At 38.0% G+C, this 72089-nt stretch overlaps 1 protein-coding gene across 2 annotated transcripts; it reads right to left on the reverse strand.

Moving 5' to 3' along the window:
* Window positions 1-23800: 23800 nt before the first annotated feature.
* Window positions 23801-52794, reverse strand: LOC128093867 (vomeronasal type-2 receptor 116-like). 2 transcript variants are annotated; one of them, XM_052734048.1, is made up of 6 exons: window positions 52589-52794; window positions 33657-33936; window positions 32474-33280; window positions 31404-31624; window positions 30507-30640; window positions 23801-24705 (listed from the first exon to the last, which is right to left on the reverse strand). In XM_052734048.1, the coding sequence occupies exons 1-6, from the start codon at window positions 52792-52794 to the stop codon at window positions 23801-23803; spliced, it is 2553 nt and encodes an 850-aa protein (XP_052590008.1). The 2 variants fall into 2 exon arrangements, with proteins under 2 accessions (XP_052590008.1, XP_052597146.1); XM_052741186.1 differs by having other exon boundaries at window positions 30507-30630; window positions 31400-31624.
* Window positions 52795-72089: the final 19295 nt, after the last annotated feature.

Here is a 72089-nt window from a genome sequence, read left to right on the forward strand (position 1 = left end):
AAGTGTGTAGAGTTGGGATGCATCCTTTTGCCTAAACACAAAATAATAATAAATCTATTTTTATCAGTCGACATTGCATATATATCTTTTGGTTTCTCAACACACAGATAACTTGCAGTACTTTTTATCCACTATGAAGAATGGATAATTCTACTGAAATATTCATGCCTGCTACACATATCATCCTCCTGTGACCAAATTACAAGTTTCTATACGTTTGTGTTCTGAGACACTGAGAATATTATATATATATATATATATATATATATATATATAATTCAGTTTTGTTAATACAAAAATCATATTATCCTACAATACAAAAACTCTAAAGTTACCAAAATTGTTTTACACACACACACAAACACACACACTCATATATATACATATGTATATATATATATGTATACACACACACACACACACACACACACACACACACACACACACATATATATATATATGCTTTGCACTGTAGGACTCCAACTCATCTGTAACTTAGACTTTCCAGACAATAACACCTAGATAATACAGATCTTTTGATTCCTGTGTTCATACACACTCCCAGCAGGGATTGGTAGGGCAGGTGTACACATAATGTTGGAGATGAAAACTCTGTTCCTGGAATGTATGTATATCATATGAATATCTCAGTCATTCTTTCCTAAGCATATAACTCTTTCACTATTATAGAATCAACTAAATCTCCAAAGCCATCTTTGACTATTTACAGAGACATTTCCATCATGATCCATGGTGTTACAATCCGACATGGACATCATCTTCATATCTATAAATGTAGGGTTATTGCCATGGTCCAGGCTCAGCTTGAGCTCAGGTGCTGACTTGAGAAAGAAGTGTGGGCACAGGGAAAACTTATGACCACCAAGTGGGTTGCCTCAAGTGGCCCCAAATGGCTCAGGTCATCTTTATTTATTCTTACCCAGAGTCTTTCTAACCAGGGTATCATGAACAACTCTATCATCAGCTTCTATGTTTGATTTTAAGAAATACATCACAACTTAAGGAATCCATCATGATCATGATGAAAGCCGCCATTGCTCCCCTTCAGCTTCCCCAAATAGACCTTCCCACCCCCTGCATAACCTTATTCTAAACGTAGAGTTCGGCATTTTGCACGATTCACTAAATACCGAGCCTGACACATTCTGGTCTTACAGCATTTATGTAAGCTGGTAGCCACACATTGTTACAAATTTATAAACTGATAGACATGGGCACGATGCTTTAAGGACAGTATTCAAACCCAAGCAATGTTTTCATATCTTTAAGACACTGTGTGATGTTCTGTATGCTGTGAATGTGTTGCTTTTATTGGTTGATAAATAAAATGCTGATTGGCCAGTAGCCAGGCAGAAATTAAGGTGAGGCAAGCAGATCAGGATAATTCTGGGAAGAGGAAGGACTGAGTTTGGAGTCAGCAGCCAGACATAGAGGAAGCAAGTTATGAAGGCAGATCTGATAATAAGTACCAAGATATGTACCTAAACATAGATAAGAACTATGGGCTAATTTAAATGTAAGAGCTAGTCAGTAATAAGCCTGAGCTAATGGACAAGCAGTTATAATTAATATAAGCCTCTGAGTGATTATTTTATAAAAGGCTGCACAACTGTGGCTGAGAGATTTGTCCTGACAGTGGGCCAGGCAGGACACAGAACTTCAGCTACAATAAGATATATTTTTATACATTTCCCTTGTCCAGAAGAGGGATACAGGTCTCAATATCTTTGTAAAGACAGACCATGATAAAGCACTTGTTCCCTATCTCACTAAATCATACTTCTTCCACCAATACAAGCTCCCAGGGTTGGGAGTTGTCATAAGTAAAAGAGATTTGAGAAGCATTAGCCTCCTGTTGAATCTTAGGGGAAAATATTTGAGAAAAAGTAGTATTTCCAGGGAAAATTATGACTATTGCAGGTGTGACTGACAAAATAAAACTAATCCCCCTAAAGAATCACCAATATAATGAGAGAAAAAATAGCCTACAAGCTGTATGAATTTTTAAAATTTCTATGCTGTCCCATGGACTACTGGTCCTTGTCAAGCGAGAGTCTGTTTCCAGAGTTGTCTTGTCCCAAGAAAACCTATTGATAGGTAGTAATATGCTCATTCAAGACTAGGTTGCACAGCTCCCCACAGGTTATTTACTGGCTGCACTTGAATCAGTGACTAGAATTCCATGCTAATATTTGTAATGTATAGTTCAAATTCAGGCTTATTAATATTTAATTTTGAAAATATAATCAATCATTATATATTTATATATTTAGGAATATTCATGTATATATTATGATATATAAGTATATAATAAGAAATAAATAATAGGCTATGCCTTTGATAGAGAACTCCTACAGGTAACTTGAGGGTTTTACCAAGAGGTAAAGGGAGGGATGTGATGTAAATGCATTACAATATCAAAAATAACTATTAATAAATTCAAATTTTAAAAATGCTTTTGCATGAAATATTTTTGCACTTATATTTATATTAAGACTTAACACATAAAAATCTAAAAAGAAACCTTGAGTTGACCACTAGGCATGTCAGAATATCAAGCCTCAATATATCAGTTATACATATATCTGTATCCTAATTTCAGACATAATGCCCACCAAAGCTGTTACTTTTTCATTTATATTCCATATCAGTGAATTTCCAGGAGAAATAATGTATTTCATCATATCAGCTCCTGTGCACCAGCCCAGGTTATGTGATAAGCATAAATATTGGAAATTTACAATTTCCTACTTACTGACTACTGTCAGTACAAACATGACCTTTCTTTTGATATCTTGCTTTAATGTGTTTATGTAATTTTTTATGAGATAAGACATGTTAAACTGACTTGAATATGTACATGGGATGATGTGTGGCTATAATTCCAGAACTTATCAAATGGATGAACAAGGATTAGAGTCCAAGTGGATACTCTTCTACCTACTGAGATTGAGTTTACCTTGCAGAACATAAAACTGTGATACTGAAGATTACCACCAAGATTACATCCAAGGCATGTTCACTGCTATCTTCAGAAATTGTTGGGAGTTGAGAGATTAACAACAAAGCTGTATGCAAATAATTATGAAGAGTGGTGTATGTGATTAACCACTTTCCAACATTGGTATCTCAATGAATTTCATTTCATTTGACAGCATTGTTGGTAACATGTCAGCATAACATGACCTATGTTGATATGATATTATAATATGATATATGTGTGATGATTAACCATCTGATATTATTGACTTATTTTCACACATCATCAAGGAAATTGTGGCCTTGCACTGTAATTAATATTCAATAGTTTGCTTCTTGTATCTGAATAAATTTAACTTACCTGATATAAAATGTGATGCAAACATCATTATAATTATTGTATTGTAGAATATGATGTACATGAATTCTTAGTGGCCCATTCTCCTCTATTAATTTTAAATCATCAGCTGCTAAGTAGAGTGTATGAAATTTTTCTGAAGGCTGAAAAAGAATATGCACTCTGAAAACTCAGTTAAATATTGTACTTTCAGTTTTAATGTCCATTAAATTATTTAGTAGACATTCTTATGTGATATACTTATCAGAGATATGTGGGTAAGCAATGTCATTTCCTATTTCTAAATGCTACAATCCTGAAATACAAAGCAATGTTGAGCTTCCATGCATGAACTATATTATGGATAGATTGAAGAAATTTGTGTTGCAAAGAATATTCTGCACATATATACTGCTTATCAAACATAGACTGAACAGACATGCTTTGTATCTTATAAGTACTGGAACAAAACAAAGATGTCTTAGCTGGGTGGTGGTGGCGGCACATGCCTTTGATCCCAGCACTTGGGAGGCAGAGCTAGGCAGATCTCTGTGAGTTCAAGGCCAGCCTGGTCTACAGAGCGAGATCCAGTACAGGAACCAAAACTACACAGAGAAACCCTGTCTCAAAACAACAACAACAAAAGGATTTCTTAGACTACACCAAAATAATGGAAGGAAGCTCAAGTATTGACAAATGGAATATCCCCAAACAAAATCCATTAAAGAAAATCCCCAGTAGAATGGAGAGTCAGAGAAACTAAGGGGAAAAAAACACATTTATCAGGGACACTCATCCAACAGACTAGTTTCTGTAATTTACAAAGAACTAGAAAATTAGAAATTAGAAACATAAAAATCTGATACATATGGCCTGTTAAGGAGTGATAGGATGGAGGAAATTTTGAGATAAATGTGTTTGTATCTCATTACAAAAATGTATTAAATGCCAATAATGAAGGAAAATCATAAGGGGTTATTAAATTAAACAGACAGTCCTGCAAAGAAGAGAGCTTTATACCCATAACCACAAGAGAAATGTTGATTAAAACTTTAATATTCAATCTTTTCTCCATTAGAAGGCCATGGTCAGATATAAGACTGGTGAAAAATGTTAGGAGTGCTGAGTCCAAAGGGAACATATATCCACGGCTACTAGGCATATAATCTGGAGAAGATAGCTTTGAGTGGGTTTGTGGAAGTTGCTCAAAGCAGATTTTAACCTGGAACCAACCCCTAATCTACCACTCCTAGGAAACATACCCAAAAACTTTGTATCTTGGTACAAGATATATTATATTCTATTATTTAATATTCATTTCAAAAGGACTAAAACTTCCACCACCCCAGATACTCATTGAAAATGGAATACATAAGAAAACCACACTATAGATTCAAAATAGAGCTGGGTGATAAATCAAATAATAAATATTGTAGGGAAATGAATGAAACATGAAAATTATACAGCACCAAGTGACTTAGGGACAGAAAAACAATATCACACTTTCTTTATCATATAGACACTAGCTTCACATTAATTTTTTATGTGTTTTACTTTGAATATATTTAGAACCCAGGAAGCTTTCAACTGTCCATTAGGGGAAAACTGACTTCAGAGAACATGGATCATAAAATACAAATGAGCACATAATAGAGAGGGGATACATTGGGGTCAGAATAGTTCATGCTCATTGTGATCTCCAGTATAAAAAAGGATAGGGAGTTAAATCAGATGACATGTATTTTCCACTGAAAAATTAAATCAAACATTTTTTTTCAGAATTTTTTCACATGTCCCCTTTTAATGCCAATCTCCATCTATGGCATCTCCTCTGTCACCACCATAAACCATGTGGTCTTTCCAAACATCCAAGTTCTGGCTAGCAATTGTATTGAGAAAAGTTCTACCTATTGCCAAATATCCAGAAATGTGAATAGCTAGTGGTTACTTGTCAAAGCAAAAAAATACGAGTATACATCCAATGAAATATAAAAGAACTTACAGTATAAACAAAAGCAATAAGAAAGGACACTGAAGTTATTATTTTATAATTGAATTATTCCAGTCAACACTGTTAGGTTGGAAGGAAAAGAAAATTAAACTATTTTAGTCCATGAACATGGGGGATTCTCTGAAAATTCCCAGTCAGCAAAGAAGGGTTATCACAATGCTAGCAAATGACAAAAAAGCAAATAATCACATTTCATATTACCAGCATTTCCCCACAAATAAATTTCATTTACTGTACATTTTGAGACAAAATGTCATTCCTACACAGGAACCTATACATTATACATAACCTTATTAAAAATACATTTATTTTATAATGTTTTTATGTTTTCAAATTTATGATTGTGTTTTCAGTAAATACAACAGAAGGTCTTGCTACAGACAGACTTCTGCTATATTACTCTAATTTAAATGGCCATTTGAACATACAAGTCATTTTTGGAGAGGAGGAGAAATTGAATTCATATTTATTTTAATAATCCTATTCATGTCTTTCAACTCTATTTTTTTAAAAAATATAAAATTCATACTATCACAATGTCTTTCATGTATAGCCACACAAACACAAAAACCATAGATTGTTCTGAACTATTAAAATCTCAAGCATTGTTAAAACTAGACTTTAAATCTATTTTTCTGATGGATAGAATTACTGTGAATACAACAACTGCAGCTTTAAACTGATTGATAAGAATTGCTGCACTATCTGTGAAAATATTGTAAGCTTCTTTGCTTTTGGAAAAATAAAATTTAACCAATATTAAGTACCTCTTCTGTGCCAACAAGGCTGATGGCAGTGGTTAACAGAAGAATCTTCATTTTTCTGTTTTTGGTTTCTAGCTCCTTGAGAAGTGATCAGTATTTCCGTTGTTACAGAGGATATCAACTAAAACATATTTCATCTGATTCCCTTCATGGATTAAATACAATATAAAGTGTGGTTCATTTTGGAAGCTTGTTTATTTGTCAGAATGTCCTGTTTGACAGTCAGTCCAGGACTTAGATTGACACTGTTACATTTATGTCGATGACATTTTCATTCAAGGAAGTCTAGCATGATGTGAATTAATGGCAAATACATGAGGAAACTTATTATATAACTTTGAGGACAATGATGAGACTGTACTCTTGGTTCCTCTTCTATATAAAGGAGAAGCAGTTTCAAACTTCAAACTTTTTAAATTGCTAATTTATGTTATTATTTGCATTAGTAGAAATTTGTAGGATCTGAGCAGTAAAGTATGATATTCACTCTGCTAATTGGACCTAATGGTGAACTGACTATTGCAATGGGGGAAAATTTTACCATGATATATAAGATTGTTTAAAGAAGCAAATTTTAATGAGTAGAGCTTGTTACTTTGTAAACAATGAAGATTAAAATTTTCATATGTACATTTTAAGGCTATCAAAGATGCATAGCAGAGAACTTATGTGCATGGATGAAGCACACATCACTGATTCCATCATCTGCTATATGATCCATCTGTGGCCACAAATTTATCATAATGTTTAACATAAATAATATAAATTTTACATTTATAAAATTGCAATTTACAGTAGTGGTCTTAGGGTTTCTATTGTTGGGAGGAGATAACACAACCATGGCAATTCTTATGAAGAGCACATTTAATTAGTATGGCTTGCTTACATTTTTCATCATGGTGGGGAGCAGCCCATCCTGCAGACCATCATGGTGCTTGAGAGGAAGCTGAGAGTTCTGTGTCTTGGAGGCAACAGGAAGTAAACTGTCTACCACACTGAGTGAGAAGCAGCAAACAAGACCTCAAAGCTTGCCCCCACAGTGACACACTTCCTCCAGCAAGGCTTAAAACCTTGCAGAAGGAAAGTAACAATGGAAAACTCTACCTATGGTGGGTACCTCTGAGGCTGTATTTTTTTATTTCATAGTGTGTTTCTTAGGTAAGAGGATATCCACCAGGAAACGTCTTTGCAAATCCTTTGCTCAGACTGTATTCACTGAGATTAGGTACACATGACTGAGTAGTAGTTCCAGGTGCAAGGCTAATGTTAAGCCTTTGGGCATGGTCTGTATGGGAGAATCACCTCCCACCATTGTGGACATTAAATTTATACAGGATGCTTATTTTAGATAGCAAAAACTCCAAAGAAAACACTATATCAACGTGACTCTCTGTTTGTTGCTCCTAAGAATCCCAGCCTGGAGTTGCCAGGAAACAATAATGATCTCACTGTCTGTCAAAATTGCCCCATAGTAAATCAACCACACCTAATCATGACCTTTCTTTATATTTTCATTTTCCTTTTCTTAAGAACACAAGTATCTGGGTGTTATAAATATTTTTCCTTGTTCAACCTCACAGGTACCCATTATGGTGGCAGTAAGTCAAACATGTAGTGAAGACATCATTATGCCATCCCTGCAAATTGATGACAATTAAGACATGTTCCATATACTACAGACCTCATATAATGGGAATGGAGACAACCTCACTCTTGTGTTTCTGACTTCCTCAGGCTCTTGTCACTATACACCTTGTAAATTATAATATTTTTCCACCTGTGTCCATAGGCCCAATATGAATGAATTAACTATTCAAATCACTAATAATTCCAGAGATTTGTTTGTCATATAAGGTTTTTGGTGATGAAATGAGAATATTCAGGGTAATATTTGTTATTGTATCAGTCCTCAGAACATGATCAATAGCTCCATAGTTTCATTACTCCTCAAATAAATTATGCAGAAATATCAAAAGACTTTGCTGAATATGCACAAAACTAGAATTTTACAAGCCCACATAAGGAAGCTTAAATTTTCTCATATATTTGCTGTTGCCTATCACAGTCAAAAATAATGTCACTTTCTCCTTGGGTGAAAATAAGTAGTTATATCTTTAAAATTATATTTAAATGTTATTGTATGAAATAATGTAAAAGAAACCATACACTCTGATTGTATCCATCTTTTTGTGCATTTAAGGTTGATAAACAAAAACTGTGCTGTCTAGGACGCCATCTCCCAATGTATCCTATGAAACACACAATATGTTAGAAGTAAGCTTTCCCACAAACAAAGTCAGAACAAAAGAGGTGGAAAAATGTAATACAAAGAAAGGTGAAAATGCTATTTACATCTTTAGACTACAAATACTAAGGTAAAATCTATTTTGAAAGTTTAAAACATGGCAATAGAACGGAGACAAACCTTTCTTTCTTTCTTTCTTTCTTCTTTCTTTTGTAAAAGGGAGAAACTCTGTTTACAAAGGTAAAAGTGATAATACTGCAAGAAATAAATACCATTATTACAGAACATAACCAAATGAGAATTGGGGAAAATATTACAGAAAATAACAAAATGACAGGAATTCATGCATTCTTTGACATAATTCTGCCCCTTATTTTTCTCACAGTCCAGTTAAGAGACATGGACTGACAGATTAGAGTAAAATGGACCAAGTTATTTGTTAGTTGCAACAGATATACTTCAGTGTCAAAGAAACAAATTGAAAACTACATGTGGAAATAAACAAGAATAACAATACTTATGTTCTACCATATACACTTCACACTTAATTTACTGGAAGATCCAATTAAAGTCAGTACATACTGATAAAGTAAGAAATCCAACAAGAGTACATAAACATATATTATGGTGACACTGGTGTACTAAATTTTATAAAGCAAACAGTACTAAATATGAGATAATGGACATATCTCTACATTATAATGGGTGATTTCAATGTATGATTATTACCAGTAAGTAGGCAGGTCATCAAAATATAAGGAAAACAATAAAATAAGCTATATGTAAAAAAATGGACTTACTATAATCTACAGAGCATTTCAAGGAACAGCAGCAGAACACATTTTTTCCTCAGTAGCCAAAGGAATTTCTTTTTTTAAATGATGATATTTTATAGACAGCATGTCTTCTCAAACACTAGGTAACTGAAATAACTTATAATACTATCAAATGACAGTATAAAAAAGTACAAGCCAGAACAAAAATAAACTATAGAAAATGTACAAACATATGAAAATTAGAAAAGTAAAACACTTTGAACACTCAGAGAGTCCCTAACAAAATCAGAATTGGGTTCTAATATTCTTGAACCCAAATAGTTGTAGAGATGCAATGTAGCACATTTGATATGTACAAGAAAATAATAGAACATTGGAAAATATAACAAAAGTTGTCTCAAGGGGGAAGTGAAAGTCTATTAGTATAAATGTCTACATTTAAAAAATTGTGGACTGGTAGATGGTTCAGCAGGTAAAGATACATGCCAACCACTTTGAATCTCATTCTTCAGAAACATGATTAAAAAAGGGAATGAACTCCAGTAAGCTATTCTCATCCAACATCCCCATGTGAGTTACTAAGTGTGCAAACCCGAGTGAACGCTATGTGTGGGGGTGCACACACAAATAAATCAGTGTTGAACACATCAAAGAAACCTGAAACATCACTAGTCAGAAAGAAACAACAAAAATCAGAGTTCTGAATCTTAACCTCTAGAGCAGCGGAGAACCCTGAACCAATAGTAACAAAATCAAACCTGAAACAACAATTCAAAAGAACCAACGAAATGCAGTTCTATAAAAAGGATAACCATGAAAGACAAACCGTTAGCCAATCAAACAAAAATAGTTAGAGAAGACAACCTATAATAATGATAATACAAGATTTGACAGATCAGAAGATGAAGGAAAAATAAAGGAAAGAAAGAAAAGTGGAGAGAGGAAAGAAAGAAGGGAAATAGAGAAAGGGAAAGGATACAGAATGTTCAGCCCATGCCTAAGCTCCACATTAAGACTCTTGGGCCACTCCTGTTTAGCATTTTTTTTTAATTAAATTTTAATTATTTTTCAATTTTCAGTTTTTTAAATTGTATTTTTTTAATTTTTAAATTTTTAAAAACTTTTTATTTTTTTTCATTTTTAATTACTATTATGATTTCCACTCCTGCTAAAAATGGCCACCAATGAACCTTGAAGACTGTTTTCTGTGTACACTGGGTGAAACACTGTGCAGCACTTCATGTCTTAGGATAGTGCCCTAGCCATTATGAAGAAAACACCTTAAAGCTCCTTGGACTGCCAAGCCAGAAGGAGCCCTGCCATGGGCACTTCTCCTGTGTCCTGCAGCTGCTCACTCACAAACACACAGAGGCTTATATTAATTACAGACTGTTTGGTCTATGGCTCAGGATTATGGCTGATGAGCTCTTTGGTCTTAAATTCATCTATTTTCATTAATCTAAGTACCACCACATGTCTTGTGGCTTTACCGGAGTTCCAGTACATCTTGCTCCCCCAGCAGCCTGCAGCATCTTCCCACACTCTGCCATTCTTCTCTCTCTCTCTCTCTCTCTCTCTCTCTCTCTCTCTCTCTCTCTCCTCTCTCAACACTCAGAGAGTCCCTAACAAAATCAGAATTGGGATATATATATATATATATATATATATATATATATATATATATATATATATATATATATATATATATATATATATATACCTGGATCTAATCTGTCTTGCCATAGGCCAAACCAGCGTCTTTATTAACAGATGGTAACAACATATTTTCACAGCAAAGAGGAAGACCATCCCAAAACACTTTTCCTTTTCTATCTAATCAAAAAGAAAGGTTTTAACTTTAACATAGTAAAATTACATATAACAAAACAGTTATCAAACAAGAATTGTAGTTACAATAACTAGGTTATTCTTACTTGGCAAAATTTGAGAAAATATTCTATCATCATTCTATCTTTGGGAGTCTAAAGTTGTATATCTAATTTACCTTTTATTTAAAATAAAGGAAAATTATAAATATCTGGTCTTCAATTACATCAAAGACCCTAGAAGAATATTATCTGAGTAAATATGAAGTACATTTCAAGCAACTTCCAAAATTCTAGAAATGACAGAGACATCTGGCTGCCTGGTCAGTCATCCAAAGTTCCTCTGTCACATTGGGGCATCTATCTTCAGCCTACTGGCTTAGAGTCTCTGTCAGACTTTTCAGTGAAGTAGGAAATTTGAAAAACTGTTCTGTTTATGGACACATTTTATCAGTCACTTTCCTCATGTCCTGAAGAATGTCTGGCAGTTTCTTCTGCAAATCAGGAACCTGAAGGATCATTTTGCCTTGTTTTGGCAAAGTTTAGTAGTTATCTTCCTATGGGTCTTGCATGGCAAGTTTATCAAGCAGTCCAGGCAAGAGCAATTTCTTGCTCAAATGGCTAAGTTTTTCCCTATTGTAAATAAACTTCATAATGAGTTTCTTTGATGCCCATTGTTCTCTTTGAAGTACTCAGTGCTGCCAGGAGCAGAAGTGTCTCATTGTCCAGAAAATTCTAAGTTCTTAGAACATTTAAACGCCATATTCTGTAGGTCTTTGAAGTATTTGAAGATTGCCTGTGTAATTGAAATATATCTCTGTATATCTAGAAAACCTAATAAACATGATGATAAGTCTGACTATGATAGATAACTATTAATTTGCATTAATTATACATTACATTTTTAATGAGATACATTAAAATACCTTAAAAAGAGTTGAAATATGCATATAGTATAACAAAATTGACCTTAAATTTGTATCAATAAACCAAAATGCATAACAATGTCAAGTATTTTGAGATTAACACTTGTTTTTTGCATTAAAGTACATTCAATAATTGACCTTGTCATTTCTATATTATCCAGTTTTTAAAAAGATAGACTATGACTTAACTATTTATAATCAACCCTCTTTAAATAAAAACAAGCATTCACAAATAATATTTTGTAAAATTTGGGCACAGTTTTCTATACTACTTCCTGCTCCTTAAGGCACTGGTAATCTTATGGGGATCCTGAAAAAATTTAGAATTATGGTCAAGTTGTGACTAGGGTATTTTCTGTGGTTAGTCAATCTTAGCCAGTACCAATGAAGTCATTGTGGATGTTGGATCATCTTAGCCAACATCCACAATGGAATATTGGAGACCTTTTAGGGGGACTTGCTCAATCAAATCACATTAACATGGAAGCAATCCACTGGTTCTTATCTTCTGTGGAAACAAAAGCAGAGACTTTTTTCCAAAGCGACATATACTTAGACACAAATTTTGAAGTCAAGATATATTTAAAATATATATGTTTGTTTAGCTTAGCAGCCCTCATAATCAGGTGTGTTAGCTCATTAACAGTCAAGCAATTCAAAGAAAGCATAATAATATACATAATCCAGATGCTTTATTTTTCATTTTTATGAAGCTTATTTTATTTATATTATTATTGTCTCTTTAAATAATTTTTTAAGTATTTGTTTCTTTTTATAAGGGCCTTCTTTTTTCCTTCTCTTTCTCAAACTTGTATATATATATATAAAGTACATCATAACCAATTTAGAATCTTTTCTGTTTGAATTTGTTTTTACTGTGTTTCTTAACCCTTTGTATATATGAGCAAAACCTTGACCTTCCCACATCATGATGGCTGCTGGTGCCTGTGGTGATAACTTAAGCCTGCAGGTAACTTCTGGGAGAATCCTCTTTTTTTTTTGGTTTTTCGAGACAGGGTTTCTCTGTGTAGCTTTGCGCCTTTCCTGGAACTCGCTTTGGAGACCAGGCTGGCCTCGAACTCACAGAGATCCGCCTGGCTCTGCCTCCCGAGTGCTGGGATTAAAGGCGTGCGCCACCACCGCCCGGCTGAGAATCCTCTTTTTATAGCAGCCTGGCCCATGTATGAGGCTGTAGGATAGACCAAGAGTGTCTCCATGAGACACACATACTGCTTGTACAGATTGGACAAAGAGATGGGTAGGTGGACATGCAAGAATGCATTCAACAACATAAAGATCAATATGGCACCACCAGAACCTAGAGTGGTTCTACAACAGCAAGACTTGAATATCACAACATATAAGAATCAAAATAAAATGACCTTAAAATGGTTTTATGAAGATTATAGAGGCCCTTAAAGAGGAAATAAAAATTTTCTTAAAGAAATAGAAGTAAAGACAGACAAAAGGTTGGAGGAGATCAATAATTTTTTTTTTTTGTAAAAGCCAAAAAAAAAAAAACCAAGAAAAAGCAATCAAACTGACAAAGAAAACAGTTCAAGCTTTGAAAATTGAAATAGAGGGAATAAAGAATACACAAACTGAGGGAATATTGGAAATGGAAAATCTGAGTAAATGAACAGGAACTACAGATGCAAGCATAAGCAACAGAATGCAAGAGATGGAAGAGAAAATCTCTAGTTTTAAATATACAATAGTGAAAATCTATTTTTTAGTCAAAGAAAACATGCAAGTCAACAAGGTTATAAGAAAAACATCCTGGAAGTCTAGGACACATTGAATAGACAAAACTGAAGAATAATAGGGATACAAAAAGAAGAATATGAGCTGAAAGGCACAGAAAACATATTCAACATGACTTAGTGTTAGAATTCAACAACGCAAATTACAGAAATCATACAAAATAAATGGAAACTAAATAAAACTCAACTGAATTACCAATGAGTGAAGAAAGAAATAGAGAAAGAAATTAAATATTTCCTAGAGTTCAATGAAAAAGAGTGTACAATGTACCAAACTTATATTACACTATGAAAGCAGTAGTAAGAGAAAAGTTCATAGAACTAAACGCTTGAATATGAAGCTTGAGAAATCTCACACTAGTGAGTTAACAGCACATCTAAGAGCTCTAGAAGAAAAAGAAGGAAATTCAGCCAGGAGGAATAGATGTCAGAAAATAATCAAATTGAGGGCTGAATCAATAAAGGGGAAATAAGGAAAACAATACAAAAATCAATAAAATAATGACTTGGTTCTTTGAGAAAAATCAAGAAGATAGACAAACCCCTATCCAAACTAACCAAAAGGCAGAGAGAGAGAATATCCAGATGAACAAAATCAGAAATGAAGACATAACAACAGACAATGAGGAAATTCAGAGAACAATTAGATCACACTTCCAAAACCTGTACTCAACAAAACTAGAAACTCTAGAAGAAATGGACAATTTTCTGAATAGGTACCAAATACACAAACTAAGTTCAAGACCAGATAAACAATTGAATAGACCTATAACCCCTAAGGAAATAGAAGCAGTCATTTAAAGTTTCTCAACCAGAAAAAGCCCAGGGCCAGATGATTTCAGCACAGAATTGTACCAGAATTTTAAGAAAGAGCTAATACCAATTCACCTCAAATTGTTCCACACACTAGAAACAGAAGGAATATTGCCAAATTCTTTTATGAGGCTACAGTCACCCCAATCACACAAAGATACAACAAAGAAACATAATTACAGACCAAACAACCCTCATGAACATAGATGTATATATACTCAATAAAATACTGGCAAAACAAATCCAAGAACACATCAAATAATCATCCACTATTATCAAGCAGACTTGATCCCAGAAATGCAGGAATGGTTCAACATACAAAAATATGTTAATCTACTCCATATAAACAACCTGAAAGAACTGTTAATGCATTCCATATAAACAAACTGAAAGAACTGGACCAGGCCCTCTGGATAAGTTGATTAGCTTGAACTATTTAGGAGCGCCCCAGGCACTGGGACTGGGACCTGTGCTTGGTGCATGAGCTGGCTTTTTGGAACCTCGGTCCTATGCTGTGACACTTTTCTCAGCCTGGGAGGAGGGGACTGGACCTGCCTCGACTGAATCTATCAGGCTGGGCTGACTCCCCAGGAAAGACCTTGCCTTGAAAGAGGTAGGAATGGGGGGCAGATTGGGGGGGAGGATGGAGGGTTAGAGGAGGGAGGACAGGGGAATCTGTGGCTGATATGCAAAATAAAATTAACTATAAAATAAAAAATATTTTTAAAAATTGAAAGAAAAGAAATACATGATATCACCATTGGATTCTGAAAAGGCCTATGACAAAATCCAACACCTCTTCATGATAAAGGTCTTGGAGAAAGAAGGAATACAAGGAACATACCTAAACATAAAAAGGCAATTTACAGCAAGCCAACAGCCAACATCACATTAAAAGAAAAGAAACACAAAGTGATTCCACTAAAATTGGGAATAAGACAAGGCTGTCTGCTCTCCCCATGTGTATTCAATGTAGTACTTGAAGTTCTAGCTAGAAGGAGATCAAGGGGACACAAATTAGAAAGGAAGAAGTCAAACTTTCACTATTTGAAGACGATATGCCAGTATACATAAGTGACCCCTAAAATTCTACCAGTGAACTTCTATGGCTGATAAACTCCTTCAGTAAGGTGGCAGGATACAAGATTAACTCAAAAAAATCACTAGCCCTCCTATGTACAAATAATAAATGGGCTGAGAAAGAAACCAAAGAAACATTACCCTTTAAAGTAGCCACAAATAATATAAAATACTTTGGGGTATGCTGTGGGATGGTCTGTATGTCAAATGTGTTGCTGATTGGTCAATAAATAAATCACTGATTGGCCCGTGGCCAGGCAGGAAGTATAGGCGGGACAAGGAGGAGAATAGAGCTGGGAAGTGGAAGGCTGAGACAGATAGACACTGCCAGCCGCCATGATGAGAAACAGCATGTAAAGATGCCGGTAAGCCATGAGCCATGTTGCAAGGTATAGATTAATGAAAATGGATTAATTTAAGCTGTAAAAACAGTTAGCAAGAAGCCTGCACGGCCATACAGTTTGTAACCAATATAAGTCTCTGTGTTTACTTGGTTGGGTTTGAGTGGCTGTGGGACTGGCGTGTGTCAGAGATTTGTCCTGACTGTGGGCCAGTCAGGAAAACTCTAGCAACAGGGGTAACTAACTAAGCAAGTGAAAGACCTGTATGATAAGAACTTAAGTCTCTGAAGAAAGAAATTAAAAAAGATATCAGAAATGGAAAGATCTCCCATGCTCATGGATAGGTAGAATTAACATAGTAGAAATGGCAATCTTATCAAAAGCAATCTACAGATTCAATGCAATCCCCATCAAAATACCAACAAAATTCACAGACTTGGAAAGAACAATATTCAACTTCATATGGAAAAACAAAAACCTAGGATAGCTAAAAGAATCTTATATAATTAAACAACCTCTGGAGGAATCATGATCCCTGACCTAAAGCTCTACTATAGAGCTATAGTAATAAAAACAGATTGGTACTGGCATAAAAACTAGCATGTGGATGAATGGAATCAAATTGAAGACCCTGACATTAATTCACATACCTATGAACATATGATTTTCAACAAAGAAGCCAAAAGTGTACAATGGAAAAAAGAAAGCATCTTCAACAAATGGTGCTGACATACCTGGATGTCAACATGCAGAAGACTGCAAATAGATCCATATCTGTCGCCATGTACAAAACTCAAGTCCAAGTGGATCAAAGACCTCAACACAAATCCAGTTACACTGAACTTGATAGAAGAGAAAGTAGGAAGTAGTTTGGAATGAATTGGCACAGGAGACAACTTCCTAAATGTAACACCAGTAGCACAGACACTGAGAGCAACAAATAATAAGTGGGACCTCTTGAAACTGAGAAGCTTTGGTAGAGCAAAGGACATGGTCAATAAGACCAAACAACAGCATGCAGAATGGGAAAAGTTCTTCACCAACCCCACATCTGACAGAAGACTGATCTCCAAAATACATAAAGAACTAAAAAAACTAGACATCAAAATACTGAACAATCCAATTTTAAAAATGGGGTACAGAGCTTACCAGAGAATTCTCAACAGAAGAATCTCAAATGGCTGAAAGACATTTAAGGAATTGCTCAAACATTCTTAGTCATCAGGGAAATGCAAATCAAAACAACTCTGAGATACCATCTTACACCTGTCAGAATGGCTAAGATCAAAAACACTGAAGACAGCTTATGTTGGAGAGAATGTGGAGCAAGGGGAACATGCCTACACTGTTGGTGGGAATGCAAACTTGTACAGTCACTCTGGAAATCAGTATGACCGTTTCTCAGAAAATTGGGAATAAGTCTTCCTCAAGACCCAGTTATGCCACTCTTGGGCATATTCCCAAAGAATGCTCAATCTTACCACAAGGACGAATGCTCAACTATGTTCATATCAGCATTATTCATAATAGTAAAAACCTGGAAACAACCTAGATGTCCCTCAACTGAGGAATGGATAATGAAAATATGGCACATACACACTGGAGTACTACTCAGCAGTAAAAAACAATGATATCATGAAATTTGCAGGCAAATGGATGCACCTAGAAAGTATCATCTTGAGTGAGGTAAACCAGACTCAGAAGGACAAACATAGTATGTACTCACTCATAAGTGGATGCTAAATGGGAGAGAAGGGATGGCCAGACTGCAACCCACAACTGCAGAGAGGCTAGATAACCTGAAAAGACCCTAGGTGGGACACATGGATGACCCTGTGAAGGATCCTGGATGAGATCTACATGAGTGGACTGGGTTTGGGTGGGTGTCAGAGGGCGAGGAGTGGAGTATGAGAACATAGGGAAATGGGAGGGTCAAGCTGGAACAGGGACAGAGTGGGAGGGCAGGGAGGAAGATACCATGATAAATGAGAACATCATGGGAATAGGAAGAGGCAGGGTGCTGGGGAGATCTCAAGAATCCACAAGGTTGACCCCACATTGGTATGCTGGCAGTGGTCCAGAGGGTGCCTGGGTTAGTCTACTCTGGTGACCAGTCTAGTGCATAACCTAGCTGTCATCATAGAGTCTTTGTCCAGTGACTGATGGAGGCAGATGCAGAAATCCACAGCCAGGTGCCAGGCTGAGATCTGGGAATCCAATTGATAAGAGAAAGGAGGGCTTCTGCAGGCAGGGGATGTTGAGGTCATGATGGGAGGATGAGCAGAGATGATTGGTCATATTAGTGGAAGCCCATGAACTGTGGACTGGTGGCTGTGGAGCCCCCATTGGACTGGACTAGGCACTCTGGATATGGAAGATGGTTGTTTGGCTTGAACTGTTTGGGAGGCACCCAGGCATGGGAATCGGGCTCTGTCCCTGGTGCATGGGCAGGCTTCTGGGAATCTGGTGCATGTGGTATAACACCTTGTGCAGCCTTGGTGCAGTGGGAAGGTACTTGGATCTGCCTAGGCTCAGTGTGCGGGGCTCGGTGACTCCGCATGTGAGACCTTGATTTGGGAGATGTGGGGAGGTGGGGTGTATTGGGAGAAAGGGCTGGGGGTGGGAGGGGGGTAGATCTGTGGGTGGTATGTGGAGTAAGTAGAAAATTTCTTAAAAAAGAAAAATGAAAAGAAAAATCATCCATGACTAATTCCTCTTGATATTGGAAAGTAGCTTGGGATCCAAAAGCCTGGGATGTTGACCGGTTCTGGGAAAAGCAGACTGCTTCCTTCATTGTGTGTGCTCTGTGGCATTATCAGAGGCTGGGGATAGGCAGGCAACAGTTGGAGCAGTTAGAAGTTTTTTGCGGAGCTGGGGGGCTGTGGGTTGCCAAATAAAACACAAGATCTTTATTAATTTTAATTTTTCCTGTTTTTATTTTATTAATTTTTTAAAATTCATTTTACATACCAACCACAGATCCTCCTCTCCTCCATCCTCCCTGCTCCCAGTCTTCCTCCCCAACCTTCCCCTGATTCCCACCTCCTCCAAGGCAATGTCTCCCATGGGGAGTGAGCAGAACCTGGTGCATTCAGTTGAGGCAGGTCTAAGACCCTCATCCCTGCTCCAAGGTTGCACAAAGTGTCCCGCCATAGGTTCTGCACTCCGAAATGCCAGCTCATGTACCAGGGATGGATCCCAATCCCACTGTCTGGGGCCCCCTAAACAGTTTAAGCTAAACAACATTCTTGCCTATCTAGAGGGCCAAGTCCAGTCCCAGGGAGGCTCCTTAGCTATTGTTCCACAGTTCATGCGTTTCCACTAATGTGTCTAGTCATTTCTGTATGTTTTCCCATCTTGGTCTCAATGTCCCTTTCCCACAGAATCCCTCCTCTCTCTCTCATTGATTGGATTCCCTGAAAGAGATACCATGATAAATGAAGATATCATGGAAATAGGAAGAGCCAGGGCACTGGGGAAGTTTTCAGGAATCCACAAGGATGACTCCACCTTGGACTATTGGCAATGGTCAAGAGGGTGCCTGGACTGGTTCACTCTGGTGACCGGATTAGTGAATACCCTAACTGTCATCATAGAGCCTTCGTCCAGTGACTGATGGAAGCAGATGTAGAGATCCACGTCCTGGTGCCAGGCTGAGCTCTGGGAATTATTATTATTTTTATTTATTTAGATAAAAAAAGGGAAAGTGTGATATTTTATTTGTGGACATTTTGTGTTAAGTATTTGTTGAATTTAAAATTTTCTTTGATGATTTCTTTTTTTTTTTTTTTTGGTTTTTCGAGACAGGGTTTCTCTGTGTAGCTTTGCGCCTCTCCTGGAACTCACTTGGTAGCCCAGGCTGGCCTCAAACTCACAGAGTTCGGCCTGGCTCTGCCTCCCAAGTGCTGGGATTAAAGGCGTGCGCCACCACAGCCCGGCGATGATTTCTTTTATTGTGTCTTCAATGCCCAAGAATATCTCTTCTGTCTCTTATATTCTTTTGGTAACACTTGCTTCTATAGTTCTTGCTTGTTTACTCATTTCCAGCCTTCCTTCAGTTTATGTCTTCTTTATTGCTTCTAGTTCAATTTTCACGTCTAGAACTGTTTTCCTTTTGTGTTTGATTTTTTTTCTTGATATTTAAGGGATTTATTGATTTCTTCCATTTTTCTATGTATTTTGCTCAATTCTTTTAAGGGAATTTTTCATTTGCCCTTTAAGGGCCCCTATTATCTTCATAAAGTTATTTTAAGGTTGTTTTCTTCTGTTTCATTTACATTGGTATGTCCAGGTTTTGCTGTTGTAGAACTGCTCATTTCTGGTGGTGCCATGTTGCTCCTTCTGTTGTTGAGTGTATTCTTATACTATGCTCTACCCTTCTCATCCTCCAACTATTACAGGTGAGGCCTGGGACTCCTGGGGTTTCCGAGGCCTCAGGAGATTCTGCTTCCCATTTCCCGGGGCTCTTCCTCCATTTGGAGCAGGTGGGGACTGTGGCTCCTGTGGTCATTTTTCCACCATTCAGTGCATGTGGAGTCTCTGGTTCCAGTGGTTGCTCTTCCACCAATTGGTGCAGGTGGGGCCTTTGTTTCTGATGGTCACTCTTCCAACAATTGGAGTATTTGAGGCCTTTGGTTCAAGTTGTTACTCTTCCACCTGTCTGTGCAGATGGTGCCTGGGGCCTCACTGGTCACTGATATGGTGGAGTATGGTGGCATGGGTAACATGCTGTGGCCCAGTCTCTGAGGCTGTGGTGGGTTGGGGAGGGGCATGGAATGTGCCCCCATGGCCTAGGATCTAGAGAGAAGGACTGTCTGATTGGGAACTAGGACACTCAAAGAATCCATCAATCAGTTCAGGGGGGTCCTGTGTGACATGATGTCTTAACAGAATTTTAATTTGCATTTCCTTGATGGTTGAGCACCTTTTAGAAATTCACAATTTTTATTACATTGGACATTTTATACAATATATTTTGTGGAATATGATTTTTTAAAATTTTTACTTGATGAGGATTTCATGCAGAAGAACTATATTTACATCATTTCCACCACATCCTCTCCCTCTACCCTATCTCATGTCCCTACCCTCCATCTAAAATTCAAAAGTGCTCTTTAACATTATTTTTATATACCTGGAGAGATAGAGATGTGCACACCAACACAGAAAGAGATACAAACATCTCATGAGTACAGTTACTGTTTCTAGTTTGAGCTCATCTGTAGAGAGGATGGAATCACCATCTCTCAGTACCATTGATTGCCTATAGTTCTCCCTGTAGAGGTATGGACATGTCAGAATTCTCTCATCTCTTTGACAGGTCTACTTTTCACTGTGCAGGCTGTATTTAGATAACAAACTTGTTAAGATATCATAGGTTCAGCTTCATTGCCATAGAAAAAACACTCCTTCTCAGCAGACACCCTAGTCTTCCAGGTCTTACTGGTCTTTCTGCCCCTTTCCAAAATGTGTGTGTGTGTGTGTGTGTGTGTGTGTGTGTGTGTGTGTGTGTGTGTGTATGTATGTATGTATGTTTAAAATTGTGTTGGGTGTCCTAGTTCCTCACCTATTGATAAGTTGGGTGTTTCTGCTTTGGATTCAGTGTATTGGAGAAGAAGCTTTATCATGAGTGGCCAGGACTATGCTTATCCAGGCTTAGAAGAATAAGTTTCCAGAATTATACTGATTCAGGAAATAGGAATCATTGGTTCTCCCTTAGAGTCTAAGACATCACTAATCATAGGCACTTGGCTAGGTTTACAGTAACAAACATAAATTCCCTTCTGTTGAGGGATGAATTAAAGATGACTCAACAGGTGTTGGTTACCCCAAATATAACTTTCCCACAATCACATCCTTGAATATATCTTGCTGTGATAGTCTTTATGGTGGTTCATAAGCTTTACTACTGAAAATTATAATTACATTTATTTCTATTCTTTTAAACATTTATTTATTTATTCATTTATTAGTTATTTATTTAGTATGTACACCTTTTTTGCCTGCACACCGGCAGAGGGCACCAGATCTCATTATAGATGGTTTTGAGCCCCACTGTGGTTGCTGGAAATAGATCACTGGATATCTAGAAGAGCAGTCAGTGCTCTTAACCTCTGATACAGGTTTGGATGGCCCCCTGGTGGAAGGATAAGAATCCTTCTCTGGTGCACGAGTGGGATTTTTTGAGCACACTACCTATGGTGGGACACCTTGTGCAGCCTTGAGGCAGGGAGAAGGGCTTAAACTTGCCTCTACTGGATGTGCCTCCCCATGGGAGGCCTTGTCTTCTTGTGGGTAGGAGTAAGGGGTGTTGGGAAGGAGAGGCTGGGGGGTAGGAAAATGGAAGAGGGGGACCTTTGGTGTGTAAAATGAATGGAAAAATTCTTAGCTAAAAAATAATAATTGTGTTTCTTTCCTGGCAGTTTTTAGCAGCTTCAAATACTCTGAAACGTGGTCCTCAGGCAGGAGGCTTCCCAGTCAATTCCATGTCAATACTTGCATATCTGTATCGGAAGTGTGTGGTGTCTTCATTAATAGGGCATATTTTCAATTTCTGGGAAGCAACAAGATGAGTGTCCCCAGCTTATATGGTTGTGAGCTTATTTTGGATTCCCCTGAAAAATGACCTAGAGAAAGGTTTCTCGTGCCTGATATTGAGATTCTTGTAAGACGGTTTGTGTATCTAAGGGAATTGCTATCATCCCAAAAGTGCAATTCATTTAACATTTATATGTAAACACATACTCAATTAGTTATTTCATACATGTATTTCATATTTTACTTTCCCCCAAATACTATATTTTTATCATATTTCCCCTCTATAAATGGCTCCCCAATCCTACACACATATCTTTGAATCCAATTTTATGTTTTTTCTTATCTCTCTTAAACAAAAAAAGCACAAATGGAAATCATAACAAATAAGCAAATAAAATAAAATAAAATAAAATAAACCAATGCCCGAAGAAAAAGAATAAAAAGAAGCCCCCTGCCCAGAACACAGAAAATAAAAACCCACGAAATATATCTTGTGTGTCCAGCTACAACAAAATGCATGACCCAGGAGTGTCGTTGAAATAACCATTGAAACACCATTCTAGAAAATGCTGTCTCTTTTGCAAAAGGCAAGAACTGCACACTATTTCTTGTTTATGGATTGGATTTGAGTCCATGTCTACTTGTTAGTACTGTGATATTTTTTTGGCTGGTACCACTGCAGACCTTATGTATGTTTCCAACACTGTTGTAATTTCATGTGATTGTCTAGTCCTGTTGATTTCTAGGTGATAATGCTTCCATGAAGACGTCCACTACCTCTGCCTCTTTAAATATTTCCACATCTTTTCCCATATAGATCCCTGAGTCTTGTGGGTTAGGATTTCTCTATAGTACCAGCTGCTGAGGTGATATTCCAGCGGACAACACTTACTTCTGTCATCAAATATGAAAAAGTCTATCTGGTGCCCAAGTAGAAGCCTTTCCCTTACTATCATACAAGTTGCTAGAAAGTACTCTTCAGGATACCACATAGAAAAATAGTTGGGAATAAAGACTAACAGGGTTTATTTTTGAATGATTCCTCCCATTCAACATATACATTTACAATAAAACAATCAATCCTTCTACAAAACCTTCCCAACCTAAGGCCCAAGGAACATTGAAAAAGGAAGGAAAGATCTTGAGAGTCTTAAGATGAGGGAGATTACTGTGAGAATATGTGTACTATAAAGAGTAGAATGTATATAGTAAAGTCTTACCCACATTACCACCAAAATGTGTTCAATAAGGATGACATTATGAAACTTGATAAACTGGATGGGAAAATGATGAAAGCTGAGAATGGAAGAGGGTGTCACTCGAAGGAAATGGAACAGAGATATTTTAAGTGTCATCTAAAAATCTTAAAACTAGGAATGGGTCAGTAAAGTGATTTATCCCTGAACTTTTGAAGAGAATTTAAATCTGGTCTCATGAAAATAACATAACATTTTGGGACAAAGATGCACCCTAACAACCCTGCACTGGAGGCCAAGATGGAGAGGACCTCCACAGCCACCATGACCTTCCCTTTGGTGCTGTGGTAGACAGGGAGGAAGGTGACCCACACACTGCAGAATACCAGCATGCTGAAGGTCAGGAATTTAGCTTCATTGAATCTGTCAGGAAGATTCCGGGCCAAGAAAGCCACAGTGAAGCTCCCCAGAGCCAAGGAGCCCAAGTATCCCAACACAAAATGGAATGCAATAGCTGAGCCTTTGCTGCATACAATGATAATCTGTCCATGGTCAGAGTGTGTATCTGTGTCAATAAAGGGAGGGGCTGTGACCAGCCAGATTCCACAGAGAATGAGTTGGATCAAGGTACAGATGGGAATGACAAATTTAGGTGCCCCTGATACCAGTATCCCTCTCATTCTTTTTCCTGGAGTCGTGAGCTTGAAGGCCAAGACAACTGTAATAGTCTTGGCCAAGACTGTAGACACAGCCACTGTGAAGAAGACTCCAAATGTAGTCTGCTGAAGGATGCAGGTGACTATGTGGGGATGTCCAATGAAGAGCAATGAACAGAGGAAACAGATTGTGATGGAGATCAGTAGGATGTAGCTGAGAATGCAGTTATTGGCCTTCACTATGGGAGTGTTATTATACTTCACAAAAGCACCAAGAACAAGAGCTGAGAGGGCAGAGAAGCACAGGGACATGCAGGCCAGAGTCATCCCCAATGGGTCTTCATAAGCTAGAAATGAGACATGTCTTTGCAGGCAGCGTGTGCGCTCTGGGTTGGGATACTGATCCTCCAGACAGTGAACACACTGCTCCATATCTGCAGAAGGAAATTAAAAATTCCATCATTATAGTCTTAATCTTTTAGTGTCTGTATTAATCAGAGGACACCTCAATAACTGTTTTTGTCTTCATTGATAATTTTTTCCTGGTTGATATAGGGAGCAGCGAGGTCAGGCTGCTCTGTAGCAATCCATCCTTGGTGATGGAAATCACCACTTTTACCATAAAGGGAACAGAGTAGCTTCTTATTCCCATTTATCAACTTCCATATTTATGCAAGTTTTTAAAATTAGAAAAATACTTATTTTCTTAGGGTTTATAAGTGGTAATAAAAACAGCTCAGATTGGTTAAATTCTCAAACATTATACTTATTATCTACACATCTTTGCACTGTGAATGTGTGGTGGATAAAGTGAGAGAGGCTTCTATATGCTCAGAGATGTGATTGCTTGGTCACTAGGGAATGGACCTATTTGAAAAGATTAAAATATGTGTTCTTATTGTAGTAGGTTTGACCTTGTTGAGAGAAATGTGTCACTGAAGATGGGCTTTCATTTTTTCAAAAGCTCAAGCATACCTCAGTGCCTCTCTCTTCATGTTCCTGAGGATCTGTATGTAGAACACTCATCTTCTCCAGAACTGTGTCTCTCTCTGTTCTGACATATTCCCTGTCATTATGACAATAGATTAAAACTGTAAGCAAGCCCCAATTAAATGCTTTATTCATAAGTCTTGTCATGGTTATGGTGTCTCTTCACTGTAATATAACACACACGAAGACAAAAATAATAGGGAGGAGTGAAATATTACTGTGACAGGCCCAGACATGCTTCTCGTTGCCAAAATGTGGTCTTTGGAACTGCGGATTAGGAAAGCAGTTGAATGTTTTAAGTAAGGCTTCATGGGCCATGCTATTGGGATCATGGAAAGCAGTCCTGAGGGATATTTGAACAGTGGGAACCTCTGAAACTCAAGCAGCTTCATAGACACAAAAATTAGTAAAATGGCTCAGAGACTGTTCCTTTAATATTTTGACTAAGAGTGTGATTCCTATTTGTTCTGGTCCAAAAATATATCTGAGGCCAAACTGAAGAGTTTTGAATTAGGAAAATTGAGGAAATTTTAAGACAGTCTAGTGTTGTCTTGCTGGGGATGCTGTGAATGTGTTGCTCTGATTGATTGATAAATAAAACACTGATTGGCCAGTAGCCAGGCAGAAAGTACAGAATAGGTGGGACAAGCAGAGAAGAGAATTGTGGGAAGAGGAAGGCTGAGTCAGGAGATGCCATCCTGCCATCCAGGAAGCAACATGTATAGGCAACAAGTAAAGCCATAGAACATGTGGCAACAAATAGATTAACATAAATGGGTTAATTGAAGATATAAGAACTGGATAACAAGGAGCCTGCCACAGCCAAACAGTTTATAAGTAATATAAGTCTCTATGTGTTTACTTGGCTGTGGGACTGGCGAGTGATAGACATTTGTCCTGACCATGGGCCAGGCAAGACCAGGAAAACTTGAGCAACATTCACTTCCTTATGTGGTTATTAATTGTCACTCTTAATCAAATCCACAGTGAAAAGGAGGTAGGTGAGCATGGAAAATACTAAATAAATGGTTTGAGAAGAAAAGGAGCCCCAGGAAGTGTAATGCAGGTAATTAAAGAGCTTAAAGAGATAAAATATTTCAAAGAAAGCCTGTTGCAAAATGGAATAAAGGAAATGACAACATCAAGGTAAGAATGCACTGAGCTAAGCTTCCGACTTTTGAAATGAAATACATTAGGTTTTGGTGAAAGAAATCATTAAAAATAAAAATCAGGTAAAACTGTATTTGAACATCCTAATATGCAGAAAACATTGGAAGATTTGGTCACATGGTTCTGGCTTTGAGCAAAGGATAGAAGAAGGCAGGTATGGAACCTCCATCTATAGCTAAGTAAGGTCACTAGGACAGGTATTTGTCCAAGGTGTCCCTACATGGAGGCCAAAAGGTACCTTTGAGAAAAGCAGGGAAGGTGAAGCACAGATTTCATTGGAGATCCCAAAATGTTAGACATGGCAGAGTCATGGAGCACCTGCCAAGATACTTGCAGACAGGGTGATGAACCAGCCAAAGAGAGAGTAGTTTGTTACAATCAACAAAACAGAAAGGTATTGGAGATCTGAAGAGTGCTGGAAAATAGACACGGAGATGCAGAATTTGGAGTTTGCCCTTCTGGACTTTTGACTTTGGACGAAATGCATTTTAAATTATGATGTGCCTATGAGCCTGGGGGGGACCAGAGACCGTTATATAGGATTTTGAGTGAGAATGACCCCCACAGCCTCCTAGATTATTATGCTTGTTCTCCAGGGAGAGGCATGATTGAAAAGGATTAAGTGATTTATTCTTGTGGGAGTACCTGTGACATTTTTGGAGGAAGTGTGTCATTGACGATGGGTTTTGGTTTCTGAGTAAACACAAGTAACCCCAGTGTCTCTCTCTTCCTTCTGCCTGAGAATCTGGAAAGAGAACACTCAGCCACTTCTCCAGAACTATATCTACCTGTGTGCGGCCGGGGTCCTTGTAATTACAACAATAGACTGAACCTCTGATAGTGTCAGTGAGCCACAATTAAATGCTTTTCTCAAAAAATAATGTTCATGCTCATGGTGCCTCTTCATAGCAATAGAACACTGACTAAGACAGCATGCCCAGACAACAAAGGCAGGGGATACAATGCTATGTATGTGCGTTTTGCTCGTGCCATTGGTCTGTATCTTCATACAGAGTCAATGATTGACAATTCTCTCAGGTACACACTGTTTGCATAAATCAATATTTCCATTAAAGAAAGCTGTACTCTCATGCACCAAAATGCCCTTAGTTTTAAGTTCATAACATCAACGTTTAATATAAATATTTGGACAAAAGGACATGTACTTTTTCTACTATGTTGTATTCCAATGATGTCTGGTATGTGGATATCTATAATTTCACATTTACTTTGGTTCTTGCCACTATTCATCTATGTATTAGAAAAAAATCCAAACAACTCAAGAATTTTGAATATGTTACAACATAAAAATTTAGATATTTTTAACATTGTATTTAAAATTCATCCATACATATAGTGTATTTGGATTTAATCTACCTTCCTAGTCTTTTTGCTATTGACTTGAGAATTGAGTAGACTTGTCACTGTGTTTCAAGTGAGGCTAATGCTAGTAATGAAAGGAGAAATGAAAGGGACATAATTAATTTTAAACTAAAAAAGATTTAAATTAAATATATGCTTATGTTTACATGGTAGGCATAAATGTGCACATGTGATTTTGTAAGTGATGTTTGCATGTTAGTGTAAGCACACATGCATCTGTGCATGTATTTGCAGTTCAGAAGACAATCATCAGGTGTTTTTCTTCAGTTCCCTCTCTTTTAAAAAGTCTCTTTTTGTTCCCAACTGCACTTTACAACTTAGATGAGATGCAAGATTATGGCTATTCTGAAAACTTTTCTTATCTCTTGGTAGGATGTGATTGCTGAAGAATACTATCACATCTTGGGGTGTATTCTTGGGAACTGAATACTCATCCCAATCATTCCACAGTAATTGCTTTGCTCTGTAAGCTATTCCTCAAGGTCTTAAATATATTTCATTAAATACAAGAGTCTGAAACTCTCTCTGGTCCTCATCAGTGATAAGCTGTGTACCAGGTGGACAATAATGTGGACTGGCTGATTCTGTTTTAAATTCAATTCATACAAATGGTGAAGGAAGATTAGACATATGGATAGCAATACTGTGTTCAAAGGATTCTTGTAGAATAAATTACAAAATATTTCTGGTTTTCATTAAACATTTTTTGGAGTGAGGGACTCTTCTCCCAACCAGTGAGTCCTGCCTCTAGGATCTAGGCCCTTGGACACAGCCAGCCCTGGAAACCCTTACCCACCTCTGCCCCAGTTGCAGTCCAGCAGAGAAAGCTCCTCTATGCCCCCCAAAACCCCCCATTAGACCTTGCAATTTACAAGACCCCCCACCCTACCCCAATACCCATATGCCTGTGACCAAAGTAACTTCCTGAGACACAGAAACCAAAGTGCCATCTCTCATTGGACCAAGAGTGGCTTCCTGAGACATAGAATCTGTCAGCTCTGACTGGACAAAGAGCCCTGATAAAACCAGGAGTGGCTCCCTGATTCACAGAATCACCTAGCTTGGATTGGACCAAGAGCAGCTCCCTGAGATACAGAATCTGTCAGCTCCAATTAGACCAAGAGCTAAGTTTAAGACAGACACAGAGTGGACCATAGCAGCTCACTTAGACACAGGGACCACTTGCACCTGTTGGAGGAAGAGAAGGGCAGACATGAGTGCAAAAATACATATAACAACATAAAGAGCAATATGGCACCACCAGAACCTAGCTATTCTACAACAGCAAGACCTGAACATCACAATGTAGCAGAAGCACATAAAAGTAACCTTAAAGATAATTCATGAAGATACTAGAGGCCTTTAAAGAGCAAATAAAAAATTCCCTTAAAAATTGAGGAAAACACAAACAAAAAATGTGAAGAAATCAATAATTCCCTTAAAGAAACCTAAGAAAACCATGAAAAATATTAATCATGTGAAGGAAACTGTTGAAGACTCATCCTGAGTGAGGTCACCCAGACTCAGGACAAACATGGTATGTTCTCACTCATAAGTGGATACTAGATGTAAAGGAAATGATAACCAGACTGTATACCACAGCTCCAGAGAAGCTAACTAACAAGGAAGACCCAAAGAGGGATGCATGGATCACCCTAGGAAAGGGGAATAGTTGAGATTTCCATGAGTGAACTGGGGGTGAGGTGTGGCAATAAAGGATAGGGTATGGGGGATGAGAACATAAGAGAATGGGATGGTCAAGCTGGAAAAGTGATGGAGCGAGAATGCAATGAAAGAGATACCATGATAGAGGGAAATGTCATGGGGATAGAGAGAAAGTGGGTACAAGGGAAGTTGCCAGGAATCCACAAAGATGACCCCAGCTTGGACAACTAGAAATAGTGGTGAGGGTGCTTGAACTGGTCTGCTCTAGTAATCTGTTATCATAGAGTCTTCACCCAGTAACTGATGGAAGCCTATACAGAGATCCACAGCCAAGCACCAGGCAGTGCTCCAGGAATCCATTCAAAGAGAGATAATAGGAATTCTATGAGCAGTGCCATCAAGACCATGATGGGGAAACATGCAGGGATGTCTAAACCAAACTTGTGGAAACTCCAGAAAGTGGGATCAATGGCGGTGGAGCCTGCATGGGATAGGACTATGCTCTCTGCATCATGACACAGTTGTGTAGCTTCATCTGCTTTGAGGCCCCCTGGAGGAAGGACAGAATCCATCTGATACATGAGAGGCCATTTTGGAGCTCACTAACTATAATAGGACACCTCGTGAAGCCTTGAGCCAGGGGAAGGGCTTGGACTTGCCTCTACTGGATGTGCTTACCCATGGGAGGCCTTCCCTTCTTGTTGTATGGAATGGAGTTAAGTTGGGGGGGGCTGAAGGAGAGAAGAGAGGGATCTCTGATTGGTGTGTAAAATGACTGCAAAATTTTTATTGAAAAAAGATTTTTTTTGGAAAATATAGATTGTGTAACCTTCATTGTGTGAGCAAGATGTTTTATTTAAGGAAGACAGTTCAATTTCCTCCCAGAGTTCATATTATGGTTGATATCAGAGAAATCATTCTATTAAAATCACATATTTTATGTCTTCCATTTCCTTCAAGGACTTTTCTATTTTTGAAAGGAGAAGATATTCCATTTCAGCAACGTCTTCTGCACACAAACACATACCAGTCTCATTGGAAATCTCATGCTCTGGGCACCAGGCACAGTCAAAGCAGCAGTCTGCTGCGTGTTCTTGATGAAATTTCCTGAATCCAGGAGTGCATGTCACACTGCATGTAGAAGTCGGAAGCTGAAACGAACAAAGTAACAGACACAGGTTTCAAATATTCTTCTATTATCACACATTACATATCATATTCAGGTATCTGAGCATTTTCTATATACCTGCAATGAAGTTGAAGGACCTACAATATTTATTACATTGAGTCACATTGCATGTATCAAGTTTGATTGTAGAGATTAGAAATTGTGTCTTCCCTGATCAAAATGATTTAAAAGGCATGCTTAGGAGGCATGCATTGCTCCCGAAGGGTTTAAAATCAAAATCAAGGATGATGAATTGGGTGGGGGAGAAGACAGAGTGGGATTATATAGAGTCACAGAATGAAAAAACTGGGCATGTGGTAGGAGTCTCTCACAGGCTTAAAATTGTACGTTAAATGAAAGTTTGGGATTTAGAAATATGTTTCTGGAAACAATTGCATGCTATCCTTGATTAAGCTATAAAGATGTTGACACAGAATCACAAAATTTAATGGTTTCTATCTAGTTATAAAATTTTAATGATCTACATATTGTGTTTTTATTTTGTATATCTGTTTCTGTGGTATGAGGTGAATTGAAATACAACTCTTGGTGTCTATGGATCCCCAAAGGATTGTATCACCATGACCTGGACATATTGGAAGTTGCGAATCATCAAAAACAGAGCTGTGTGAACTGAGATTGGGCCCTTCACAAGACCAGAGACTGTTGTTAACCACCAAGCCATCACTCTGATCTCACACATTTTTGTAGCACAGATGTTCTGCAAGGAATGAAAATGATTGTGTACACACCAGTGTTGCTCCCATGGTCTGCTCTAAGTCTTCAGAAATGTGCAGTTGTTGGCTCTGTGGGAAATAGGAGGAATAACCTCCTAGTTTCACCTTTAATCCAAAGCCTTGTGGGAAATTCCAAATGTTGTATATGTCATAGTCTGCACACAGTTTTCCTCTCAGATTCATGTCCACCAGCTCTCCAATAGGGTTAGTAAATACCCTCTTCTTCAGCAAAGAAGCCATCTAAGTGAGATACATCATTAAATGATTACCAATGCTTATCTAGTAAGGCATAGTGACATTGTGAATGACACGTAATTTTCAATGTGTTCCAGAAAAGACAAGAATATTGATGATATCCTATCTAGTTAATATAAGATATCTCATGTATAATTACATTTTGTTACATTTCATATGCATTATTCATGGTGCAAATAGAAGAAATGTTATCAAATAATAACATAGTGAAAAAGATCTGAACATTTGTTATTTGCATGGAAACTGTCCAAAGGGATGATTTTACTTAATTGTGTGTGGGTTAATTTGAGTATGTGTGTGTAGCAAAAATTATTTTTAAAAAGAGACAAGCTGTGTAATTAAGCAGTGAGAGGACTGGAAGTTTTTGAAAGGAATAGAGGGAATGCATATCAGGCAAATACATTATACATATAAGAGATAAAAGTAAAATTATTAACACCAAGCAGTCCTTGTTATTTGTCAACATTGATACTTCATATAAATAATTATTTATGACATTTATCAATACATATTTTGTGTCTCTAGAAAGAAATTCTTTTTTAGTTGTCACTTAAGGATTTTATGATAACATTTTCAGTGACTATTTCCAATATTAAACACATTTGTTAAAATGTTGAGATACATTCTCACAAAAATAACTACTTCACATACAAATAGTGTCATCCATTGAGTGTTAATCTTGTGAAGTCGATTTGTTGACATAAAATATTCATATTAGGGAGATTTGATAAATCTTTGTATTGATAGAATAGTCCCTGACAAGTTCATATGAAAACTTGTGGGTCCATTTAGAAATATAATGACTTAAGAATGATGGAAAGTAAGATAATTTACCTGATGACAGTCACGGAATATTCCTCTGAGTTCAGCTATAGGCTGAGAATCTACTAGTTGATAAACAATTTCATGGTAGGTGTGGGCAACAGCGTACACAGCATTGTATAAATTGTAACCTTCTGCACTCATGACCATATCAAATTTGTGTTGTGATAACCACTCAACTGTAGTGTTGAATAAATAATAATTCACTGAGCTAAAGTTGGTCTCAGAGACTGAACAGTTAAAATAATTCCACTTTGTTCTCATCTGAGAAATGTCTACTGGATATTTGGAAATGTTCACTAGTTGCATAAAATGCCTAAATTTGGAAACTTTACCACAGTGCTGTGCAAAAGTAACAGTCCCTTGGAAGGGGTCAAGGCTGAAATCTCTCTTACTTTTGGTGACATCCCAATGTGAGGTGGTGACCCAGATTCTCTGTACACCTAAATAGCCCCACCTTCTGAAGCTGACTTCTAGGGTAGAGTTCATTTCACCATAAATAATAACAACCTTTGCTGATGACGCCATGATTTGTTTGTCATATATTCCAGCCCTTGCTGTGTACAATTGCATGTTATCTGGGATCACATTCACAAAAGCTAAGCAGATTTCATTTCTTTGCATCTCTTCTCTTAAGTCTGAGAGAAACTGAATCCCCTGGTCATCATCTGAGATAACCAGCCCTACCCAGGTCCATGTAAAATAAAGCATCAAAGAGACCATGGCCTTGGGCAAACATGTATCCTTGTGTGCTATCTGGTAGACATAGGGAAATAGGACATTATCACTCAGGAGAGGATGAAATGGTCCAAAGAAAATCTGAAAGATAAAAAACAAAGAAAGCAATGTGAGGAATATAATAGGCAGAAACTTCATTCATAGATATGAGTTGTATTACTCACCTTCCAGACCTTCTACAGAAGACAGCTAGATAAACCTGTCAATGTTGAGTTGGATTCTAGAATATTTATGACAAGTCTGAATGTTCAACAAAAGTTTTGCATTTCTGCCCCCTACCCATTCATTTATTTTTGTAATACAAAGAAATGTTGGTGACATACCAAAACGTGATTTCTTAATCCTTTAGAAGATATAGATTGGCACACACCAACTCATGTTGCCCATTCATTCTCTGTAGAAGCTTGAGATTGGCATAGACAAGCTGCTATCTCTAATTTGTACCACTCTGTCTCACCTTTGGATATGTGATAATGGTTGTCATTTTTATAGAGGTACTCCATGATGGTCCTATAAGTGATACATCACATATAGAATTTCCACACTTATAATTAGGAATTATTGAAAAATTTCCTTGTGGTGAATATAATAAATCAATTACTTTCGTTGTATTAGAACATAGGCCAACAAGGATGGAAAATAGCAAAGACATGTTGGGTAAAAGATAAGGGTTCCTGTTGATCTCTTCAGTAGCAAAAATCAATGCCAGAAAAAACTCGAATTTCTCTGTCGGTACTCTAAAAATGACACAAGAGCATCATAGAGGATATTACAAATATGAAATGTTCAAAACCAATGAAATAAACCTTTTTCTATGCCCCCTCTAAATTTGTATAATAATTCTGGATTTCTTCATGTCAGGGTATGGAAACAGTGATCTTTAAAGATGAAAGCATTTCCAGAACTCATCTAAATAGATCATTCTGAGATAACAGTTTTCTCTTTGTAAAAATACATAAGGGGCTTTTGTGATCCCTGAATGCCATCTACAGTCTGCTCTACATTTGTTTTGTGATTGTCATTCTCTAGAGAAACATGAAAAAAACAATTACATGAACCATATATCTACAGAATGGCACTTTATCCTTAATTTGTTAAAGGATAACTAAAGAAGGATTAAAGTTGAGCAGATTTTATTCATTAAAATTTTCATTCATGTGTAAAAGTGTCTTGACCATATTGAGTATATCAAAAAATCACACAATAGATCCTGGCTTTCAACACAATGTAGATGTCTCCTGCTCTTCCCAAGCTCATGCTGTAACTAGGAATTAAAAGAGACCAAGTGTATACAAATAAAAAAGGAAGAAGTCAAACTATTAATATTTGCGGAGGTTATTATAGTATACATAATTGACCATAAAATCCTATCAGGGAACTGCTACAGCTGATAATCACATTCAGTGTTTTGCATAAATGCAAGATTAACTCAAAAACATCACATGTCCTCTTATATATGAATGATCAATGGGCTGAAAAAACAATCAGAAAAACAACCCTATTGACAATAGCCACAAATTTAAAAAAAAATATGGATATAACTCTAACCAAGCAAATGAAAGTCCTGCATGACAAAATCTTCAAGTATTTTAAGAAAGAAAGAGAAAGAAATATCAGAAGATGGAAAGATCTCCCATGCTCAGGAATTGGTAGAGTTAACATAGTTAAAATGTCAATCTTACCAAAATCCATATATAGATTCAAAGTAATTCCCATCACATTCCAATACAATTCTTTACAGATCTTGAAAAAAAACAATACTCAATATCAAATGGGAAAACAAAAAAAAAAACAGGATAGATAAACAATTTTCTACAATAAAATGACCCCATAGTTAACATCATCTCTGATTTCAAGCTCCACGACAAAGCTATAACAATAAAAACCACAGGTAATAGAGGGTATTAGGATAAAAACAGAGAGTTTATCCACTGGGATTAAGTGGAAGGTCCAGATATTAAACCAAAAACTGATGAACACCTGGTTTTTGAAAAGGAAACCATAATTATACAAAGGAAAATAGAAAGCATCTGAAAAAAGTGGTGCTGACATAACATTGTGTCAACATGTAGACGAATGCAAATAGATCCATATCTGTCACCATGCACAAAACTCAATTCCATGAGGATGAAAGACCTCAATATAAAACAACTTACACTGAACCTGATAGAAAAGAAAGTTGCATAGAGCCTTGAGTGCATGGCCAGGTGACATGTTCTTGAACACAATACCAATAGTGCAAGCTCTAAGATTGAAAATTAATAAATGGTACCTCATGAAATTGAACAGCTTTTGTAAGGCAAAGAGAACCATCAATAGAGCCAAATGGAAGCCTACAAAATAGGAAAAGGTCTTCAACAACCCACACGTCAGATAAAATATAAAAAACTGATTTCCAAATATATTATAATGAGTTGATTTCCAAAGCATATAGTGAACTGAACTAGACATCAACAAACTAAATTATCCAATTTAAAATGGAGGACAAATCTAAACAGAGAATGTAAGTAAATTGGTTGCAACAACTCTGGATTTAGTCCCAGATTTTAGCAGCAAAACGTGAGTATTGAAACTCTGAGAAAGGTGTCCTGACTACCTGGGGAGTCAGGCAACACCTGGAGATGCTTGGAATAGCTCTGATGGCTGAACTGCAAGGAGACAGTTCAGCCCTGGAAGGTGAGGTATCCTGGACACCTGGAGTTGCTGAGAACAACAGATCTACCCTGAAGGTTTCCTGGACACCTGGAGCTGTTGTGCAGAGCTCTGACTGCTGGAACTACAAAGAAGCAGCCAAACCCTGGAAGGTACAATTTTTCTGACTTCTCAAGAAAGTCATGCCTGGAACTACTTCAGCAGGAAAGGGTGTCCTGACAATTTGGGAAAGTCACGGTATAAATGGTGTGAAGGGGGGTGATCTCTCATCAGGATATAGCAATCCTGCTCCTCTCCTGGACAGCTGCTACAGCTGAGCTTTGCTCTACACCTACTTAAGAGGGCTTCCTAGCAGAGCTCTGCTTCTCCAGCCTAAGATAATGCTTCTTTTACTTCACACTGCAAAAGGAAAAACCCCTGCAAAAATGTCACAATCTCCTCCAGCTCCAGAGAAAAGAGTTATTTTTTCAGCTCACTCTTGCTGTGTCCACTGAGAGACATCTCAGCAAAGATCTGTTCAGCTCCTCCTTGCTCTGCTCTTTTAGCTCTCCCTTGTTTGGCCTCTGAGGGACATCTCAGCAAGGATCTTCTCTATGCCAGTGAATGAATATCTTCATATCCAAATCTCTTTTGAGAAAGAGATTTATTTGGAAAGGAGGTGTCCAGGAGAGTGGCTGCCTCTACCAGGGAGGAGAGAACAGCCATTTTTTCTAACTGACCAGGCAGGGTGATTTATATAGGAAGTCTTAGGAGTGGAGTGAATGAGAGTTTGACTTGGGGCCCAGGGTTCTACTATTCTGCTCTGTGATTGTTTGGTTTCACAACTCAGTTGGCCAGGAGCAGAGATGGTTCTGATATAAACTGAGCCAAACTGTGGTTCTTTCTGCCCTGATCTGATCCACCTTTCCCTAGTTCTGGGCTCATGGTCAGGGTGGGTTTCTTTAGCCACCTCCTTTTCTCTTCACACCCTTGTTTTGTTTAGTAATAAGCGGCTGGGGATTGGAAAGGGTAATAAGCAGCTGGGGATTGAAAAGTGTAATAAGCAGTTGGAGGTTGGAAAGAGGGCACAGTTATCATTAGACTGCTTCCTGCTGAATTGAGGCATCAAGGTTCTTGGTACAATCTTGATCTTCCTCCTCAAGATGTAGCCAGGTTCTGCAGATGTCTGGCTTCATCGATAGGGGCTGGTAATCCCGTAATATTAACTTGTTCAGAGTTTGGTCCCAAGTATTTTGGATTGTTGTGCCCAGATCGTGATCCCCAGAGAGACCACCAAAGATGAGCATGCCGGAATGCAAAAGCAAGGTTAAATTCTGGGATATCCAAAAGCAATACAAGCCTAGGCAGGGACTTTGTCCAATACTCCCAACGCAGTGGAAGCTGGAGGAAGTGCCTGCCTGTCTGCAAGCTCAGTTTTTAAAGGGAAAAATCACAAGGTTACACCATTTAGGGGTGCTAGTACGGGTACAATTCTGATTGGCTCGCTTCTCGGGGCTTTCTAGAAATCATGGCTTAATCTTACTTCTAAGGGAGTGGTTGCCCACCACCATTTCTCATTGGCTGCCCTCAGGTGGGGGCATTTTTATGGTCAGTTACCCTGGAAACCAGAGAGAGGACATTACATAGTCTGGCAGGCATTACCTCGTGACTACCTTGTGACTCTGTACTTTTATACTTCCTGGTTTCTGGAATCTGGACTGACTTGTTTCAGTAACTATTGGCCTATTCCTAGAAGGAGAAATCTTAGGCCTTAGTTTTCGGGTGAAGACATTTTGGTCTTATTTCTAAGATGGCTCATTTTGGTCTCACAGGATTTGTTGTTGAAGAAATCTAACCAAGATGTTTATGAGGCAGGGTGCAAATAGTAGGGCCAGGAAAAGTAAGAAAAGATGGGATAAGAAAGGTAGCATCCATTTCCATATCTGACTATTAGTGCTCTACTGTCTGGGGGCATCAAGCTGTTTCTGATTTGAAGATCCATTTGAAGTTGTTGTGTCTTATCTTTCACTAACCCTGATTGATTGATATGAAATCAACATTCTTCCCCCCAAAAAGGGGAAAAGACCACTTCTTTCTGCTGTTAAGAAATCCAATCCTCTCTGATTTTCAATACTACAGTGGCCAGTGAGTCTATTTGTTCCTGAAGAGTAAGGATGGTCTGAGCTACTTGTTGGAAATTCTGGATGAATTGTAAGAAAATATGATTGTAAATAGCTAGAGAAGTAATCAGTTCTGATATTCCAGTGGCTATACCTGCACTTATGCCCAGGGCTGCTAGAAAGACTATTATTTGGATGGCTCGTTTGTCATGCCTTGCTGCTATGAACTTGGTGATGGGAATTGACAAGGGTTCTTCACCAGGTACCATCCATAATTTAGGAAACAAGAATATCATGGCACAAGTCCCAGACTACCTAGCAGGTAAACAGTGATAAACCTGAGTATCACAGAGAATAGAGTCATTGTGAATGTTTGGACAAAGGGGCTTTTTAGTACCAAGGGTAATGGTAGTATTATAGTCTTCAGAATCCAGAGCACCCACAAATTGTATTACTGAGGAGTTAAAGCAGTTTGTAATGCCAAAGAGAATATGAGAGAAATAAGGGGTAATGGTGACATTTGGCTTGAAGTAATTAATAAATGGTAAGGTGAGAGAATCTAATAGGACAATGGGTGAAGCCACAAATGATGGATGAGCATTTGACTCTGGAAGGACACATAACCAGCATTCTCCAAAATTGTCAGCCTGAGCATCATTCAATAGCTGATATGTGGTACTTAGTGTCTGAAACAAGAGATGGTGTGACAAGAATGTAAGATCAAAAAAAAGGGGGTGACATTGAGGATGTAAGAGCCTTTGGGGATCTTGGACTACTTCTACTCTATCCATTACTAGGGACTGAAAGAGCAGAATGTGTCCTCTATTATTTGAGCATATCTGGTGGACAAATTTGATAGGTGCTATAGTAAAGTTTCCCAATGACTCCCATTTTTCAATTGCAATGCCTTGGGTCCTTAATCAGAAAGTAAAAGATTCTCCATTTTTTTATAACAGGCAGAGTTATTTCCTGCATATGCATTATGTTTCCAGCAGTCTCCAGAGCCTACCATATGAGTGGTCTATTTGAACAGCTGGGCACATGTCTCTTAAATCTTAAATATCCAAATGTAGAGTTTAATAGCAATATGAGCGAGTGGGAAGAAGTAGAAGGAGAAGAGGTAGGGCATGGCCTGATAGGGTAGGGCATGATCCTTGAGAGGTTGATGAGGTCTCATTATTCTGAGACCAGCAGCAGGCTGATGGTCTGTGAATAGTTTTTGGGGTTGTCTCGTTGCTATTTAACAAGCATGGGTTAGAACTATCAGTTCAGCCTGCTGATTTGTGGTATGTGCTGGAAGAGCTTGTGTTTTGACCACTATGGTATCTGAGAGAATTGCATATCCTACTCCATATACTCCTTGTATATGAAGGTGCTGCCATCTGTATACCATGTGTAAATGGCCAGAGGTAGTGCTCTTTCTTGCATATGTATCAGATAGCTTAGTAAATCTCTTAGAGTCTCAATGTATGAGTGTGATGGCAAGTATTCTAGGACTGGTTGCGAGAGAAAATTTGAGATATTAAAAGGTGTCCCATGCTGCTGTGGACTTCCCATCTGGACAAGAGGTGAATGCCTGGACTCAGCCTAGATCCCATCCCTGGGCACCACCCATTCTGGGGAAGACCTGCCCAACTTGGCCCAAGGTTCTGGCCATCAGGCAGGATCCCTTCCACCACCACCAAGAAGGCTCCCTCCTCCAAGACCCCCAGCAGACCCGGCAATCTCCACGCCTTCCCCACACACCCATCATCGCCCGAGACCCCAGCCACTTCCTGAGACTTAGAGACCAGGCCCCAGCTCCCATCCTACCCCGCACTTTCCATCTGGACAAGAGCTCCCATCCAGTCCCAGATCTCCCATCTGGACAAGAGAGAGAGACTTCCTGAATCTGTCAGCTCTGTCTGGAATGAGTGTACTGATAAGACCAAGAATGAAACCACAAGGAGATGGGCAGACATCAAGGCAGAAATACATACAACAAAATAAAGAGCAATACAGCATCACCAGAACCTAGCCCTCCTCCAAAATCTAGACCTGAACATCAAAAATTTGAAGAAGCAGAAGAAAATAGCTTTATGAGTAACATAATGAAGAAGGTAGAGGCTTATATAGAATTAATCACAAATGAAATTGAGGAAAAGAAAAACAAAAAAATGGGAAGAATGCTATAAAGAACTAGAGAAAGGGACAAATAAAGCAGAAGAAAACAAGAAAGCACTGGAAGAAAACAATAAAGCCCTGAAAGAAAATCATGAAAGCAATGAAACAGATGAAGGAAACAGTCTAAGACCTGAAAAGAAAATAGAAAAAATGAAGAAGACACAAACACAGGGAATGCTGGAAATAGAAAATCTGAGAAAAAAAACAGGAACTTCAGATGCAAGTATAACCAACATAATGCAAGAGATGGAAGAGAGGATCTCTGGCGTTGAAGATACGGTAGAAGAAATAGATTCATCAGTCAAAGAAAATACTAAAGCCAACAAAGTCATGAACCAAAATGTCTAAGAAATTTGGGACACCATGAAAAGACCAAACCTATGAATATTAGGGATAGAGGAAAGAGAAGAATACTAACTCAAAGGCACAACAAGATCATAGAAGAAAACTTTCCCAACTTAAAGAAGGAAATATCTATGAAGATACAAGAAGTCTATAGAACACCAAACAGACTAGACCCCCCAAAAAAGTCCCCTTGCCACATAATAATTAAGTAACTAAATGTACAGAATAAAGAAAGAATATTAAGAGCAGCAAAGGAAAAAGGCCAAGTGACTTAAAAAGGCAAACCCATTAGAATAACACCAGATTTCTCAGTGGAGACTTTGAAAGCCAGAAGGACATAGACAGATGTAATGTAGACACTAAGAGACCATGGATTCCAGCCTAGACTAATATACCCAGCAAAACTTTCAATCATCATAGATGGAGTGAACAACACATTCCAAGACAAAGCCAGATTTAAACAATACTTACCCACAAATCCAGCCCTACAGAAAGCACTAGAAGGAAAATTCCAACCTAAGGAAGTCAGATATACCCTTGAAAACACAGGCAATAGATAAAGCCACAGCAGTAAACCCCAATGAAGAGAAGTACACACACACTACCACCAAAAAAAAACAGGAATGAACAATCACTGGTCATTAATGTCCCTTAATATCAACGGACTTAACTCACCTATAAAAAGACATAGGCTTACAGAATGGATACAAAAGCAGGACCTATCTTTCTGCTGCATACAAGAAACACACCTCAAAATCAAAGATAGACACTACCTAAGAAAAAGAGTCTGGGAAAAGACTTTCCAATCAAACGGTCTAAAGAAACAAGTGGGTGTAGCCATCCTAATATCCAGAAAAAAAAAGACTTCAAACTAAAATCAATCAAAAGAGATCAAGAAAAGCATTACATACTCATCACAGAAAAGATCCAAGAAGATGAAGTTTCAATTCTGAACATTTATGCCCCAAACACAAGGGCACCCACATATGTAAAAGAAACATTACCAATGCTTAAACCACATATGAAACCCCACACATTAATAGTGGGAGACCTCAACACCCCATTTTCACCACTGGACAGATCTCCCAAATTGAAACTTAACAGAGAAACAAAGGACTTAACTGATGTTATAACTCAAATGGACTTAATCAATAACTACAGAATATTCCATCCTAACAAAAAAAATATACCTTCTTCTCAGCATCCCACGGAACCTTCTCTAAAATCGACCACATACTTGGCCACAAAGCAAATCTTAACAGATACAAAACAATTGGAATAACCTCCTGTGTTCTATCAGAACACCATGGTTTAAAGTTAGATTTAAACAACAACAGAAACTACAGCTAACCTACAATCTCATGGAAACAGAATAACGCTCAACTGAATCACCAATGGGTTAAGGAAGAAATAAAGAAAGAAATTAAAGACTTCCTAGAGATCAACGAAAATGAAAGCACCACATACCCAAACTTATGGGACACTATGGAAGCAGTGCTAAAAGGGAAATTCATAGCACTAAATGCCCACATAAAGAAGTTGGAGAAATCTTGTACTAGTGACTTAACAGCACACCTGAAAGCTCCAGAACAAGAAGCAAAGTCTCCCAGGAAGAATAGACACCAGGAAATTATCAAAGTGAGAGCTGAAATCAATAAAATGGAAACAAAGAGAACAATACAAAAAAATTAATGAAACAAAGAGTTGGTTCTTTGAGAAAATCAACAAGATAGACAAGCCCTTATCCAAACTAACCAAAAGACAGAGAAAGAACATCCAAATTAACAAAATCAGAAATGAAAAAGGGGACATAACAACAGACATTGAGGAAATCCAGAGAATCATCAGGTCATACCTCAAAAACCTCTACTCCACAAAACTGGAAAATCTAAAACAAATAGATAATGTTCTGGATAGATACTACATACTTAAGTTAAATCCAGATCAGATAAACTATTTAAATAGTCCAATAACCCCTAAGGAAATAGAAACAGTCATTAAAATTCTCCCAAGCCCAGGGCCAGATAGTTTCAGCACAGAATTCTACCAGATCTTCAAAGAAGAGTTAATATCAATATTCTTTAAATTGTTCCACACAATAGAAACAGAAGGAACATTACCAAACTCCTTCTATGAGGTTACAATTACCCTGATTTCTAAACCAAACAAGGATACAACAAAGAAAGCGAACTACATACCGATATCCCTCATGAACAATGATGCAAAAATACTCAATAAAATACTTGCAAACAGACTCTAAGAACAGATCAAAACAATTTTCCACCATGATCAAGTAGGCTTCATCCCAGGGATGCAAGGGTGGTTCAACATATGAAAGTCTGTCAATGTAATACACCATATAAAGAAACTCAAAAGAAAAAAAAAACACATGATAATCTCACTAGATGCAGAAAAGGCATTTGACAAAATCCAACACCCCTTCATAATAAAGGTCTTGGAGTGATCAGGAATACAGGGAACATACCTAAACATAATAAAGGCAATTTACAGCAAGCCAACAGCCAATATCAAATTAAATGGAGAGAAACTCAAAGTGATTCCATTAAAATCAACAATGAGGCAAGGCTGTCAGCTCTCCCCATACTTATTCAATATAGTACTTGAAGTTCTAGCCAGAGCAATAAGACCACATAAGGAGATTAAGGGGATACAAATTGGAAAGGAAGAAGTCAAGCTTTCCCTATTTGCAGATGACATGATAGTATACTTGAGTGACCCCAAAGATTCCACCAAGGAACAGATAAAGCTTGTAAACACCTTCAACAACATAGCAGGATACAAGATCAACTCAAAAAAATCAGTAGCCCTCCTATGTACAATTGACAAACAGGCTGAGAAGGAAATCAGACATACATCACCCTTTACAATAGCCACAAATGGTATAAAATACCTTGGGATAACACTAACCAAGCAAGTGAAGGACCTATATGACAAGAACTTTAAGTCCCTGAAAAAAGAAATTGAAGATGTCAGAAAATGGGAAGATCTCCCATGATCATGGATAGGCAGGACTAACATAGTAAAAATGGCAATCTTACCAAAAGCAATCTACAGATTCAATGCAATCCCCATCAAAATACCAACATAATTCTTCACAGACCTGGAAAGAATAATACTCAACTTCATATGGAAAAACAAAAAACCCAGGATAGCCAAAAGAATCCTGTACAATAAAACAACCTCTGGAGGCATCACGAACCCTGACCTCAAGCTCTACTATAGAGCCACAGTAATACAAACAGCTTGGTACTGGCATAAATACTGACATGGGGATCAATGGAATCAAATTGAAGACCCTGACATTAATCCGCACACCTATGAACATATAATTTTTGACATAGAAGCCAAAACTGTACAATGGCAAAAAGAAAGCATCTTCAACAAATGGTGCTGGCATAACTGGATATCAATTTGTAGAAGGCTGCAAATAGATCCATATCTGTCATGGTGTACAAAACTTAGGTCCAAGTGGGTCAAAGACCTCAAAATAGATCCAGCTACTCTGAACCTGCTAGAAGACAAAGTAAGAAGGAGTCTTGAACGCATTGGCATAGGAGGTCATTTTCTAAATATAACACCAGTAACACAGATACTAAGAGAAACAATCAATCATGGGACCTCTTGAAACTGAGAAGCTTTTGGAGAGCAAAGGGCATGGTCAACAAGGCAAAGCAACAGCCTACAGAATGTGAAAAAAGTCTTCACGAACCCCACATCTAACAGAGAACTAATATCCAGAATATATAAAGAACACAAGAAATTAGACATCAAAAATGCCCAACAGTCCAATAAAGAAATGCACTATAGAACTAAACAGAGAATTCTCAACAGAGGAAACTCAAATGGCTGAAAGATATTTAAGGAATTGCTCAACATCCCTAATTATCAGGAAATGCAAATCAAAACAACTCTGAGATACCACCTCATGCCTGTCAGAATGGCTAAGATCAAAAACACTGAAGACAGCTTAGGCTGGAGAGGATATGGAGCTAGGGGAACTCTTCTCCACTGCTGGTGGGAATGCAAGCTTATACAACCACTTTGGAAATCAATATGGCACTTTCTTAGAAAATTGGGAATCAATCTCCCCAAAGATCGTGCTATACCACTCTTGGACATGTACCCAAGGAATGCTCAATCATGCCACATGGGCAATTGCTCAGCTATGTTCATATCAGCATTTTTTGTAACAGCCAGAACCCGGAAACAACTTAGATGCCCTTCAACTGAAGAATGGATAAATAAAATGTGGAACATATACACAATGGAATACTACTCAGCAGAGAAAAACAATGATAATGTGAGGTTGGCAGTCAAATGGATGAATCTAGAAAAAATCATCCTGATTGAGGTAACCCAGACTCAGAAAGACAAATATGGTATGTACTCACTCATAGGAGGATACTAGATGTAAAACAAAGATGACTAGACTGCTACTCACAACTCCAGGGAGGCTACCTAGAAAACAGGACCCCAAGAAAGACACAGGGATCACCCAATGACAGAGAAATGGATGAGATCTACATGAACAACATGGACGTGAGTTAGGGTAATGAGGGGCAAGGGTCGAGGGAAAGAGAGCTTAGCAAAGCGGGAGATCCCGGCTGGATCAAGAACAGAGAGGGAGAACAAGGAATAAAAGACCATGATAAATGAAGACCACATGAGAATAGGAAGAAACAAAGTGCTAGAGAGGCCCACAGAAATCCACAAATATACCTCCACAATAGACTACTGGCAATGGTCGATGGAAAGCCTGAACTGACCTACTCTGGTGATAGGATGGCCAAACACCCTAATTGTGCTAGAAACCTCATCCATTGACTGAGGGAACCAGATGCAGAGATCCATGGCCAGACCCCAGGTGGAGCTCCAGGAGTCCAATTGGCAAGAAAAAGGAGGTTTTTTATGAGCGAGAATTGTTGAGACCAAGGTTGGATAAAGCACAGGGACAAATAGCCAAATGAATGGAAACTCATGAACTATGAACCAATAGCTGAGGTGCCCCCAACTGGTTCAAGCCCTCTGGATAAATGAGACAGTTGATTAGCTTGATCTGTTTGGGAGGCATCCAGGCAGTTGGACTGGGCCCTGTGCTCAGTGCATGAGTTGGCTGTTTGAAACCTGGGGCTTATTCAGGGACACTTGGCTCAGCCTGGGAGGAGGGGACTGGACCTGCCTGGACTGAATCTACCAGGTTGAACTCAATCGTTAGGGGAGTCTTTGCCCTGGAGGAGATGGGAAGGGGGAAGAGCTGGGGGGAATGCGGGGGGGGGTGAGGGGGGAGAACATGGGAATCTGTGGCTGATATGTAAAATTAAAATAAATTATAAAATAAAATAAAAAAGGTAAACATGTTGAAAAGTCATTGTTGTGTTCTCTACCAATGCCACCTGAAGGGAGAGAACTTTAGAGGGAGGTGATATTTGAAGGCCCTTATATGTTAAAGGTATGACAGATGGTAAGGAGAAGGACAGTAATGGGTGACCCAAAGGTTGACTTCATAGGAGGTGCTTTCCATCTGGGGTCTCAGGATCCAGGTTGGTACAATTTGAGAGGGCCTGCTCTTTCAGCTCTCCATTGTTTTGTCCACTGGGGGATATCTCAGCAAGGATCTTCTCTATGCCAGTAAATGAAGATCTTCACACCCAAAACTCTTTGGACAAAGAGATTTATTTGGCAAGGAAGAGTCCAGAAGAGTAGCTTCCTCTACCAGGAGTGGAGAGAACAGACTTTTTTCCTAACTGACCAGGCAGGGCAGTTTACACAGGCTATCTTGGAGTCAATGAGGGGTTGACATGGGGCCCAGGGTTCTACTGTCCTGCTGTGTGATTGGTTGGTTTCACAACTCAGTTAGCCAGGGGCAGAGATGGCTGTGATCTGACTGAGCCAAACTGTGTTTCTTTCTGTCCTGATCTGATCCATCTTTCCCTAGTTCTGGGATCCAGATTCAGGGTGGGTTTCTTTAGCCAGCCACTTTTCCTTATGGAGAATTCTCCAAAGAGGAATATCAAATGTCCCAGAAGCTTAAAAGAAATGTTCAGTATCTTTAGTCATCAGGAAAATGTAAATCAAAACTTCACTGAGGTTACATTTTATATCTGTCAGAATATTGAAGATCATTAACACAACTGATAGTTCACCCTCATGAGGATGCAAAGCAAGTGGAACACTCCTCCATTGTGGATGGGAGTGGACACTTATACAGCCAATATGGAAATCAGCATAGCTATTTTTCATGAAGATGAGAATTATTCTATCTCAAGACCCAGATATGCTACTCTTATGAATATACCTAAAGGATGCTTCATCCCATCAAAAGGACATATTCTCAACCATACCCATTGCTGCTCTATTCTTATTTGCCAGAAAATGTAAACAACATACATGTCTCTAAATGGAAAAATTGATAAAGAAAATGTATGCTACATTTCTACAATGAAGTATTACTCAGCAGTTAAAAAAAATGACACCATGAAATTGGGGAACAAATGGGATGAACTAGAAAAAAATTACTCTAGGTAAGATAATGAAGACCCACAACATAAATATGGACCATACTCACTTATATGTGGATATTATTTGCTAAATACATGATAACACAGCTACAGACTGTAGACTCAGAAAGATGAGGTATAGAAGACATGATGGAGAGCATGTGGATTGCAATGGGGTGGAGAAATAGAATACAAATTATGGGTGGACTGGGAATGGGAGGGTGAAAATGTGGAAGAAGGCATTAAATTATTTTAACTGTGGTTACAGAAATAACCCAAACAGGAGACCTCAACCTCCTGGATTATGCAGATGTGGCAAAGGCTGACACTGGACCAATGAATGCAGATCGACAAGAGATACACATGGCAACCCTTTACCATTGGAAAAAACCTCAGAGGGCCTCCTCCAGGCCCCCAGGTTGAATGTGGTCCAGTCATTTCCAGTCATTGTGGAGGAAATTCCTCCATAGGAAAATAAAATAATCCAGTACCTATTGTAAAGCACAGTAACGCACTGGATGATAGAACAGCTCTGATCAAAAACACGATAAAACAAATATTTTGGAAGATCTCCATAAGAGAACAAAGACCAAAGCTTTGAGTATGAATTGATCACATTATTCTAGAAGGCTTTGAGGACACAGGTGCAGATCTCACTATAACTATACCAAAATCATGGCATCCGTATTGTCCTCTTCAAGAGGCAGATGTCCAATTTCTAGGAATTGGGACCCCATCTAGGGTAAAACAAAGCACAAGGTATGTTGAATGCATAGGGCCAGAATAACAATGGGGAAAGCTGAAGCTGTATGTGACTAATGTAGCAGTGAATCTTTGCGGCAGAGATCTGTTTCAGCAATGAAATACCTAGATCAACATTTCTCCAAATTCAGAAGTGGAATATAGACCAATTTATGTTTCTTGGAATAATATTATGATATATGATAAATATAGCCTCCAACCATTCAGGCTGTACACAAACAGAGCACAACCACCATTAAACCATATACCTCTCAGAGGTACCATTGGCATTGCTTTTGAAATAGCTAGCTGGTAAACCTCTCTGGGTTGGACCATACCCTGTGACACAGGACAAACAACAAGCCTTAGAAGAGCTTGTTCAGGAGCAGTTAACTGCTCAACGTATTGAAGAATCTACCAGCTCTTCAAATTCTCCTGTATTTGTGATTAAAAAGAAATCTGTTCAATGGAGAATGCTGATGGATCTGAGAACTATCAATAATGTCATTCAGTCAATGGGATCTATACAGCCTGGAACACCTTTGCTTTCTCTGTTACCTAAAAGATGACCTATTATAGTTACTGACTTAAAAGTCTGTTTTTTAACACTACCTCTACAAGAAAATTATAACTGTAACTATCTAATCTTCAATCCCATCAAAGATCTAAGAAGGAAGATATTGGGACCCGAGAAAACACAAATTGCAAGCAATCAATTACCAAAAAATTGTGAGAATAGACAGAGACAGCTGGCAATATGGACAGTCACCTAAATATTGGCAGCATCACTGTGGCATCCATTCTGATTACAGTCCTAGACTATCTGACAGACAATTTCTAGAAGCAGCAATTTTGGAAAACCATCTTACCTTGTCTTGGCAAGGTTTATCAAATATATTTCAAATAATACCATTTCCAGATTTACATGAACTCAGGTCAGATGGACAGGTAGTCTTCAAATGTTTCATAGACCTAGAGACTATGGCATTTATAGTTTTGATAATTTATAATTCTGTTGATGAGAGACACAATAGCTCCTGGCATCACTGATCTACTCCTGAGAGAATGTTAGGGTTCTAAGACACTCCTTCTATAAGTTTGTCTTCTTCTTGGCACAAAATGGCCTTCTGGGCAAAGACTGCCCTTGCCTCAACTGCTGACAGTATGCATACTGTCCTTTTTGGATGAATGGGACACAAGGAAAAGAGACTACTGAACCTTGCCAAGACAAGGTAAGATGGTTTTCCAAAATTGCTGCTTCTAGAAATTGTCTGTCAGATATTCTAGGACTGTAATCAGAATGGATGCCACAGTGATGCTGCCAATATTTAGGTGACTGTCCATATTGACAGCTGTCTCTGTCTATTCTCACAATTCTTTTGGTAATTGGTTGCTTGCAATTTGTGTTTTCTCGGGTCCCAATATCTTCCTTCTTAGATCTTTGATGGGATTGAAGATTAGATAGTTACAGTTATAATCCCCTCATATCTTAGCTAAGAAAACCTTAGATACTAAAGTTAGGATATTCAGGCTAGGAGAGCTATTGGAGTCATCTTGACAATTGGCCATTTACCTATGATCCACACATGTAGCGTGTGTTTCTTGTTTGATGTTGTTCTTGTCAGTTGTAGTTCCATTTTTCTTTATGTGATTTCCCCTTTGTATTTCCTGGATAACATTTGATAATCATTCTTACTGTATATAGTTTGCATTAGGTTTAGAACCTTCTTATTGAGACAAAAAAGGAGGAAATATAAGGGTATTTGCTTTGCCCATAACCTGGGGCTATGGAGCCCAAAGAAGCCAGTGCTTCTTAACATTGTATGTGACCTCTTAAAAGGAGGATAAAAATAAAAATAAATGGATAAAAGGGAGAAGAACTTCACGATCCCTCTTTCCTCTCCTTTTAAGAGGTCACATACAATCACAAGAAGCACTTTATATGGCCCAAAATAAGCTATGTGGCACAAAGTTATCAAATACCACTACAAACTGGAGGCAAAACAGTAGGGGAGATTGGGTTGAGGGAGGGAGTGTGGGCAGAGACATGTAGCATTTAGGGCATTTAAGGAGTGACAAGGAAATCCATTTGCAGTGAAATTTTTCTTAAATATGCAAAAGTGATCCTAATGATGTCTCCTAATCATGAGGGAGATGGCGTTCCAACTGGCAACCCCACTCACCAAATAATGCTTCCAGGACTAGAACTGGGTTACATACAATTTTGTTGTTGGTCAATGAGGTACCATGGAAAACCCAAACACCACAAACTCTTTGGAAGATAACAGTATGCTCCTGCAAATGGATAGCAAGGCCTCATTGCTAAAAATGAAATCCATACAATGCATTGACTATGCAGAGGTTAAGCTGCTGCCTCCATAGAACCTTTGCACAAGCATTCTAGTATCTTTGGCATGGGAAGGTACTCTGAAGGCTATGAAAGAGAAACTTAAAAATATTTCACCCAAAAGTGATCACATACTTGGACACAAAGCTAGTCTCAACAAATACAAAAACATTGAAATAACACCCTGCTATCAGACCCTAGTGGGATAAAAGTATATTTCAACAACAACCAAAAGATGACAATTCATGTGGAAGAAGCACTATATTAAATGACTCCTGGATCAAGACAGACCTAAAGAAAGAAATTAAAGACTTTCTGTAGTCCAGGGAAAATGAATACACAATATACTAAAACTTATGAGACACCATGAAAGTGATGCCAGCACTAAGGGTGTGTATGAAAATAATTAGATACCACACTAACTACTTCACAGCACACCTGACAGCTCTAGAAAACAGGCAAGCACACAGAAGAGAAGTCGATGACAGGAAATCAACAGAGGGCTGAAATTGAATAGATTTTGCATTTGGACTGGGAATGGGTGGAGATGTTAACAGGAGGGATCAGGTGTGGGACACATGTAGGAAGGGAGAGAGTACAGAAAAGACAAGTGCAAGTTGAATGGCTCAGAAATGTAGAGTAAAACCAAACATGACTGACAGGAAGAAAGAAAAATAAGGAAAGGAATAACAAAAGAAGAAAAAGAAAGAAAGGAAGGAGGAAAGGAAGGAAAGACAGAAAGAAGTAAATGAGATGATTTCTAATGTTACTCTACTATACCCATAAAACAGTGTAGTCTGATCATCATCAGAAAGACTACCTTGAGCACCTAATGGGATAAGGTGCAGAGATCCACACCTGAAAAACAGGCAGAGTTAGGAAACCCTGCAAAAGAAGGAGAGGAAGGATGGAGTCCCAGAGTGGTCAAGGACCCGAGGAGAACACAGTTCATAGAATCAACAAATTAGGACTCCTACAGTCTCAGAGAGACTGATGTGACAATCAGAGTCTGCAGGCTCTGTGCTAGGTCCTCTGCATATGTTATGATTGTTCAGCTTTCAGTTTTTGTGGGACGTTGAACAGTGGGAGTCAGGGTATGTCTGACTCTATTGCCTTCTTGGGACCATTTTCCTTTTACTAGTTTGCCTTGTCCTTCTTGATATGAGTGTTTGTACCTCATCTTAGCTTATGCTGAATCCAATAAGTACTTATGATAATTAAGAGTGCATCAAATGTCTGGTTTCCATTGGTAGAGATAGAAAAGTTTTCTATGTTTATTGTTATATGCTATTTATATGTAAAAAAATATGTGAAAGACTCTAAAAGCTATGTGATGTGTGTTTAAATTTGGTTCAATACATTTTACAATAAAGGATCAGCCATGTGAATAACTTTATTAAAGTGTCATTAATGAGAATTTTCATTATGAGGTAGAATATCAAAGAGGAGGTGACAGAAATGCCAACAATGCTGACCTGAAACTGAAAAACAGTAATGGAAAGCAACCACCAGAATGAAAGTGTGCCCAGGACTTAGTAGGGCTAACAGTTGCAATACATTCTTGAAAATTCCCACAAGAAAGCACAAAGTACCTCTGTACATGTATAAAAAAGGCCCAGGCACATTATACAGCAGCAAAGTTGAGCAGTTTCAATACTATGTCCCCGTTATCTCTGCTCTGCATCTACCAGTTTCAACATCTAACACATAGGATCTGAAAACCTCATTGACAAATTTCATCTCCTTTTCCAATAAGAATATTTTAGTTCTCCAATAATTCTCTTCATGTTGCATTTACTAATTAATTCAAAGGAATATCAATCACCTATCTGATATTAATCATGCCCCAAATCTGTGATTAGGCACAAGTGAAGCAAAATAAAACTGGGTTAACATAGAATCTGACAGCTCATGATTTTATTTTATCCATCATCATTTTCAGCTGGAGAACATCAGGGACAGGTATAGAGACGATTTTTAAAGTGGTGTCTATGTCTATTCACAAATATCTATGTTATACTTTACCTGCCATCTTATATACTAGTCACACACCTCTATTTCTATGTGTGAATATCTGCATTCTGGTTAGAGACCAAAATTAAGAAACCTCTTTATGAAGGGTTTGGTTACAATTACTGATGGAGGAATCCTTGGCACACACTTGAAGAGACACTGTAACACAGCCTCTAAACATGGAACTCATGCCAGTGGTTTGTATTTGTGTTTTCATGTCCTATTCTGAGACCCTGGGCCATGACAGCTTTCACAATCAGGAGAACCATGAGGAGACAAGAAAGAGAAACCCGTCTCTCTACCTTCCAGATTAGTGAATTGGAATCTAATCTAAGAAAACCACAGTACAATAAAATGCATGAGAAAATACCAAAATAGTGATCAATAAAGGAGAAAATTTTCTGTGGTTCAAGCATGACAGAGGGAACCACAGAACAGAACTTCCTGAGTTTCTTACACACACTTCTAACTTATGACATTGATGCTGGAAATGAAGAAGTGAATGACTTACATAAAATCCGTCATATTGTTATACAAATCTTCCTCGGGTGGTTCTGGAGACAGATAAAGTAAAAACTGACAGACATTCCTCAAACCTCCACTATCCTCTTCATCATGCTTTATTCTCCAAAAGCAGCTGGTTTCTGTCCAACTGTACAAGATGAGAGAAAACTTAAGGAGCAAGAGGGAAATCAGGAGAGCACACAGCTTCCCCATGACTCCCAGGATCTAAGACTGAGCAGAAGTGAAACGCTTTTCTCCTGCAGACCAACATGACACATGCTTTTAAGTCTAAGTGCCTGTTTTCTTCCTCTAGCCACAGGAGGAGCATGTGTGTAGATCACGGTTCCCATATGCCCATTTGTGTCATGATTCCTGGATGTATCTGGAAATTTCTTGCCTAAGGATCTGCACCTGAGTTCTGCCACCTTTCCATTAACACTGGTAGGAAAACATGTTGTGAGAAACACAGTCTGCAGCCACAGGTGCCATGATGTCATTTATGCCCAGAGTGTCAATGCCCTAGGGACACTGTTCTGATGAGCAGCTGGGTCCCCCATCCTGTTTCAACACTCATGTGCATGAACACCACTGGAGATCATTTCAGTGGGTTTCCTCAGTTTTTCTGTCTTAGTGAGAGGTGAGAGGGTCATCAAGGGCCTGTGTCATTCAGAGCTTGAGCTGAATCATGGGACAACATGTACTTTTTTGTCTGTGATAGGGAAGGGCAGTACCACATACAACATTCAGTCTTGAATGTTGTTCATTCTGTAGTTTGTGTGCAAATGTATGCTAGTCACACGTACAGAATCTCCTGAAAATACCTGTGTCCTGACCTCTGGAGAACCTGTCATCAGGCCAGATTGTCTGGTATTGACCAGAAAATTAATGAATAATTGTGATTCAACACCCACTCAGTCATTCAAATATTCTTATCAATGCAGACATTCACAATCTAACCAAGTTCTAAAACATGATCTCCTGGTTGTTCTTCAGTTCCTGTATTTAGTGCCTTGTAGTGAAACATGTCTCCACCCAGCACTGTGGTTTCCTCCAAACTCACTCCTGTTGCTAGGTATCACATCTAATTTCAACATGACATCTCCTCTTTTAAGATTTTATCTACAAATAGAACCTTTGTTGGGTTAGAATGCAAGAAATCCATTGTGTGATAGAGATTCTTTGAACAAGTATGGATGTGTTTCCTTCATGTGTTATTAAGGGTGAGAGAGAAAATGTATTCAGTCTTTCAAATCAGTGACCGCCACATTGATTTCTGGAAAAAATATATCTTATCTATCTTTTATTTCTCTAATGACGTTATTTACACAGTTTCCATATCTTGACTGCCCTAAATTATCTTGTCAATTGATATGGATATGTCTTAGTATGTCAAGTGACACATGTAGGCTGCATTCCCACAAGTGGTTAAGAGAGATCTCTTTAGTTTGAATTCTCAATTTTGATCTAACCTTACACTGATTTCCACAGTGGCCATGGTAGATAGATTCCATGACCACCACGAAAAGAAGGGATTCATGCCCACTGCATCCTCACCTACATTGTTGAAATTATTTTTGAAATTTTTGCTTCTTCAATGGGTGAGGATGGAATCTCCTGAGGATTTGACATGTTCTTTCTCCATCAGTATAATTTTGATCTCTTTTCATAAACTGTTTGAATAATGTATTATTTTTAATATCTTCTTCTCAGACTTGAATGTTTGAGATTTTTCTTTCTCAGTGTATTATGAACATGAATTACAGGTGAAATGAATAGGAATCAGACATTCCCCACACTAGAGGCTATTTCTCCCTGGCTTCCTGACCATGCAGAGAATTTGTGATTTCTTGGCCTTGGACAGCCATCCAGGATGCTATTCCCTGAGTGCATGCATCAGAACAGGATTCACATAATATTCAAGTTATAAATTCCTGCAGGTCAGAAATCATATTTGAATTTTTCCCATAGAATGAGAGATAAAGTCCCATCTTGTTTTGAGGCACAGGGATTGAATGTGTACATCATTAATCTGTCTTGATGTTTAATTATTCAAGTCATATGAGGAATGTGTGACAGGTATGTAGAACTGACATTCTAGTTCTTGAAGGGAAGAGCATTGCAATCAAGGATTGACTAGGAAAGATGACACATGCAAATATGGGGCTAGCACTGTTCCTGGATGACAAAGTCATTCTTCAATGACAGCATCCTGAGAACAAAGGTTCAGAGAATCAGAGATAAAGATAATAGAACCTGTTGTCTCAGGAGGTCTTGCATAATTTATTCTTTATGCCAAGCAAGATTATTACAAAGGACAGCATCTCATAGGCTCTTTTCAAATGGGACAGAATCAGCAGAAACTGTCACACAATGGAATGATGTCAATGGGAGCAACTGAACAATGCTGCACAAGGGGAACACATGATGTCTAATGATAATTACAGACTGAACACACAGTGGCCTTAGGACTGACAACAATTTTCCTGTACACAGAGAGATATTGGCTCTCCAGAAGCTGGACTTTGACTCCTTGGATGCACTGGCTTTAGCTCCAGACTGACTTTGCTTTGTCTCCTCCTGGGCAAAGACACAGAATTAGTGTTCTCTTAGTCTTCCCTTTGGGGTCTCAGAGAAAGTCTTGGTAAGGTATGGCTCCCAACAGGCTTGAGATCCTAAGAGCATAAACAAAAGAATGTTGGCTGAACACCAGCATTAATTTTCAGCTTCCTGACTGCATATCATGTGACCAACATTATTCCCCACCATAATGTCCTACGTCCATTTGAATTTTAAACCTCTGTCAACCACAGTTCCTTTATATTGCCTATTGTTCCAGGAACACAAAACATTTAATAATATTTTTCCCTCTGTTTTCTGAGGAATTCTTTGAAAAGTTCTCCTCTTTTGTTTCATAGTAAAGAAAGCTATTTTAATACTTCTATCTAAAATGTTTCAAGCAAATGGATACATGGATCTCAATTACAATTTTAATTCTATCAGGAAACATTTTTCTTATTGCCTAGAGAGTTTTAAAGAATGTTTTCTTTGTGCTTTTTTAAAGCATTCTATTCTGACTTAACTTTTCATGGTTAATCTACCCATAGCTGTTACAAGGACAACTTTGTCAGGATCTATTGAGTTTATATCAATGGGGGAATGGAGAGGAAGTTGATTGCATCACTCAGGTTACCAGCAGGATCCCTGGCTGTTAGTTGGCAGGATATATGTTAAGGTGCAGTCACTGATGATGTGTTGTAATATGACAATGACCATGTCACTTTCAAGTCCCTGTGAAACAGTATATTGACATTTAACACTGAAAGCATGATTTGTGTTTTTTAGAAAAGGTAGATTTTCTATTTTGAACATAAATCATTTTATGTAAAGTTAGGGTGAGATGGACATTAGAAAATCTTTGACAAAAAACTTTAAATGACAGAAACAGGAAGAGTTGTGGAAGAAATTTTTTTATCACAGGGTGACGCCACTTGTCATATAACAGAAGACAAAGGTACTGACTTCCCTACCCTTAATTCTTTCAGATGCACATGTCTGTGTGCCACTGTTTTGTATTAGATAACTGACTTTCTGGATTGTTTAAAGTCAATTTCTAAATATTTCTATAGAAATTTGACTTTTCTTTATAGATTCACATCCCCCAATCTAAAACTAACAGTGTTGTATTCATTTGATGACACTTATCTCTGTGTACTATGGGCAGGCTTGATTTGGAATAGCACTACATTTGGTTTGCCTCCAGTAGGTAAGCACTAATTTTCATCTGTTATTTTATGTTTATTGGAAATGTATTTTTTTATAATGATTTTTAAAATGCAAAGTGTTTTGTGCCATTCAAAATGTAAAGAAAAATGTTTGCATGCATAAAATGTTGAATATAAGCTCTGGTTCTCTATGATTTGTCCCCAAATCTGCTTTGAATGTTGTTCATATGTGAGTGAATCAGTGAGTTGTGTGTGTGTGAGTGTGTGTGTATGTGTGTGTGTGTGTGTGTGTGTTTGTGTGTGTGTGAAAGTGGGTCCTAATGTAGATGGATATTTGTACATAAAGTAGGTTTTGTATTAATTTTGATTTAATGGTCATTCAGTTATAATTTTAGATGCCCACAACTATTCCATTTGAGAAGGGGTAGTTTAATTTTCATAAAGCATTAGTGCTTCCACTTTAGGGAATTTTATTCCCAATGCATTTTGCCCACACACATTGAATCATATCACACAAAGAACAGAAGTTGGTATGACTCTCAAAGAGCAATTAGGAACAGGAGTAATTTTGTGGTAGTTCACTCTTAGAGGACACAGTAATAAATTAAAAAATACCTATGATGCATGTTCTAGTCTGTTTCTATGGTTCTAATAAAGACATTGATTTCCATAGTAGCAGTAAATACTTGCAGTCCCAACAGCCATGAATGGGCATTCCTCTTTTTCTAAATTCTTGAGAGCTTGAGCTGTCATTTGTTTTATCGATTATTGGCCCTTCTAATGGCTATCAGAAGAAATCTAAGTATCATTTTTATTTGGATTTCCCTGATGACTAAGGACACTGAACCATTTTTAAATGTGTCTCATTCGTGTGTGTTTCTTCTTTTGAGAATATACCGTTTAGTTCCATACCACATTTTACTGGGATTATTTGTTGTCTTGATATATAGGTTTTTTTTAGTTCTTTACATATTGATATTGACCCTTTATCAGATATGTATTTGGTAAACATATTTTCCCATTGTGTAGCCCACTTCTCTGTGTTAAGGATGGTAACTGTTGAAAAACAGAAGCCTTTTCAGTTTAATGAAGCCCCATGTATTCATGGTAGTTAAGTTTCCTGTTCACAAAGTCTGTTCCCATTCTAATGTGGTCAGGACTCTCCTCCACTTTCTATTTTTATCATACTCAATCCAACTGGTCTTAGGTTGAGATCCTTATTCTATTGAAAGTTAAGTTTTGTGCAAGGTGAACAGTATTAATCTATTTGCCTTCTGCAATCAGTCATTGAGTTGGAAAAACACCACTTGTTGAAGATCTCTTTTTTTTTTTTTTTTTTGGTTTTTTGAGACAGGGTTTCTCTGTGTAGCTTTGCGCCTGTCCTGGAACTCACTTGGTAGCCCAGGCTGGCCTCGAACTCACAGAGATCCGCCTGGCTCTGCCTCCCGAGTGCTGGGATTAAAGGCATGCGCCACCACCGCCCGGCCTGAAGATCTCTTTTTATCTAGTGTGCATATCCGGCTTCCTTATCAAAAATCCGGTTTCCATGGGTGTGTGGATGTAGATGGATTTTTAAACAGTCTTACTAATAAGAAACCCAGAGACAAATACAGAGTTAATAGCCAAAGAGATCAGAGCAAGAGCCATGACTAACTAGCTTAACACCAGCAGTAGCTTCCCCAGAGAGAGAGATCTCTTCCTACCTGACTTGTGTTTTTGTTGCCTTTCTGTTCTACCTTCTCATTGGCTCTAAGCCCAGCCACATGACTTCCTCATCACTGCCTGTCTATACAGATGTCCAGGTCTTTGTGGTTGGTACTAGGATTAAAAGCTCCTGTGACCATGCTTGGCTGTGTCCTTGACCACACCCAAAGTCTGCCTGCCATGTGATTGGATTAAGGGCATGTGATACCAATTACTGACTCTGCTTATAGGTTGCTTTGACCTCTGATCTCCAGGCAGCTTTATTTATTAACATACAAATAAAATCACATTTCAGCACAATTCAAATATCACCACTTTTCTCCCTATTAATCTAATAAAAAGAAAAAAAGAGAGAAAAGTTATAACTAATAGAAGAAAAACTCTATACAGTAAGTACAATAACTACATACAATATAGACAGGCAATAAATACCTCAACAATGCATAGTCAATTTGCATTTGACAGACTCAGAGAAAATATTCCATTATCTATCCTATTTTTGTAAGTTCAACATGGACCTAATTTACTTTCTATCCTATCTTGTATTAATAACAGAGAACTATCTTATAATGTCTTTCAAATTTACACACTTATACCTCTTTAGTGAGTTTCTTTTCTGAAATTCTTAACAAGGAAAACTATAACTATAACTACCTAATCTTTAACTATAAATATCTAACCTTCAACTCCCTCAGACCCAAGAAGGAAATAATATTACCTACTAAAACAGGAAGTGCACACAAGCAGCTTCAAAAAAAATGTGAGTTAAAAGAAACAGAGAGCTGCCTGGACAGTCACCCGAGTTTTCTCCGCAACATTGCGGCATCTTCTTCAGTCTATAGGCATAGGGTATCTGACAGATTCATTTGTGTAGTAGGATATACAAAAGGCCTACGGTTCGAACTCACATTGGTGAGAGTTGTCCACATACCAGAAACCCCTGAATTTCACCAGTATCCTGTCATGATTCAAGATTTTAAATTCTGGAAAATGTTGATTTTTTTTAAATTCAGTTGTCCATTCATTTTGGCTTGTGAGTGGCTTCATATCTTTTATTAAATGCCAGCCTGCCATTTAGAAGTTAGACTCTATCAGCTTAGATACTCTTTCAAAAATAACTGTTTCAGCTTGTTCCACTTCACACCAGAAGCCACCAGTCCACTGCCTGTTCAGCTGCTTTCTAAGAAAAGGGCACTATACTTTTTCCAGATGACAAAGGCCACTTCAGGGATGGTGCCATATTGTTCTGGCCTCAGAGGATGCCTGTTGATAAAGCCTCAACCACACTTGTCTTGGCAAGAATCGGTAGTCCTTTGTTTCATGTCCTGTTTGTCTATTTTGTCATGTTTGTCAGCAGTTGATTCGAGGATACTTTGTTGTCCAGTGGCTAACGTTTGCCACAGTTAAAGCTAACTCCACATGCAGTTTCTTCAATGACCATATTTTCCCTGAAGTAGATTGGTACTGCCAGGAGCCAACATGTCTCATAGTAATAAAAAAGAAATTTTCTAAGTTATTAAAACATTTTAAATGCCATATTCTGTGGACCTCTGAAGGGTTTGAAGATGACCCGTCTATCTAAAATATATCTGCACTATCTTGAAAACATACCTAATAAGACTACCAATTTGATTGTAATGTCTAACTACTGACTTTCATTTCTTTATATCCTAATAGTTTGTAATAACATTCAAGGATCAGCAAAATGCATTACATTGTTAAATGAACAGTATACGTACAATATCTTGAACAAAATTAGAAATATACATATAGCATTTTCTAACAATATCAATCTCAATATATATATAATTTGTATACAATGTACAAAAATCCAATCTAATGTAAAGTATTTAAAACTAGTAATTGTCTTTTAAAAATATATTCAATAATCTATCTTTTTATCTATATCATATCTATATATTCTCTTTATTTTTCTGAGTAGATTCAATAATCTACCCTTTATTCTATCATTTCCATATATCCTTTTTTTTAAACAGGAACCTTAAATCTAATCTCCTTTGCTTAGCCCTTTTTCTAACCCTTAACAACTTATAACCAACCCTCCTAAACAATGAAAATTATCCCAGACCCAAAACCCATTAAAAGACCAAACAACCACCTGCCCCACACTGCCCCTTTGGGAATGGTATTCTTAAAATTGCTTCCTGCTGAATATGGGTGAAGGTATCTTTATTCTGAAAAGAAAAATTTTAAATTAATTGTCAAATTCTAGAAAAGGTAGGTATATCCTTTGTTGTCCAGTCTGAGCATAATGCCAAAGTTCAGGGCTTATCTCAAGTCCTTACTCTAGTAGTCTTTGAAACTGGATCATCTCAGCTAGCCATCTCAAAATTGCTCTCAACAATTTGTAGTCCAAAGCTGATCTGTACATGATGTTTGACAGCTCAATGGTATTATTGTTGTCCACATAGAATTGTTGTTGTGGTGGTGCCCCATTTTCTTCCTGGAGACTTCAAACTTGATGTTAGGCTTGGCCATGATTTCCTACAGAAAACTGAAAAAGACTCGAACACAAAGTCATGTATAGGCAGCTAATTGAAACCATTTTTCTAGAATTAGTTAGGACTCTATATGATCATTAATATTATATCAAAAGTTTAAAATATATATGAATTTTATAAATTTTGATATAAAATTCATACTTTAAGAAAAGTTTAAAGAAACAAAATGGAATCAAAAATTGAGATTAGTAGTTATTGAATAGTTCCTTAATTATTTTTTATTTGTTTGTTTTCTCCTGTCACATATCAGATGATGGCTCTTTCTTCTGGCATGATACAGGGAGTTCGCATTTTTATTTAAACAATGTGCTTGGGTTTAAAGAAGGAGAGAGCCACTCTCCAGCTCCAAAGTCAGCTTTAATTTTTAATTGAACTGGGAAAACAAGAAGACCAATAGTGCTAAATGTCTTTAGAGAAGAGCAAAAACAAATATTTAAGAAGATTTATGAAATTTTATATATGGTATACCAATAAGCCATTTTACTTTTTTCTTGAGACAGATGATTTGTCCTTTTTCTTCAGTTGTCTCATTTGTCCAGTTTTTTTCATATTCCTTAGCTTTTATTCTACTAAAAGACAAAAACAAGAACCTTTACCCAAGACTAACTTAGGGGAGGTTCCCTTTCGGCATGTAATAGATGATTAAATGAAAAGGATTGTTCTCTTATAGATATATTAGTCAAATATACCTCTCAGTTTTTTGTTATTAAAATAGAACAGTTTATGCTTTAAACTAGTATCTGAATAGCCAGATGACTAGTATTAACTTGTATTCCTTAACATAAAGGACATGCAAACTCAGACATTCAAAACCAAACATACATGTGGCCACATTTTTCATTTATACCTGTAGAGTAGACAGACATTTTTACAACTATGACCCTTTGGAGTCTCAATGTAACAGCAGAATAGCAAGACAAAGAAATCGGAAACATGTTTCATTTTTTTATATATCTCAAGTCATTTTTTTAAATCATTATTTAAGCCTTTTTATCTTCAGACCTTTATACCTTGCTTTTACATGTTCTAATAACTTGCATTTTATATATTTTTTTAAAACATTTTTTTTATCTTAACCAACAATAATTTGAAACCAATTCTCTTAAATGATGGCAACTATTTGTAACCCATTGAACTCAAATGACCAAAACCCATGTAAATTTATTTTTTCCTGTATCTTGAACTGGTAATTTAACATTTCTTTTTAAGCAATATCAGGACAGAGAAGGTTTAACAAGAGAAGCTGCTGGCCGGCAGAAGAGACCTTGAAGTTATCACAGTAAAGGAAGGGAGGGGAGCAGTGGGCATAGAGCATGTCCTTGGCTGCCAGTGTTCCTGAAAAAAAATTTTTATTAACTCCTCTGACTAATGTCAGATTCTCTGTTTAGTGTTCACCCAGTTTTTGTCAATTGCAGGCAGTCCCCATTACCCTGTCCAGAGCTCCTGTCTTTGCCCGCCTGTACGGAGAGCACGCACACCCACCCTCGTGAGAGCAGCCAGCTGGCTGCAGTCCTGATAGCAAGAGAGCTAGGGAGGGACGGAGGTGGCCTTTGTTATGCCTCTCTCTCCTCCTCTTCCTTTAGGAAAATAAGGGAGGTTAGTAGACAAAAACAAATAACATTTACACAGACAATCCAAGAACCGGAACATCAGCACTGAGACGACGGCCTCATTTACAGCCAGCAAGTCCCTTTTACAGTATGCAAGCCCCACCTGGCAGGAGCTACCTGTTTATCTCAGTTCAATCAGGGAGTTGGGGTGGGGGACCCAGTTCCCTCTATTGTGGCTCAAACATCCTTCCAGTGGGCTAGGCAAAGCTCTAGTGGAGAAGAAGGGAACTGTCCCATAGCGTCCGTCACAGTCAAGTCAACAATGAGAGCAGTTAATACATTACACACAAGAACAAGGGCACACTAAAAAACTTTGCCCCAACAAAACAACCAACAAAGCTCCAAGAACAATGACAGCCTGATGTGCTCTGGGGGGGGAGGGTAACCCTCCAGGCTCAATCACATCAAAAACAATCCAGACTGGAGGATCTCTGTCCTTGATCAAACTGACATCAGGGGCTTCCACATCCCTGTCAGTCAGACATGCACCTTTTTTTTTCTTGGAAGAGAAGGAGAGAGTAAAGTAACAATGATCACAACAAAACATACAAAAAACCCCACAAAATGGCTCTGACAAATTCCCGGGACAAAATACAAAGTGGCACTTCTCACACTGTGGGGGAAGATACCCAAAGATGCTCCTAAACCAAATGGTCACCTCTGAGGTGGCCTTAGGGCTCTGGGACGTCTCCCTTCGCCACCAGTTTCACTGTCCAGACACGTCTGTCCCAGTGAGAGCCTGCAAAATACAAATCGAGCCTGCAAAGTACAAAACAAAAGTAACAAGACAGAGAGACACAGACAAGACAGAGAGCGCTCTTACCAGTAGATGTCAATAAACCTCTGGACCCTTGGGTGTCAGGCAGGGGGGAGTTTGAGAGAAAATCCTCTGCAAGGGCTAGTAAATGTGAAACACGCCCATCTCCCTCTGCTTCCTTTAGAACATCTCTAATCACTCCATAAAAACAAAAAAGGCATTGGGGACATTTTCCCCGTCTCTGAGTAATTTGTTAATATCTTTTCCAACCTTGTTCCAAGTCAAAGGGTGAATTCCTGGTCCATTAATCACTAACCAGGGACATTTCTCCTCCACATATTGGAAGAATTTTATTAAATCCTTTTTTTTTAACTCTTATTCCTCTCTCCCTAAGATTACCTTTCATCTCCTTTAGAAAAACAGACTCTTTAGATAAATTTTTGCTCATGATGAATGGGACGACACACTTACCTCAAGACTCTCCTGCATTGCACGAGTGATGTGGTCCGGGCGTCTCTACCCTGATCCTCTCTGGGGGCCCCTTCTGTTGTCCATCGTCTGGCAGGTCACCATGCCTCAAGCCCCACATTCGGGCGCCACTTGCCCTGTCCCGCAGATCAGGTTATTTGATGAGACCCGAGGAGGCACCTCCTGAAAGATCAATGGGGGCGAGAGAGAAAGGAGATCAGGCACATAAAGGAAGACAGAGTCAGTCTGAGTCGTGTCAAGGTCTTGTTTATTGACATGGGTATTGAGGCTTATAAGCAGGGCTTCAGGCAGGGAAGGGGAGCAGGGGAAGAAAATTCCTAAGAGAGGGTGAGGTCGCTTTGGTCCCAGGCCCCTGCAGCTGGCTGATTAGCACGTACTCCAGGAAGTTGTACAGCCCGCGGTTAGGCCAGGAACCTGTTTTTGCAAAGGTTTGATAAAGTAAGGAAGGTCACACAAAGTTCAAGACACAGCTGTCCAGAGTCGGTCCCCAACACTCCAGCTTCATTAAGCCCCAACCACATGTGTTGGCTTTACAGGCAGAGGCCCTGTTCAGCAGGGCAGACCTGAGTTGTTTGTAGCACTGGCTTTAAGCGACTAGCTCCAGCTGCGGGTCAGTCCGTCCTGAGACCAAGACGACCTGGGCCCGAGCTAGGGATCTGGGCCCCCCAGGCCGGAAACTGTACCTGCCATCAAGCCAAGCCAAGTGGTTTTTAATGGATTCTTATCACATTGGGCGCCAAATGTAGATGTAACCAACCGTCTTATTAAATAAGAAACACAGAACCAATGCAAAGAAGAAAGCAAAGAGGTCAGAGCTAAGAGCTAAAACCTTACCCTTCCTCCTGCGGTGGTCCTACCTCTCCAAAAGAGAGCTACTTCTTGTGTTAAAGTCTTCATAAAGACTTTCAGTTCTGCCTTCTCATTGGTTGTAAACCCAACCACATGACCGCCTCATCACTGCCTGTCTGTACAGACCTCCAGGTCTTCTATGGTTTTTATTGAGATTAAAGGCTGGCTTGTATCCCTGAACACACAGAGACCTACCTAGCTCTGCCTACCAAGTGCTGGGATTAAAGGTGTGCACCACCACCGCCCAGCTTTCCTATGGCTGGCTAATAGCTCTGACCCCTGGGCAACTTTATTTATTAACATACAAATAATATTTTAGTACAAATAAAATATCACCATATTCAACAATCTACCCTTTTCTATATCCTCTTTTTCTTTTTCTTTTGCTTCTTTTAAAACAAGAACCCTGTATCTAATCTCCTTTGCTTAACTTTTTTTTGACAATTAATGGATTAACATCTTGTAACCAACCATCACAAATAATGACAATATCCATAACTCTTTAAATGACCAAAAAATCATCCACCCCACATTTTCAGAATGTGGGTGTTGTATTCTTCAAATTACTTCCTGCTGTCTAGGGGTGAAGAAATCTTTATGGATTCTTGAAAGGAAAATTTTGGGTTTATTGTCAAGTCCTGTAGGATTTGTCCAGTCTCTGCATAATGGGAATTCAAGAAGTTTGTGAAGCTGAATCATCTCAGCTAACCATCTCAAAATTGTCTTGAGCATTTTGTAGTCCAAAGCATATCCTTCGGTGGTGTTAATCAGCTTATTGACTTATCATATTCCATGTGGAATCATCATTGTGGGATTCTGTCATCCTTATGAAAATTTCTAAGTTGCTATTGGGCATGGTCATGGTTCCCTGCAGAATTTTTTTTGTCTCATCTGTGGTTTGGAGCAAGCACAATCTGATAAATATCTGTCTCTTGGAACCACAAATGTTCTTCCTTAGAAGAGAATATCTTCAGAGCAATTTCTTCCCTCGACTTGCCTCGCCAAACTTCTCCAAACTGACCTTTGTTAAAGCTTTCTTGAAACAAGATGGTCATGGCACTTGTTCTCTGAACAAGCAGCAGTAAACTCTTTGTCTCCAGTAGCAGTGTTGCCATCACCACCAACATGATGAGAAGCAGCTGGCAACTTGAAGCAGAACACCTTCACGGTTCCACCAGTACATTTGTAGCGTAGCCCAGCCACAGCCTCCCTGGCTGGCCTTGAACTTGAGATCTTCCTGCTTCTGCATCTGTCAGCAAATCCTACCAGCATGCATCACCACAACCAGCCCCATGCACCTCAGGCTTTCGCTGGGGCCTGCAAGGCCACAGGAAAGTAGCTTTTACATGAATTTGTACATGATAAGTTGGGCACCAGATATAGACAAATTTCAAAAGGTCTTATTAATAAAAAGAAACCCAGAGCCAGTACTTGGAGTGAACAATAAAAGATCAGAGAAACAGAACAAGCCAACCTCAAACCTTATGCTGGCTAAAGATCATACCAATTCATATATATTTAGATTCATTTTACTATAAGATCTTCCAGATCCCCTAAGTCTACTGTTATATTCAAAGGCATTAAGAGACCAATTACACACTAGACATTATACAGTTATAAGGTTACAATGTATTGTGACTAGGCTTTAAGACATTAATAACATTCATAGGATTTCTTTCTAGTATGTGTTCTTTTATGTACTTGAAGAGTATGCTCTGTTGTACAAAGACTTTGCCACATTGTTTACATTCATAGGGTTTTTCTCCAGTATGACTTCTTTTATGTACTTGAAGATTACTATGATATGCAAAGGCTTTGCACACACTATTTACAATCATAAGTTTTCTCTCCAGTATGTGTTCTTTTATGTACTTGAAGATAACTGTGTTGTGCAAAGGCTTTACCACACTACATACATTCATATGGTTTCTCTCCAGCATGTGTTCTTTTATGTCTTTGAAGAGCAATGTGACGTACCAAGGCTTTACCACAATGATTACATTCATAGGGTTTCTTTCCAGTATATATTCTTTTATGCATTTGAAAAGCATTGTGATAAGCAAAGGCTTTACCACATTCATTACATTCATACGGTTTCTCGCCAGTGTGTGTTCTTTTATGCCATTGAAGACTATTGTGATATGCAAAGGTTCTACAACACTAATTACATTCATAGGGTTTCTCTCCAGTATGTGTTCATTTATGCACTTGAAGCGCACCCTGTTGGGCAAAGGCTTTACCACACTGATTACATTCATAGGATTTCTCTCCAGTATTTGTTCTTTTATGAACTTGAAGATTAATGTGATAACAAAAGGCTTTACCACATTCATTACATTCATAGGGTTTCTCTCCAGTTTGTGTTCTTTTATGCAATTGAAGAGCACCATATTGTGCAAAGGGTTTACCACACTCATTACATTCAAAGGGTTTCTCTCCAGTATGTGTTCTTTTATGTACTTGAAGATTACTGTGATAATCAAAAGCTTTACCACATTGATTACATTCATATGGTTTCTCTCCAGGATGTGTTCTTTTATGTACTTGAAAGGCACTGGGATGACCAAAGGCTTTACCACATTCATTACATTCATAGGGTTTCTCTATAGTATGTATTCTTTTATGTAATTAAAGAGCACCATAATAAGCAAAGGCTTCACAACACTGATTACAATCATAGGGTTTCTCTCCAGTATGTGTTCTTTTATGAATTTGAAGTGTACTGTGATGAGCATAGGCTTTACCACACTGATTACATTCATAGAATTTCTCTCCAATATGGGTTCTTATATGTAACTCTAGAACAATGTGATAACCAAAGGCTTTACCACATTCATTACATTCATAGGGTTTCTCTACAGTATGTATTCTTTTATGTAATTGCAGAGCACCGTGATAAGCAAAGGCTTCACAACACTGATTACAACCATAGGGTTTCTCTCCAGTATGTGTTCTTTTATGAATTTGAAGTGTTCTGTGATGAGCATAGGCTTTACCACACTGATTACATTCATAGCGTTTCTCTCCAGGATGTGATCTTTTATGCTTTTGATGCTTACTATCATATACAGAGTCTTTACCATATTGAGTATATACAGAAAGTTTATCTCCAGTTTGGCTTCTTTCATGCCTACAAGGATAATTGACACATTTAATATTTTACCATAGTCAATATGCTGTTGACTCTTTACATCTTTAAGAATTAATTTTACAGTTTGTTCCCACACTAAAGTGTAATCTGTACTTTAGGTTTTATCACTGTGTTTACACACATGTGATATTTACACAGTCCTAGAACTCAAGACTTTTCTGTAGCATGAGTTCATTGATGTATTAACAAGGAAGCTAGAAAACCAATACTTGTATACTTGAATCAATTTTAACAATTATATTCATGTTGGGAATTCTACTTATTTTCTAAATACTCTGAGAGAGAGGTATGTTATGTGTTTCCACATCCCTATGCTCATATGGTTTATATCCATAGTGACATATGATATACATAGTAAAGGAAAAATAACAAATATAATATTTCCACATTGAATTCAATTTGACTTTCTGTCCTCTTATACTTGTTGGTATAGGGATTAAGTTTTCTCTATGACAATTTCCCCTGACTCCCCTTTTATGTAAACAGCACAGTCACAAAAATTATAAGAGAAATACTGGTTTTATTATGGACTCTTTGCTTACTAGAATGTTTTTGAGATATACTTATCACCTCTTCACTGTGTACCACTTTTGTAATATGAGTAGGATGAAATAAATGGATTGGCAGTAATAAAGCATCTCCCTTATGGTGCTATGATTCAAATGGTCACATGTTTTGAGGCATAGTTTCCCTGTCTTCTTTAATAAAAGAATTCCTTGCAAATGCAATTCATCTACCTCAAATTGAAGTTTATGGTGTGTGAAAATTTAATGATCATCAATGCATTTTAAGTGTTACTTATTTACACTGATCCTATTGTCTAAACCTTCCAGGTCATGCCCAGCGATGGTAGCACACGCCTTTAATCCCAGCACTTGGGAGGCAGAGGCAGGCAGATCTCTGTGAGTTTGAAACTAGCCTCATCTACAAAGCGAGTTCCAAAAAAGGTGCAAAGCTATGCAGAGATACTGTCTCAAAAAACAAAGCAAACAAACAAACAAATAAAACTAAAACAAAAAAACTTCCAGGACACATTACAATTTCTTCAGAGGCACAATTGTATCAGATAGCACAGAAAAATTACCTTTCATGTCTTCTAGAGCTTTGACAAAGTTCTTCAATATTATGGTCTTTCCAACTGTATCCTAAAATATAATACCAGCAAAGGTATAACATACCATTGAAAACTGTGCAAAATTTAAGTCACTATCTTCAATGAACATTAGAATCATGACTGATTTACTTACCACAATCTTCTTTTTAAAATCAAATTACAGAAGAGCATCAACAACCAAGAAACAGTTGCACCTTTATTTTAAATCATGAAGGAAATTTCAGTGTTACCTATAATAGTGAGGTTCCAGTAGTTCTCCAGTATCACATCTTTGTAGAGATTCTTCTGGGAAGGATCCAGCAAAGTCCACTCTTCCCAAGTGAAACCAATATGCACATCATCATAAGTCACTGCATTCTAAAATATCCCATACATGTGTAAAACAGAAAGTATGCCACTGACAACATTGTAAATGTATACTTATTTGACTGTATATTAATATAATTCTGGTGCTTCCCACCAGCCATTTCATGACATATACATTTTAATGTTATCATCATGTCTCTTTAGAAGTATAGTGAATAGGAGGGTCACCTCTGTCATTTTGGTACGCTTTGAAGGGGCTATCATCTTGCTAGGGAAATGCATAATAACAGTCAAACACAGAAACAGATCAATAGTACCAAATAACATGACAGAAGTTGTATGAACAAATACTAGCTAAAAAAGAAAAATAAGATGGACAAACTGGGTGTATTGACTCACATCTTTAACCTCAGCACTCAGAATGCAAAGGCTGGTGACTCTGAATTGAATGTCAGCCTAGTGTATGCAATCACGTACAGAAGAACATTTTAAAACCCTGTCTCCCATGCTAAAATCTATCAAACAAAAAAGTTAGATAGAACTCATAGGTTTTTAATAAAGTTCCTACAAAGTGTTAAGCATTCACTCCAGTTCTGTATTCATCTACCAGTAACCTGAAGTGCCACAATTTAAACTGTAACATCAATCAGATTTTACTAAAAAGGCACGATATGTTGTAACAGTTATAAATGGACAGATAAAAACATTAGCAGTGTCAATGTTGATCATAAATAATCAACACAGGGCAGAAGAGATGACATAGTAGTAAAGAGCTACTGCTTGTCTTGCATATATGTGGGCTCAATTGCCAGTACTGACATGCGGGATCACATCTATCCATTATTCAAAGTTCAGGGTTCAAGAGACCATATTTTAAACACTGAGGGGACCAGGTCCCCATGTGGTGGATATCCATTCATACAGGAAATTATTCAAACTCATTTAAAAATTCAAAGAAAAACAAAAAACAAAACAGAAAGGAAGCAGGTCATGTGCCTACAATCCAATGACTCAGAAGGCTCATGCAATATTAATGTCACAAATACATGCCGTCCTGAGAAAGAGAGTAATATCCTCTGCCAAATTTTAAAATTTAAAATATGGTGGAAGCTCAGTACAACAGACTACCCTTGACATGTACATCCCAGGCCCATCATCCAATAATGTAAAAATAAAAATGCCAGAAATGTTGGTCCACCTTTAATCCCAGGACTTGTGAACCAGAGATAGGGGAATGTCTGAGTTAGTGGTCAGGTTGGTGTACAGAGGTCCTTTTAGGACAGCCAAGGCTACACAGACAAACATTGTCTTCAAAAACAAACAAAAAAAAATTAAAAGAGCAAGCTACCAAACTGCCGTAGCACTGAATAGCAATTACTTCTAAATTATCTTATGTGATTTAGAGTCTATAATGGCAGTGAAAGCATGACAATGTAAGGAAGCTGGCTGATTTGTTTCAATCACAACAGAGTAGATGCAAACAATAGGAAATTTGTTGAGAATATAGTGACAAATATCACACCCCTAGTGAGCAATTTCATCCAGAAACCTCCCCTTACTAAAGGTTTCACCAGCAATAGAAAGAAAGGCACCATGGAGAAACAAATGTTAAAATACATGATAGTATCTGGGAGATTTTTCACTCAGTCAACTATATTCTGACCCAAGTCATTATAGGCTCATGGTCATCCATGTAGAAAATGCACTTAGTCACTTCAATAGTCCTCATAGTCTGTAATAGCTCCTACACTGTTCAAATGTCCAAAGTCTCTTCTCAAACTCAATACACTTTCTTGACAGTCACATCTTGTAAAATGAAAAAACAAGTTCCATCTCTGGCACAGAATATCATTCACATTCCCAAACATAGAAATGTAGACACAGGGAAGATTAGACCAAGGCAAGACTGAAACACAGCAGGAAAAATACCAAATCGTGTAATCTGTCTCAGAGGTACGGTGCTCAATTTTCAAAGGGCTTAGGTGGCTCTGTCCTTGAAACTTGTACATACATTTCTTTGTTTACTTCAACTAACTACATGCATCGAGGACTCCATTGAAGATTAGGTATATCACCATCTTGTGGTCACAAAAGGGAACCCAGACTGTTCTAAAATATTATTTTAATGTGTGTTATATTTGTTTATGCCATAGAGCATTTGTTTTAATGATGTGAAGATTTGTTGCATTCTTTTATGTTGCATTTATTTAACTCTGTGAAGGTGTGATACTTCTATAGCCTGTCTAAAACAACTTCATTAGCCTAATAAATAGCTTAATGGCCAATAGCTTTGCAGGGAAGGATAGGCAGGGCCAGCAGGCTCAAAGAATAAATAAGAGGAGAAATCTGGGAGGAAAAAAGAAAGAAGGAGAAAGAAAAGCAGAACACCAGGGGACAGCCACCAAGCTACACAGAAAAACACAAAATAAGAAATAAAGAAAGGTATACAGAATAGAGGAAGACAAAAGCCCAGAAGCAAAAGGTAGATGGAATAATTTAAGTTAAAAAATGTCTAGAGACAAATCAAGCTAAGGCTTATCTTTATAAGAAAGAATAAGCTTCCATGTGTGTAATTTTTGAGAACCCGGTAGCAGGCCCCCTAAAGAGTAAAGAATTTAAAAAGAAAGAAAGAAAGAGAAACAATTACCAACATCAGTCTTCGATCCTCACAGCTTCATGCAATGACCTCTCAGAATCTCCTTACTGGGTTTCTGCCTCTGCCAAAGATAGATGCCTGCAACAATGCTGAATTATAAGCATAGAATAAGAATTCATGATCTTAAGTTTTCATTCTTTCTTATTTCCAGGACCAGCACACTATGGGTGATCCTGCAAAGTTTGATTTCTTAAATGGGATGAACACTAACATTCATTGACCACAGGTAAATTGGGTTTTTTATGGAGATGCTTCCTGGGACTAGGATTCACTTTGCTTACTCCTTCCACAAATAAGAGTTTTCATAGGATGGAGTCTTAACCTTAGGGTACTTTGCTAGACTTGTATTCTATAGCAAAAGTCTTCTCTATAATGGTGACAAAATCTTTGAAATTCCCTGTCTGTTTCAGCATTTGACTGCCATCTGATACTACCTTTTCATTTTCATTTATTTCTGCTCCACTTTTCACTCTGGACCTGAATGACTCATCAGTAATAGCCATCCAACAGATTCAATATTCCATGTAAGAAATTAGCCCATTATCTTTTAAATCTTCTTTGCTACATATCCAGGACATAGGCAATATAAGAAAGATTTTGGAGCCAAAATATCATATAAATGATGTTT

The sequence above is a fragment of the Peromyscus californicus genome, unplaced genomic scaffold (assembly GCF_007827085.1).
Source record: "Peromyscus californicus insignis strain IS unplaced genomic scaffold, ASM782708v3 Scaffold_103__1_contigs__length_141072, whole genome shotgun sequence".
Taxonomy (NCBI): Eukaryota; Metazoa; Chordata; class Mammalia; order Rodentia; family Cricetidae; genus Peromyscus; species Peromyscus californicus.

Excerpts from the sequence above, each read along its gene's own strand:
- LOC128093867 (XM_052734048.1), bottom strand. The coding sequence starts at position 52,794 with ATGGGGAAGCTGTGTGCTCTCCTGATTTCCCTCTTGCTCCTTAAGTTT. Across the intron at positions 33,937-52,588 it reads AACAATATGACGGATTTTAT|AGTACCGACAGAGAAATTCG; the intron begins GTAAGTCATTCA and ends TGTCATTTTTAG. Across the intron at positions 24,706-30,506 it reads TGAGATTTCCAATGAGACTG|ATATGGAGCAGTGTGTTCAC; the intron begins GTATGTGTTTGT and ends TTCCTTCTGCAG.